The 72,089-nt window shown below is 35.5% G+C and overlaps 2 protein-coding genes and 1 non-coding gene across 8 annotated transcripts; 2 read left to right on the top strand and 1 right to left on the bottom strand.

Annotated features, from left to right (window-relative positions):
* The first annotated feature begins 28,124 nt into the window (after positions 1-28,124).
* On the top strand, positions 28,125-34,229 carry LOC141712420 (uncharacterized). 6 transcript variants are annotated; one of them, XM_074515354.1, is made up of 8 exons: positions 28,125-28,416; positions 28,986-29,552; positions 31,625-32,341; positions 32,474-32,534; positions 32,748-32,833; positions 32,922-32,995; positions 33,446-33,762; positions 33,848-34,229. In XM_074515354.1, the coding sequence occupies exons 1-8, from the start codon at positions 28,306-28,308 to the stop codon at positions 33,868-33,870; spliced, it is 1,956 nt and encodes a 651-aa protein (XP_074371455.1). In that variant the 5' UTR covers positions 28,125-28,305; the 3' UTR covers positions 33,871-34,229. The 6 variants fall into 6 exon arrangements, with proteins under 6 accessions (XP_074371455.1, XP_074371453.1, XP_074371454.1 ...); XM_074515352.1 differs by having other exon boundaries at positions 32,474-32,833; XM_074515353.1 differs by having other exon boundaries at positions 31,625-32,534.
* Positions 34,230-39,599: 5,370 nt separating this feature from the next.
* Positions 39,600-51,120, bottom strand: LOC141714326 (uncharacterized). Its single transcript, XM_074517851.1, has 8 exons — positions 50,979-51,120; positions 48,563-49,500; positions 46,871-47,028; positions 46,027-46,258; positions 44,286-44,387; positions 43,796-43,882; positions 43,532-43,678; positions 39,600-39,740 (listed from the first exon to the last, which is right to left on the bottom strand). The coding sequence occupies exons 1-8, from the start codon at positions 51,118-51,120 to the stop codon at positions 39,600-39,602; spliced, it is 1,947 nt and encodes a 648-aa protein (XP_074373952.1).
* Positions 50,651-50,757, top strand: LOC141716029 (small nucleolar RNA R71). Its single transcript, XR_012572763.1, has one exon. It is a non-coding gene; the product is annotated as a small nucleolar RNA R71 (small nucleolar RNA).
* Positions 51,121-72,089: the final 20,969 nt, after the last annotated feature.

Raw genomic sequence — 72,089 nt, 5'->3', positions numbered from 1 at the left:
AAGGTAGCGCACATGAGGAAGGATTGCCCGATATTGAAGCCCCCAGCCTCAGGGATGAGCAGAGATACATCCAACCGGCCCCCAGCTGTTGGGAACTTCAACATGACTGTGCAGGATGCTGTCCGAAACACTGACGTGATAGCAGGTACCCTTCTGTTAAATTCTGAACATGCAAATGTCCTATTTGGTTCTGGAGAAACCAAGTAATTTATATCTCAGGATTTTGCTAAAAAGTTAAAACTTAACGCCATACCCTTACATGAGATATTACAAGTGAAAAGAGCAAATAAAGAAATAATTCCTGTAAATCAAGTACACCCTAAATGCAAGCTGAAATTAGAAGGAAAAGTCTTCGAGGTTGACTTAATCCCATTTGCGTTAGGAGAATTTGATGTAATCTTAGAAATGGATTGGTTATCCAGTAATGGAGCGCAAATAGATTGTGAGTGGAAGAGGGTGAACATAAGAGTGTAAAATGGAAAGGAGGTAGCGTTTAAAGGTCAACGACAGACCCAGAAATTTCTGATCATACTACAGGCAAAGAGATTGTTAAAGAAAGGTAACGAGGTCTATTTGACTTATGTGATGGATACCAAGAAGGAAGTTCCAAATCTACAGGACATACCTGTAGTGACTGAATTCGAGGATGTGTTTCCAGAGAACTTACCAGGATTGCCACCCGGCAGAGAAATAGAATTCGCTATAGAATTAGCACCAGGGACGACACCAGTGTCCAAGTCCCCGTATAGGCTAGCCCCAGTTGAAATGAAGGAACTAGCTTCTCAACTGCAAGAGTTATTAGATAATGGGATGATAAGACCCAGTGTGTCGCCATGGGGAGAGCCAATACTATTCGTAAAGAAAAAGGACGGCTAGTATGAGATTATGCATAGACTACCGAGAGTTGAATAAGCTGACTATTAAGAATAGGTACCCTCTCCCTAGGATTGATGATCCTATTCGACCTAACTCAAGGGTGTTGTACACTTTTCCAAAATAGATTTGAGAACATGATATCACTTGTTGAAAATCAAACCTGAGGATATACCAAAGACTGCTTTTCGCACTAGGTATGGACACTATGAGTTCTTAGTCATGTCGTTTGGATTAACCAATGCACCCGCAACCTTCATGGATTTGATGAACAAAGTATTCAAAAAGCACCTATATATATGTGTGATAGTTTTTATAGATGATATTCTAATCTACTCAAAGACAGAGCAAGAACATGTAGAACATTTGAGGATAGTCTTAGAAATCTTGATGAAGGAGAAATTATATGCCAAGTTCTCGAAATGCGAGTTTTGGTTAAGGGAAGTTCAATTCTTAGGGCATGTGGTGAGTAGCAAAGGAGATTTAGTTGACCCCGCCTAGATAGAGGCGGTATCCAACTGGGAAAGACCGACCACCCCAACATGGGTTAGGAGTTTTGTGGGTTTAGCAGGATATTACCGGAGATTCGTGTAGGTCTTTGCTAAGATAGCCGGCCCACTGACTAGACTTACCCGGAAAACGGAAAAGTTTGTATGGACAGAGAAATGTGAGGAAAGCTTTCAGGAACTAAAAAGGAGACTGGTGTCAACACTAGTGCTCGCTCTTCCCGATGGAAAGGGAGAGTTTGTGATATACAGCGACGCATCAGCATAAAGGACTAGGATGTGTGCTAAGGCAGCACGGAAAAGTTATCGTATATGCCTCTTGGCAATTGAAGGAGTATGAGATTAGATACCCAACACACGATCTAGAATTAGCAGTCATAGTGTTTGCCCTGAAAATTTGGAGGCACTACATGTACGGTGAGAAATGCGAGATTTACACAGACCATAAGAGCCTCAAATATATTTTTACTCAAAAAGAACTAAACATGAGATAGAGGAGGTAGTTAGAGTTGATTAAGTACTACGACTGTGAAATTTTGTATCACCGGGGTAAAGCCAATGTGGTGGCTGACGCCCTCAGTAGGAAGGAAAGACTCAAAATGATAATGACATCTGAGGAATTAGTTAAAGAATTTGAGAATATGGAAATTGACGTAAGAATGGCCGGTAAAGGAACATAAGGATTATTTGAGATTAAACTAGTACCGGAACTGACTGAAAAGATATGAGTGTGTCAGGAAAAGAAGATGAGTGAAGAACGAGGAACATTGACCGGTGAGGAAGTCAGATGCGAGAAGGATGAGAAAGGGATCATGAGGTATGCATCCCGAATTTGGATTCCAAATGTGCAAAATTTAAAGGATGAGCTGCTGCACGAAGGGCACAGCTCCAGATATTTAATCCATCCAGGAAGCTCGAAAATGTACCGTGACCTTAGAAATATTATTGGTGGCCGAACATGAAAAGAGAAGTAGCGGAGTGGGTCGGCTAGTGCTTGATATGCCAGAGAGTGAAGGCTGAACATCAGCAACTGAGTGGACTATTACGGCCCCTGGAAATTCCGGAATGGAAATGGGAGCATATAGCCATGGATTTTGTGACAGGCCTACCAAGAACGAAAACCAATCACGATGCCATATGGGTTATCATAGATAGATCGACCAAATCCGCACACTTCCTACCAATCAACGAAAGGTACACCGTAGACAAGCTGGTGGATATCTACTTGAAGGAAATCGTAGTGAGACAAGGCGTTCCCGTTGCCATAGTGTCATATAGAGACCCAAGGTTTAATTCTCAATTGTGGAGAAGCTTCCAAGAATGTGTATGCATCAGACTAAATATGAGTACCGCTTACCACCCCCAAACTGATGGGCAAAGCGAAAGGACTATTCAGACCCTAGAAGATATACTGCGAGTGTGCGCCATCAACTTTAAAGGGAATTGGAATGACCACTTACCCATGATCGAATTTACCAACAATAATAGCTATCACGCTAGCATAGGAATGCCTTCGTATGAAGCTCTTCACAGAAGAAGATGCCGCTCTCCCCTATGTTGGGATGAAGTTGGAGAACACAAGATAATAGGACCCGAGTTAGTCCAGCAAACCCGAGAGATGGTGGGGCTCATTAGGAAGAGACTGGTAGCAGCTCAAGACAGACAAAAGAAGTACGCCGACCAGACCAGGAAAGATAGAGAACATGAAGTGGGGGATTCAGTGTTGTTGAAGGTATCTCCATGGAAAGGAGTGATGAGATTTGGAAAGAAAGGGAAGCTGAGTCCCAGATTCATTGGACCCTTTGAGATTTTGAGGAGAATAGGACCTCTAGCTTAAGAGCTCGCCTTACCTCCTAATCTGCAACAGGTGCACAACATGTTCCACGTGTCAATGTTAAGAAAGTACCATGCGGATGCACGACATGTGATAGAATATGAGCAGGTAGATTTATAACCAAAACTGACCTACGTTGAGCAGCCAGTAAGGGTAATGGACCAAAAAGAACAAGTGTTGAGGAACGAGACTGTGAAGTTGGTTAAAATCTTGTGGAGAAATCAGAATGTTGAAGAGTCAACTTGGGAACTAGAAAACGCAATGAGGAATAGATATCCCCACCTATTTTTTAATTGATTCCGGGACGGAATCCTTGTTAGAGGGGAAGACTGTAATAACTCGAATTTTTGAGAATTTGTAAAAACATTTAATGAATATTAACCCTGACAGACATGGAAAACTTTTTAGCCCACACTATGTTGTGCATGAGAAAATGAGTTTCGAAGTTGATATTATCATTATACGTACCAAATGAGTGTATGTAAACACTATTAGTTTTCGAAGAAAATGAACTTTGAAAAATGACCATATTTGCGAATCATCAAGGATTACGGGAATCATAATATAATTACGAATTTAAAACCCTACGGATTGATATCTAAGAACGAAACTTCAAAACATAAAGAATAAATATGAAAGGATTTACGCCGTGAACCGTTTATGAGAAATTATTATGAAAACGTTTAAGCGACCAAACAAACGCGTAAACCATTAAATAAACGTATCACACTAACTAACCATGGTAGAAAAGTAACCATGGTTACTTAATCAAATAGTAAGCTAAGGTTATAGGAATGATCATCTAAGGCTAGAAAATAGTAAGCTAAAGACTAAACTACTAGCTTAGCTTGTAATCTAGAAAGGCTAGCAAGATTTGTCCAAAGATTTGCCAACATAAATCTATTTTAGGTTATATACTAGAGAATATACAAGCATATATCACAAACATTATTCAAGAATCACCCAAGAAGCAACACAAAAACTCTTCTCTCTCCCACAACCTTCTTCATTCGGCCCTAGCAAGAAACAAGGAGAAATCATATTCAAAACTTAAAGATCTAGCCATGGAAAAAATCTCCCATTAATTCTCAAGCTTCATACACCCTAAAATAAGGTAAGATAAATTTTTAAGCTCATTTTATAAATATTTGATGGGTAAAATAAATTCAAGAAGATGATGGTGAATAGTGTGAATAGTAACTCTTCTTTGGTTTCTTGTTTTTAATGGTTGTTTTAGGTTCCAAAAACCCTACCAAGCACTCCCAAGACTTCACCATCATCAAGAACACATCTCAAGATCTCAACAAAGGTATAAATATTTGAACCATCCCTACTTAAGATTTAAGTTCAAGAATCTTTTAGAACATAGTTGTAAACCTAGTTTTGGTGAATGTATTGTTATAATCTTGATGTTTAGTTAAGTAGATTTAAGGTTGATGGTTGTTGCATTAATAATATGATGTTATTGATAGGAGTTAGTGTGGTGATGATTATAGGATGGTTGTTGGTGGTAGTATAAAGATTTAAGGCTTAAACAAAATTCGGATCGTAACTGTAATCTCGCTAAAACGAACAAAATGTAACATTAGGTTTCTGCAGAAAGTCCCGAAGATATAAACTGAAGATTATTAAAAAATAATACTTTATTATGATAGAAAATGTTATAAGGATCGTTTAGGCGCTTGAATCGCTTGATTCCGATTTAAGGATCAAAAGTTATGGCAGTTTTACTAAAAGTGATTTACGCGACAAAAACTGCTACAAATTACGAACTTTGAAAATAAGAATGATGGACTTAAAAATGTTCATAAATCACTAAATTTTTACAGAGAGTATTAAATAGATCTCCTTAACTTCTATAAAAATTTTGAGTGAAAATAATGATTTTTCAAATTTATAAAAATATCGGAGCCAAGACCACGCGATTAGAAAACCGTAGAATCCATAGCGGAGCCTACGATGAAAATGAAAACTGGATATAAGGTACTTCGAAAAAGAAAGCGAACGTAATATAAATAAGTACTTAAATAAATAATAAGGGTAATATAAGTGAGGGGATGCATAATAAGTAACATATGAGTGCGAGTCGCCGTAAAGTAGAACAGGACCTAACAAAACGATTTGTGTTTATGGTGATAGATTTCCGAGCGGAACCTAGAGCATTCTCCACCTCGAGATACCCATGCAAGTTTACGAACCCAACTCCTATTTACTGTTGTGTTGTGAAAGGGTTGTTTTATTATCATTGCATAAATACTTATGCTTGCCATGATACTTACAAGGACAAGGAGGGGTAGACTTCAGTACTTCGTGGACTAGGGAGACTACCAATTTACTACCACATGGGAATGTATCTTATATACTGATGAACATGTGGGGTATGGGTACCTGAGAGGGATGGACGCAAAACCGTGTCTTGAGAGGGATAGACACGAAGTATGTACCTGAGAGGGATGGACACAGAAAAGGCCCGAATGCGGCCAGGGTGATAACCGATAATGTAAAGGGAATCATCCGCCTACTAGTAGAAAAGGTTACTATTTCCGTAGTACGACTGATCATCGTATACAGTGGCTCCAATGAATGTCCTATTCTTCCAATTAGAATTGTGATGCAATACCATAACCCAAGCCTAGGTGCTGGGTTTACAATTAAGGTATTCGCAGGATAATAAATCCATTAAAGAATTGTTTTCAAAAGAAGGTGTGTCTCACCAAGGAAAGCTATTTTTGAATAAAACGTAATTATCATATACGACGTTTTTACTTGAGTTTATCATACAGTCATTTCATAATGTACATTATTATGATGGGCATTATAGCTCACACTTGTTTTCTTAAATTGACACAACACAACAGTGAATCAAGATGCCTATCATGAGACTCACAGCCAGGAAACGGGTAGGAAACAGCCAGCTGTTCCGTAGGCTGTTTGGTGCTGTACCACAGGTAGACCGAATAAGCTGGATTGGTTTTCAGTTATTTTTAGTCCGGCTTATTTACAAGTATGACTTATGTAAGATAATGAATAAGAAACAAATATTTGGCCGACGGACTAGCCTTACTTAAAGGTTATTTCCCCGGTAAGACTTAATTACTTTTGGGTTGTAATAATTATCACTTTGTGGATTGATTTACTCTAGTAATGAATCGTTCGTTTCTAAGACAATAACCTATAAGTGTGTGTGTGTGTGTGTGATAAGTGTGGGATCGTAAAAGTGTGAGTATTTACGTATTGTGATATGAGATAAGTGTTATATAGTATTCAAGATGGCGTGGCCTCCTAGATCCTTAATCCCGGATTTTGGGGACGCCACACTCTCAACCTACTATGCAAAGGAATAATTTAAAGGTGACTTTAAGAATTGCATATATCACTCATTGACCGAAAAAAATTTAGGATAGGCGGAAAGCATTGATCTTGAAATACAAGTTGGAGGATAATACATGGTTGCAAAGCTTGTATAATTTGAAGCATGAGTGAATCGATGCTTATACACGTAACATTTTTTACGTGGGTCAAAAAACAACATCAAGAAGTGAATGAATGTATGCCTTTTTTATGCTTATGTAGGATCTTGCACGGGGTTGAAAGAATTTGTTGAGGGTGCACAAAAAGCTTTATAAAGACAATTTATGCATGAGAAAGAAGAGGATTATACTACACGTCACAGAATTCGTTGCATGCGAATGAATACTGCCTTGGAGCACCATGCCTCTTTCATTTATACCAAAGAGATATTCAAAAAATTTCAAGACCAATTGGTTGAGGCCGCAAAGTACTTTGTGGAAAAGGATAGAGATCGTTCCTTAGAAGATGTGGATGATATGTACTACAAACGTTATCGACCATTAATGGTTGATTCTAAGAGAACCACTTATCTTGTTACCTTCAACAAGTTGTCATTTCTGGGTTCTTGCATATGTAGAATGTTTGAGCATTCGGGCATGTCGTGTCATCATATTATTGTGGTGTTGACAAAGAGGTGTGTGGCCGAATTATCGGAACATACTAGATGAATGACCTAACTGCTACTCTTTCCGGCTACCCTCTCCATCCTTTTCCTCATGCGATGTGTTGGTATGGGTTTAGCCATCCCTCTTTGAAGCTCCTTAGCAATCCTATAACGAAAGATCTCCAAGTCTGAAGCATCCCAACGCACTTTAGCAAGGTCATATCCCTGCAAGGTGTAGTCCATATATTTGCACACGTACACACCGCAATCTGAGTAGTTTTCTTGTTTAGGCATTGCATCCCAAACATGAACTAAAGGCTCTTCCTCTGAGATATTTCTATTCTTTCCAACATAATGAAGCATACCTCCAACAACTCTAACCTAACACACAACAAAAAATAACATCAGTTCACGAAAGTAATAAGGAAAGATTTCAAAACTACAATATAAGGTGTCAGTCGAGGAACTATTACCACACACTCTTCTTCTTCGAGATATTTAGCGTTGTAGTTCATAGGATCAAGTACCATCACGCCCCATTACTTCACAGAAAATACCATGAGAATCCAACGATTCTGATTCATGTTCGCGGGAACAAATATGTAGTCCACCTGGTTAATTGGTGGACCTACCCCACAACTCACCCAAGTAAGAAAGAAATGCATGGTCTTCGCAGATAGGGATGTGAGTAGTCCACTTTCTTTGCCAACTACATAAAAAGTGGATCCATGAAGTAGTATGAAGGCATCCTCGGATACACCCCCGCGACAGCTATGGCTTCCTCACGATCACGCAACAACCACTGCAAGAAACAGGTTATCACACAACAATTGTAAAATATAAAAATTTAAAGTGAAATAAAAGGAACAACATAAATGAAAGAAGGTCAAAAATTATACCATGTAGGCATATATAATCCTATCATCTAGCCATCATCTGGGTTGCAAACTCTGCATAACATCTGTATCCAAGGTCCACATAAGATCGTGTTTAATAGGACCAATCCCAGGAAAACCTTCCCATCCCCAATCCCTCCTAATAGCCTCCATCCTCTCCCACTTTAGTCTCTTAGTTATCTCCCATTTCTCTTCCACAGGGCGGCGGATATCAATCTTCTCAGCCCTCGAAGACGACCCTGATGCAAATACAGATGCCTATATAGGAGCATGTGACACCTGCTGAGACGGCTGTGTCATGTCAATGACATCGAGCTCTCGAATCCCTCCAACTGTAGGCCTCATCGCCTCGGGAGATAGCTGAAAATGCTGGAATACTGGAGCCTTAAATGCCGGAACTCTAACATCCTGCATGAATCGACAGTACGGCTCAACAAATATAGGGGAAATCCTCCCAAACTTCTGCTCATACTCAGGGGGAATTCTGCTATCCATAACTTGCAGACAAGCCAACCCCTTCTGTATCTGCAAAATACATTTGGGGCATATAATCAGATGCTACTATAATGCAAAGGAGGAAACAATTCTAAAAAATATAGGGGAAACAATTATAACAAGCTTACAAGGTCAAATACCCGTGAGTTGTTAAACAACTCCCGAGTGTTGTACTGTGGCTCTGGAAATGGCCGTGGCTTCCCAACACGCATCAGTGCAATGCCTGAGTACCACTGCATGTAGCCTGTGTCATCCACTGAGTCTGGCTAACGAGCCATAATAACCTCTGGGTGTTGACTAAAACGGGTCCACTTACCAATCTCAGCAAACCATATACCCCGCTAGTCATAGGGATAAAACGGAATCATAAGCACCCTATAATCTGTCATGTTAACAGGTGATCGTGGGATACCTTGTCTGAACCCGGACAGTCTCATCACCATATCAGAATGTTGATACTCAATAATATCATAGCATAGTACTGGAACCCTGGCAATACCAAAGAAATGAGCCTCCCAATCCTCAGCTGATATGTCATGATCCCCATATGAATCCTCCTCCACCTCATAAAAGTGTGCATATGGCGTCCACGCCACAATATTAGTTGCAACTCCATCAAACTCGCCTCTATAATGTGGCAAACTATGATGAGGCACCAATCTACTATCACGCCTACCTATAGCCCATTTTCTATTAACAACAATCCCAGTCCCAAGAACATCCTCATCCATAGGATCATCGGGAACAACATCATCCTGCACCTTATATTGGGTTTCGAGCACATAAACACAACAGAAACAGTAATTAAAAACGTGAAAAATCAGAATTTTTGAAACCTACCGCAGGATCCATGCGAAAAATAGATATTTAATTCGTAAATCAAATTGTTTACCTTAAGAACCTTTACAAATTGGTTGACTAATGGAGATCCAAAGCTTGTTCAATCACCACGCATCCCGCTCTCGTGATCTACGCTCTATCGGTATCCACACGAATGCTTGATCGCAAGGATTGAATGTGTACTAGCACAAACTCGTTTCTTCTTGCTCTCTCAATCCTCTACCTTGGTGGCTAGGATTTTAGTAAAAGTCTTCCATTCAAAATCAGCCACACAAGAGATATTATATAGAGAGTATAATAAGAATTATAACTCTTAACTAATTAGGAGTTATTATTAATTCGAAATTCCTATTTGTATAATAATTAAGTCCCACTTAATTATTTAACAAATGAATTTCATAATTAATATTAGTAAATTCGAATATCAATATTTATCTAATTAATTAAGTCATACTTAATTAATATTATAAATAATTTCAATTACGTAAAATAATTTAAATCTAATTTAAATTAAATAATTCTTCAAGCATTATTTGTGTGTGACCCTATAGGTTATTATTACGTTGGCAACGAATTTTAAATCTAATTTAAAATCATAAACAATGAGCGGCATCTAGTAATACATCATTGCTACCCAATTAATAATAATTCAATCAGTGATCGATTTAACCTTTCGTGAATAATGTACAATGTAATATAATTCCTTTAACCAAATATTATAGATTAAACTAGAGGCATGTAATGTGTCATCCTCATCATAGTTTAATCCAAGTTTCCTTGATCAATGAGTAGATATCATATCAAATCAACATTTGAGCGTGGCCAGGTATTTCATAGTCTACCTCACACAAGAGGCCAATAATTTCACTCCTAAAATAGGAGGGTTAAATCCCATCTAGATCATTCATATTTCTCATACGATTCATAATATACCTAATATCCACTTTTATCATTACCCGGTCAAGGATAACTTTTAATGAATCAGTGTATATTAATTCTCGTATAGAAATATAATGACTTCAGGCCTAAGGACCATTACATCATTATCACTGTGAGAATTACTTATGACACAACAGACATGTAGAATCTCACATCGGGTCTATCCAACACTATGTACATATACATATGCCTGTGTCTTATGAATTTAGTATCACTATACCTATGATCAATGAGATGTGATCATCAGTCAACAAACACACCAGTCTTAATGCATTATAATTGTCCCTTAATAATAATACTCGACCAGGGACCTTTAGGAATATTGATGCTATTCTCATAATCTCATTTCTAAGTCACGTACTAAGAGATATAGAATTGCACATAAGGATATTTATTAATCTAACATTTATATCGCATTAAATTAAGAAGTAATAAATTGTAAAGGGAATAATTGATAGAACATAAACATTAATAATCCAAATGTCTTAAACTAAAACATCATAGTGTTGTCTCTTGGGCACAAACACTAAGATCTCCCACTTTCACTAGAGCCAATTACCCATGTATCTAATACTCATAGAACTAGTATGACAATTGTGATTCTGCTGCGACAAAGCCTTAGTCAGTGGGTCTGCTGAAAGGAATATGTCCTAAGTCCAATCATGTATTAGGATTTAGGAATAACTTTTATGTAATCTGTTTTGATTTCATTGATATTAATAAAAGACTTGTTTTGTTTTTATTACGGGCTCTATCTATTTAAGTGTTTAAATAAGATATACCATAGTTTAGAGTAGAGCTTTTTATGGAGTATGATGAGATCATAATAGTGAGACCTAAAAAGATGATAACTCTAAACTTAAATAGTTCCTCGTCATAGGATTACTAACTGGTAATTAATAATCCGCAAAGATCGGTACATACTATGCTTGTTTCATTATGAATGATGTCTGTTCTCATAGACATTTGTGTGGTGACACTATAGCTAGTATGTAGGTGCTTATTATGGAATAAGTTCACTGAACATAACTCGCACAGCTGAACAACTGATAGAGTTCACTCACGTGTCAGCAGTTATTCACATAGTGATAGTTGTACAAGTATCCTTAGACTTGAGGTCATCATAGTCATCTTGTGTACACTGAACTATGCTTTGGTTTAGTTCTTAGTCTCCAGGGACAATTATTAGGGCTCTTCTGGGTATAAGAATTTGTACACGAAGTTAGTGTATGATCAATAAAGGATCTACCCCTTCCAGTGAAGGAAGCGAATGTTCAAGGCTGATCCACTTATGCTAGTTCAGGAATCTCTGGCCAGAGTAAATGAAATTAGAAAGGAGTTTCTAATTTGCATAGAACTACGCATAGTAAATGGTAAGCAAAGTGATTGAATTGGATAGGCTTGACACGAGATCCATGCCTTGTATTTAATCGGGATATTGTAGGGTAGAAGGAGTTTATTGTACGGTAACTATTCACTGAATAGGTTCTTGGTATTCTAAGCAGTGAATTCATATTATCCGGATAGTCGCGATATGCTGAGAAGTATCCCTCACGATGTAGAATAAATGTGATTAATTAATTAATCATATTTAATAAATTAGAGAATTTATATAAATAATGATAAAATAGTTTTATTATTATTTATTTCTACTATCGGCTTAATATTGAACCTACAGGGTCACACCATAAAAAGAGAATGATTTAATGGTGGAGAAATTAATTAATAATGGCTAATAATTATTTATTTATGAAATAAATAATTAATTGGAAAATTTAATAATTGATTAAATGAGATTTAATTGATTATAAATTAATTAAGAAAAGTTCTTAATATTATTAATTAAGGATTTAATTTTTGGAAATTAAATCAAGAGAGAGAATTATTTCTAAAGTGTTTAGAAAAAAGATTAATAATTAAAAGGTGTTTTAATAATTAATGAGAATAATAAATGGGATAATAATAATATTATTTATGGGAAAATTTCAGCTGAAAATTTTGCCTATAAATACACTATTATAGACCCTATTTTATTCTAACCCACATCAAACCCGAAAACCCAAAAAGTTTGGAAAACCCAATTCTCTCCACCTCCTTCCTCCTCCTTAACATCGTTTTCTTGGTGGATACCGGTGGAGTGCTTCACACTTGAGGAGCAACTGCTAAGGATCTCTGATCGTTGTCTCCGAATTATTTTAAAGGTTAGATTCGATCCCTCGAATTTTTATTCACGATTTATATGCTTTTATTTGGATTTTATGTGTGTAAAAGTATTTTTCCATGCCCCCGCTGCGTTTAAAATCCAACAATGGTATCAGAGCATAGGTTGTATGCATATAGATCTGTGGTAAAAATTTCAGAATTTTATGTGCTTGTATGAATTAATTATGATTTTTACAAGTTATATCATGGATTAATTTTGTCTGATGAGAAATCGTTTCTCAGAATAATTTTAAATATTGATCTGGGTTCTACAAGTGTTGTAGATCGTCTGGGTATTTTTTTCATAATTTTATGATGTATAGATTTTTTATTATGAATTTTTGAAGTTCTTACAATTAAAATTCGTTATTAAATAATTAAAATTCGTTATTAAATAAGTAAATATATGTATATATAGTATATATATATATTTGTATATACATCTGTATTTTTGCAAAAGAATCTGTGATGCACCGAAAACAAACAAAGACAGACTAGCACAGGTGACAGCGGCAGAAAGGACAGGCACGGAAATCGAGGAAAGCTGTCGGCGCTGAAAAAAAAAATATAGGGGTGTAACGCATTCCGGGAATGCGTTACAGACCTGTGGCACATTCACGGAATGCGTTACACCCTTTAATGACTTAAAAGGGGTGTAACGCATCACCGGAATGCGTTACAGGGCTTGTAACGCGTTCCTGTAATGCGTTACAGCCCGTTTGTTGATTTTAAAATTGATTTTCTGGGAGTTTCGTAACTCCGTTTTAGGCGTGCAATATACCGTTGGATTCGTTTTTTCGAGACGGATCTAATGGAGTGATCAATTTTAGTTTATATAAAAGTTTTAAACTGTTTATATTTCCATGAAGTGTTTTAAAGTTGTTTTTGACTGTTTTAATTGCTTTTAAATGCTTCATATGATACATAGAGATGTATAATGCTTAGACTAATGTGCTGGATGATTTAACATGCCTACCTTGATGTTTATTCATGTTGATATATGTGATATATGCTTAGTTTATCATGCGATGATAGATTTAGGTGAACTTAAATGAACATAAGGCGTTTGTTAGACAACCTAGTATAGTGAAATTGTTTCATAACCTTAAGAATAATATTATGAATACAATCATGAGATTCTTGTGTTTGTGAAACACGTAATTGAATATGAATTTTCGATATGAGAGAAAGGATGATTCTGTCAACAACAGATTTCTATCTGTAAGAAAGGGTTATTAAGTGACGCCTCTTGACAATGCTCCACCCGATCTGGGAATCATCTGATTATTGATTATTGATTTGAAATATTTAATTTAAAAGGAAGAATCTCTTTATAATATGATTATGATTGTAACGTAATATAATCCCTCTAAAATTAAATAATATCAAGTAGTAATTGGCCAATGATACAACGGGCTTGTGTCGGTCATAGCCTTCCAACATGATAGAAAAGTAGTTCTTATTTTTGAATCATTGTCGGTTCGTGCTACAGCCGAGGGCTTTGATTTCGAAATAAGAAATACTTGTCTATTACATAGAGATGTGTACTTTGAATAAGAATCTAAAGGTCGGTACGTGCTACAGCTGTGGGCCTTTGGGGACTGATTCAACTGTACGGAATGTTGGGTTAGACTTGACTTAGAATATTGAGTTTGTCGTGCTATAGCCGAGACTCAATTATTCAAGAGGCTAAAGTTTGATTAGGGAATAACATGAGATGTAATTGACAAGAGTTGTCTGCCTATTGAACATTACTTGGCGGTTCGTGCTACAGCCGGGGTCGTGTAATGGAATGTAGGATCCCTATTCCCACTAGCATTATGAATGCTTAATTTTTCACGTAAGGGGTTGAATAAATTAGGAAAACTAGTGGGAGCCACTTATGAATAAAGACCCGATTCATATAGTGTTTTGAAATGAAATCGAATATTTGCTAAGTGTTGTTATGTGTTTATCATTTACAGATTTACTTTGTACGTTATGTCTTCTGCACTATCACTCAGGAGCATACTAGATGCTCACAAATTGACTGGTCCTAATTATGCTGACTGGCTTCGAAACTTGAGAATTGTTCTCAGGATTGAGAAGCTGGAATACGTGATTGACTCACCTAATCCTACTGAACCTGCTAGTGATGCACATAATGATGAACATGTTGTGTATCGTAAGTGGATATATGATGCAAATGTTGCTCAATGCATTATGCTAGCTTCTATGAACATTGAGCTACAGAAGCAACATGAGCATATGGATGATCACACTATCCTCATGCATCTACAAGAGTTGTATGATGTGGCAGGGAGGACAGCTTGATATGAGATATCGAAGGAGCTGTTCGGGTGTAGGATGTCTGAGGGATCATCTGTGAATGACCATGTACTTAAGATGATCAATTTGATTGAACATCTTGGACAACTTGGTTTTGCCATGGATGGGGAGCTGAGCCAAGACTTGGTCTTGCAATTGCTTCTGAGTTCGTTCTCGCAGTTTGTTATGAACTTTCACATGAATAAGTTGGATGTCAGCCTGCCTGAACTCCATAACATGTTGAAGACTGCGGAATCGAATTTTCCCCCTGAGAAGAGTTTTCTTCTTCTAATTGGTGAAGGTTTCAATCCTAAGAAAAGGAAGAGGAACCCTTCCAAGAAGAAGAAAGTAGGTGAGAAAATGCCGGTTCCACCAAAAGCTGAAGACCCCAAGAGCAAAGTTATTTGCTTTCACTGTAACAAGGTGGGGCACTGGAAGAGGAACTGCAAGGTTTACCTTGCAGAATTGAAGAAGAAGGGTAGTGAGACTACCGCTTCTGATTAAGGTATGTTCATGATAGAAGTGAATATGTCATTTCTACTTGGGTATTAGATACCGCCTGTGGTTCTCATATCTGCAATTTGTTGCAGGGACCAAGGAGAAGTAGGACTCTTGAGGAAGAGGAGGTGATTCTACTGATGGAAATGGAGCAAGAGTTGCTGCTGAAGATGTAGAATCATTTCATTTACATATGCCTACGGGCAAGACTATTGTTTTAAATAATTGTTATTTTGTTCCCTCGATTGTGAGGAATATTATTCCCATGTCAGACTTGGCTGGATTTTCATTTATTATTGAGAATAATGAATGTTCTATTCTTAGAGATAATATTCTTTATGGACGTGGTGCTTTAAATAATGGTCTGTATATATATGTGACATAATTTGCTTCAGATTGAACAAACTAATAAAAGAAAAGGGATGATGAAAATATCACTTTATAGTGGCACTGCAGTCTCCATTTAGTAGACATGGAGAGAGGGCTGCAAATTTGCTAGGAATGGTACACACAGATGTATGTCGACCAATGTCTAAGCAAGCCATGGGTGGATTTTCATACTTCATTACTTTCATAGATGATAGATCTGGATTCGGATATGTGTTTGATGAAATACAAGTCTGAGGCCTTTGAAAAGTTCAAAGAATATAAGTATGAAGTGGAGAAACAACCAAACATTGTATTATAACTCTTCGATCAGATCGAGGTGGTGAATACTTTAATGGAGTGTTTCTAGATTATCTCAAAGTAAATGGTATAGTCTCCCAGTGGACTCCTCCAAATTGGTATCTGAAAGGAGAAATCGAACTTTGTTAGACATAGTTCGGTCCATGATGAGCTATGCAAATCTTCCAGTATTCCTATGGGGTTATGCATTGGAAACCTCAGCATATTCACTGAATAAGGTGCCTTCCAAAATCTGTTCCTCAAACTCCGTATGAGATATGGAAAGTAAGAAAACCGAGTCTTAAACACGTTAAGATTTGGGGATGTCCAGCTTATGTCAAGTAAGTTGACCCAGATAAGTTGGAATATCGATCCATAAAATGTAGTTTTGTGGGATATCCTAAAGAGACTTTAGGGTATTACTTTTACACCGATCATCGGGTGTTTGTCTCCAGACATGTTACCTTCTTGGAAAAGGAGTTTATCCTTGAAGGAAACAGTGGGAGCAAAATTGAACTTGATGAAGTTCAAGAAGCACAAACTACTACGGATCAAGTGGAAACACCTGTTCTGACTGAACAACCTTTTGTGGAACAGCCCATTCATAGATCAGGGAGAGTGTCTCGCCAACCTGAGAGGTAATATGGCCTTGTCATTGAGAATGACAATGAGTTGTCGATCATTGATGATGACGACCCTGTAACCTATAATGAGGCTATGAGTAGTGTTGACTCAGAGAAATGGCATAGTGCCATGAAATCCAGAATGGAATCTATGTATACGGTATACAAAAGATAGATTATAGCAGATGGCCAGGTGGCCAGGTGGAGACCTATAAGGCCAGGCTTGTGGCAAAAGGATTCAAACAAAGGCAATGGATTGACTTTGATGAAACTTTTTACCTGTAGTCCTGTTAAAATCAGTTCGGATTTTGCTTGCGATTGCTGCTTACTACGACTATGAGATCTGGCAATTAGCCAGATGGTTCTCTTTCCAAGGGAAATGAAAACCTAGTGTGTAAGCTGCTGCGAACCATATGTGGTTTAAAGCAAGCTTCTCGAAAGATGGAACATTCATTTTGATGAGACAATCAAAGAGTTTGATTTTATCAAAAACGAAGATGAACCATGCGTCTACAAAAGGGTTAGTGAGAGCGCAGTAACATTTCTTGTATTGTATTAAAATAGAGTTGACACACAGAACAACATAGCAGACCCACTCACAAAGCTACTTTTTGAAAGTCACTTTGATCGTCATAAAGATGAGATGGGTATTAGATACCAGAGTGATTGGCTTTAGTACAAGTGGGAGATTGAAAGGAATATGTCCTAAGTCCAATCATGTATTAGGATTTAGGAATAACTTTTATGTAATCTGTTTTGATTTCATTGATATTAATAAAAGACTTGTTTTGTTTTTATTACGGGCTCTATCTATTTAAGTGTTTAAATAAGATATACCATAGTTTAGAGTAAAGCTTTTTATGGAGTATGATGAGATCATAATAGTGAGACCTAAAAAGATGATAACTCTAAACTTAAATAGTTCCTGGTCATAGGATTACTAACTGGTAATTAATAATCCGCAAAGATCGGTACATACTATGCTTGCTTCATTATGAAGGATGTCTGTTCTCATAGACATTTGTGTGGTGACACTATAGCTAGTATGTAGGTGCTTATTATGGAATAAGTTCACTGAACATGACTCGCACAGCTGAACAACTGATGGAGTTCACTCACGTGTCAGCAGTTGTTCACATAGTGATAGTTGTACAAGTATCCTTAGACTTGAGGTCATCATAGTCATCTTGTGTACACTGAACTATGCTTTGGTTTAGTTCTTAGTCTCCAGGGATAATTATTAGGGCTCTTCTGGGTATAGGAATTTGTACACGAAGATAGTGTATGATCAATAAAGGATCTACCCCTTCTAGTGAAGGAAGCGAATGTTCAAGGCTGATCCACTTATGCTAGTTCAGGAATCTCTGGCCAGAGTAAATGAAATTAGAAAGGAGTTTCTAATTTGCATAGAACTACGCATAGTAAATGGTAAGCAAAGTGATTGAATTAGATAGGCTTGACACGAGATCCATGCCTTGTATTTAATCGGGACATTATAGGGTAGAAGGAGTTTATTGTACGGTAACTATTCACTGAATAGGTTCTTGGTATTCTAAGCAGTGAATTCATATTATCCGGATAGTCGCGATATGCTGAGAAGTATCCCTCACGATGTAGAATAAATGTGATTAATTAATTAATCATATTTAATAAATTAGAGAATTTATATAAATAATGATAAAATAGTTTTATTATTATTTATTTCTACTACCGGCTTAATATTGAACCTACAGGGTCACACCATAAAAAGAGAATGATTTAATGGTGGAGGAATTAATTAATAATGGCTAATAATTATTTATTTATGAAATAAATAATTAATTGGAAAATTTAATAATTGATTAAATGAGATTTAATTGATTATAAATTAATTAAGAAAAGTTCTTAATATTATTAATTAAGGATTTAATTTTTGGAAATTAAATCAAGAGAGAGAATTATTTCTAAAGTGTTTAGAAAAAGGATTAATAATTAAAAGGTGTTTTAATTATTAATGAGAATAATAAATGGGATAATAATAATATTATTTATGGGAAAATTTCAGCTGAAAATTTTGCCTATAAATACACTATTATAGACCCTATTTTATTCTAACCCACATCAGACCCGAAAACCCAAAAAGTTTGGAAAACCCAATTCTGTCCACCTCCTTCCTCCTCCTTAACATCGTTTTCTTGGTGGATACCGGTGGAGTGCTTCACACTTGAGGAGCAACTGCTAAGGATCTCTGATCGTTGTCTCCGAATTATTTTAAAGGTTAGATTCGATCCCTCGAATTTTTATTCACGATTTATATGCTTTTATTTGGATTTTATGTGTGTAAAAGTATTTTTCCATGCCCCCGCTGCGTTCAAAATCTAACATCTGCAACACTATCATTACTATGCACTTTACATTTATATCTCCTTGATCATTAATCTCATTAATAAGTTGATATTACTTAAGGACATGCCTAAACAGTCTCCTTGGCTGCTTTAAAGTATCATTATATTCGGCTTCCATTATAAAATCATCAATGTTCTTGATGTGAACCAATCCAGCTAACATAACTTATATTTAGAAAAAACACAAACCAGACATAGACACATAATCATCCTTGTCTATCGAGAAATTATGTTAAGAAACTAGTATCAGTATAACCCTTTACAACCAGTTCCCTATCTTCTCCATATCAAAAATAAATCTTTAGTCCTCTTTAAGTACTTAAGAATATTATTAAAAATTATCCAGTGACCCTCACCTGGATTAGACTGGTATCTGCTCATCATACTCAAAACATACGAAACATCAGGATAAATACATATCATTGTACACTTTATAGATCCAATTGTTAAAGTATATGGAGCTTTCTCAAACGGCCCTTATCATCTAATGATTTAGGGGCAATTATCTTTTGAGACCACTATCCCATGAGACATCGAAAGATATCCTTTCTTTTATCTCCTACATCCTAAAATGATGCAATATTTTATCAATGTATGTACTCCGACTAGGTCGATTAATCTTTTCAATCTATCTCTATAGATCTTGATCCCTAATATATAGGTAGCATCGCCTAAGTCTTTCACTGAGAAACTATTTCTCAACCAAGTCTTAAGAGCCTGTAGAGAAGGAATGGCATTCCTTATTTGTTATATGTCATCACATATAATACTAGGAATGTCACATGGCTCCCACTAGCCTTCTTGCAAACACATGGTTCATCTTTATTTTGAATAAAGCCAAACTCTTTGAATGTTTCAATAAAATGAATATTCTTTCTCTTTGAGGCTTGCTTCAATCTATAAATAGATAGAAGCAACTTACAAAATATCTTAGCAAACTTTGGATCGACAAAACCCTCAGGTTGTATCATATATACATCCTCTTCAAGGCTCCCATATAAGAAAGCAGTTTTGACATCCATTTGCCAAATCTCATAGTCAAAGTAAGTAACTATTGCTAACAAAATCTTGATGGACTTGACCATAGTAACCGGTGAAAAAGTCTCATCATAGTCTATATCATGAATTTATTTGAAACTTTTTGCCACTAGTCGCATCTTATAGGTCTGTACTTTACCATCCATGTCAGTTTTCTTATTGAAAACCCACTTGCACCCTATAGGTTTTACCCCTTCGAGTGAATCAACTAAAGTCAATACTTTATTTTGATACATGGATTCCATCTCGGATTTCATGGCCTCTAGCCATCTCTCAAAGTCTTAACTGTTCATAACATCTTGGTAGGTGAGAGGCTTATCATTATCCGTAAGCATCACATCACCATCTTGAGTCAAAAGAAATTCATAATTTCTCCCGGGCTCATGGTGAATCCTACTAGATCTACGAATAACCTGTGTTTCTTGGACATGATTACTTTCAACATTTTGATGTACATCCTGATCTTATTCCAACTCTGGTTCAATGTTATCATGTGGTTCTCGATCTTCATTGAGATGTATTATCCTCCCACTGATTTTCTTCGAAAGTAGTTCTCCCTCAAGAAATACATGCGGCCCGGGCAACAAATACTTTGTTCTCGGAAGGATTATAAAAACTATACCATAGTCTCACTTGGGTATCCCACAAAATAGCATATAACTAATTTTGGTCCAAGCTTGTCAGAGGCTAAACGTTTTACAAACGCTTCACGTCCCCAAATTTTCATAAATGACATGCTATGACATTTATCACTCTATATTTCATACGGAGTATTTTGAACCGCTTTAGTCGGAACTTGGTTAAGTGTATATGCAGCTGTTTCTACAACATAACCCTAGAAACTGAATGGAAGATCCGCTTGACTCATCATCGATCGCACTATATCCAACAAGGTACGATTTCTCCTCTCAAAATCTCTATTCCATTGAGGTGTTCCAGAAGGAGTAAGTTATGATACACTATCACACTCCTTCAAAAAAACTCTTGAAATTAAGGTTTAAGTATTCTCCTCCACGATCTGATCGTAAAACTTTTATATTTTCCTTTATTTGCTTCTCTACTTCAACCTTATATTCTTTGAACATTTCAAAAGAATCAAATTTGTTCTTCACAAGAAATACATTTCCATACCTACTCAAGTCAACAATAAATGTTATGAAGCAGTAAAAGCCACCCCTTGCCATCATACACATTCGATCACATACATCATTATGTATAAATCCTAATCGTGCGGTGGCCCTTTCACCTGATCAGGTAAAAGAAGCTTTAGTCATTTTTCCAATGAGACAAAGTTCGCATCTTCCGTATGATTCAAAATCAAACTTATCCAAGTATCCATCTATATGTAACTATAAAATGCGTTTCTCATTAATATGGCTTAACTACAATGCTAGTGGTAATGTTTGATTTGAGTCATCTTAGAACATATAAATTGTTAACTAATTGTGCAACATTATAAGCTTTATCATTAAAATAGAATAAATAACTATTGTTTATTTAATTAAAATGAAAACCTTTCTTGTCTTGACAAGAAATTGGTTTAATGTATTTGTTAAAGGCAGGCATGTAATAACAATTTATCAAGTTCTCAATCTCGCCTTATGGGAAAAATTAGGTATCGAGTTCCTTCAACTAGAGAAATAACTTTTGCTACAATTCTTACCTGATACCTGAAGCTTGACCATTGCTAGTCTTCTTCTTTAGATCTTCCAAACAAGCTCGACAATTTGACTTCCAATCATCCAGCTATTTCTACAGAATTGACAATCATCTCTTTTAGCAACACCACTATCAGGCTTCAAAAGCCCTTTGGGATTGGACTTTGGTTTGACACCGAATAAGATCAAATCTTCATCTTGCCTGTCCATTTTCCTTTTCCATTTGCATTCCATATGAACACCATCAATATGGACGTAATTCATGCCTTTACTGTGTTATTTTCAGCAATTCTAAACATGCCTAACAACTTAGTGAGTGTTCTGTTTATCTCATTCCTTTTGTTCTTAACAAACCGAGAATAGAAGTTGTTCAAAGATTTTTTGATCAAATCAAGCTGAGTCTCTAGACCATTCTTGAAACCCAAAAATATCAAAGTACATATACCTATTATCTTTAGAACATATGGTCCAAACGGATATAATTCTCTCATTAATACAAAAATATGGTTCCTTATTACTGTAAAATCTTTCTGACGAGCCTATCCTTCAAACATTCTTTGAAGATGCTCAATCATATCATAAACATCATTATACTCTTGTTGCTTCTAAAGCTTAACACTCATAATTTAAAGCATGAGACATGAAACATCAGTTGCATAATCAATTTGCTTCTGGTAAGCATTTTGTTCAGCACATGTTTCATTCTCAGCTAGAAGAAATAAGGGAGAGGTTTGAGTGACATCCTTGAACCTGAGGACAATCCTCAAGTTCCCATGTCAATTGAGGAAATTATTTCATGTCAGCTTGTCCTTCTCAAGGACTATTACATAGAAAAGTTATTTGTGTTATTTGTCATTTGATATCTATAATATTAAAGTGTATAAAAAGACTTAGTCTACAGATGATCATTAAGTTATGTTCAAGTGATTATTCATATATATATATATATTTACAATATATATCTCCCATTATTTTTATCAAATCAATAGCCCTAACTATTAATTCGGAAAGAATATCTTCTATATCCTTTCTAGTGAGCCAAGATCCATATTTCACCATGTGTTAGGTCAGCTTTGGCTTTTCTCCTAAAACATGATTATTTAGTTGGAAAACATTTGTCAATTATATCAACTATATAACTCTTGGATAGCTTGGCTCAACAACATTTGTTCATATTTATTTAATAAATCTCGTCAAACTCTATGCCTCTAAGTTCATAATCCTATTGTGGTAACTTAGTTAAGTCAAACCCAATAGTCAAAAAATATCAATATACTTCAACACATCTCCCACGATAGATAGGAGTACTTCGCTTTGGCGAATCCACTCCTTTTCGATCTAGGGGTTAACACATTAAACTCATTGGAAGGCATCTGATCAACTTAATATTAATTTTAGGATTTTGTTAATTTTCAAAACGATCATGATCCCATCATAAAGAGATTCCTAATTTTTCCTTGAATAAAATACTTCAAATCAATATTCGTCAATGGTTTGATTCCCAGGTAGTGAGGGAGTCACAACAGTCTCGCTTAAAACCCACAACCTCACAAGTTCAATGAACTCGCTTTTGATAAAATTGCCCCATGTCAGAAATAAAGAAAATTTGTATTTTATTCTGTGTTTCATAAACACGAGAATCCCATAATCGTTTGTTCATTTTAAAAACTTGAGTTGTTACAGATTTTATCTTGTTTAACAAGCCTGCCATGGGTGTCATATCTAATACATATATCCTTAATCTAATTAAGCATGCATCTTAATAAACTACTCCAAAAATACATTCATCATATGTGCATATATATGTGTAGTGCAATAAATAAACGTGATTGGTTATGGCTTCATCCTATGTGATCTTTATCAAGCTAATGACAAAGATCTAGGTCAATCTCAGGTGGAAAATAAATACAGGCTAACTATTACATGTCTTCTTTCTTGTATTGCTTCCTTAGATGGCCTTCATGTGAGATTACCCTTGATCTTCAAATCTTCATGTCTTCATGTACATTACAAGAATTAAATATGAAAATTAATCTAATGAACTTACAAGAAGAACTCGAGTTACATTCGAGATTTAATAATTACAAGATTAAACGACATGCAAGCCATATTTGAAAAACCAAAACCATTAACCTAAGATCATAATCCATAACCATCCACCATGCTCAATTAACATAAAAGAACATGTTAAAACATATAATCTGATCTTAACATATCATACCCATCATGATCTAATCATAAAAACTAAATATTGAAAAAATCAGAAAATTCGAAATTAAATCTGATAACATTAAATCGCAGATTACAGGGCCTAAACGACGTCAAACGCCTTACAGATCAGTCGATGATAACTTTAGCTATTAATTACATTCAGACGCTCAATTACATATGAAATAGCATATTCGTTCGCCAAAATCGGACACCAGCACAGATTTCATCAAATCCGCTGTATCCGATTCAGAATCGTATCAAATACGATTCTTATAATAAGAACAAACACAAAACATGTATATATCAGTATATATAGAGATTATATAATCATCATATGATTATACAACTCTCATGAATATCATATATTCAAAACATATATATACATACGCATATATAAACATAACAACATGTAAGACATACAAAATCGCATACATAACAGTCATGGAATATTGTATACATGTTATCATAATAAAACTAGTAAACATAAACGAATTAAACACTTTTCGCAAGTAGCTATGATGCCATTGTTGGGTTTCGAGCACATAAACGTAACGGAAACAGTAATTAAAAATGTGAAAAATCATAATTTTCGAAACCTACTAGAGGATCCATGCGAAAAATAGATATTTAATTCATAAATCAGATTGTTTACCTTAAGAACCTTTACAAATTGGTTGACTCACGGAGATCCAAAACTTGTTCAATCACCACGCATCCCGCTCTCGGGATCTACGCTACGCTCTATCGGTATCCACACGAATGCTTGATCGCAAGGATTGAATGTGTACAAGCATAAACTCATTTCTTCTTGCTCTCTCAATCTTCTTCCTTGGTGGCTAGGGTTTTAGTAAAAGTCTTCCATTCAAAATCACGCACACGAGAGATATTATATAGAGAGTATAATAAGAATTATAACTCTTAACTAATTAGGAGTTATTATTAATTCGAAATTCCTATTTGTATAATAATTAAGTCGCACCTAATTATTTAACAAATGAATTTCATAATTAATATTAGTAAATTCGAATATCAATATTTATCTAATTAATTAAGTCATACTTAATTAATATTATAAATAATTCGAATTACTTAAAATAATTTAAATCCAATTTAAATTAAATAATCCTTCAAGCATTTTTTGTGTGTGACCCTATAAGTTATTATTACGTTGACAACGAATTTTAAATCTAATTTAAAATCGTAAAAAATGAGCGGCATCTAGTAATACATCATTGCTACCCAAGTAATAATAATTCAATCAATGATCGATTTAACCTTTCGTGAATAATGTACAATGTAATATAATCCCTTTAACCAAATATTATAGATTAAACTAGAGGCATGTAATGTGTCATCCTCATCATAGTTTAATCCAAGTTTGCTTGATCAATGAGTAGATATCATATCAAATCAACATTTGAGCGTGGCCACGTATTTCATAGTCTAGCTCACACAAGAGGCCAATAATATCACTCCTAAAATAGGAGGGTTAAATCCCATATAGATCATTCATATTTCTCATACGATTCATAATATACTCAATGTCCACTTTTATCATTACCCGGTCAAGGATAACTTTTAATGGAATCAATGTATATTAATTCTCGTATAGAAATATAATGACTTCAGGTCTAAGGACCATTACATCATTATCACTGTGAGAATTACTTATGACACAACAGACATGTAGAGTCTCACATCGGGTCTGTCCAGCACAATGAACATATACATATGCCTGTGTCTTTGACTTTAGTATCACTATATCTATAATCAATGAGATGTGATCATCAGTCAACAAACACACCAGTCTTAATGCATTATAATTGTCCCTTAATAATAACACTCGACTAGGGACGTTTAGGAATATTGATACTATTCTCATAATCTCATTTCTAAGTAACGTACTTAGAGATATAGAATTGCATATCAAATTCTAAGGACATTTATTAATCTAACATTTATATCGTAGTAAATTAAGAATTAATAAATTATAAAGGGAATAATCGATAGAACATAAATATTAATAATCCAAATATCTTAAACTAAAACATCATAGTGTTGTCTCTAGGGCACAAACACCAACACCTTACCCTTCCCTCCCTTTCTACCTACCCTTAACCCGAACCTCCTTCACCTCCATCACCTTCTTCCCCCTAACCTCCTTCCCCTGCTTTCCTTTTACCTCTTTCCCTTTCACCTTCTTCACCTCCTTCCCCTTCTTCCCTTTAGGCTCCTCCTCCGCCCGCTCATCGGCCTCCTCCTCCTCCTCATCAACCACCTCCTCAACCGGCCTAGCCCAGAACTCAGCAACTGGATATGAATCCCTGATAGGATCAGTAAGAGGTCTCCCAATCAAGAACCGCTCATATGCCCACAACTGCAACTACCACGTACAACAAGCAGTCCTCTTCGCCCTTTTTTGTGCTGCATGCTCGAGCCCCCTATATAGATATGAAAGAACAGCAGAACCCCAGGACCATCTATGCATACCCGTAAGAAAGCGGAGGTGTCCAATGTACTTCGGGTGCACCACATTCCTACTATTGGTAGGAAACAAAACTGAACCAACAATCATGAGCATGTATGCCTGTGTGTGGATAACAATCCTCCTCGGATCAGGACCCGGATTAGCCCTCCCATATCTCTGATACAACCATGTGTACTTTATGCTGGCTCTGGCCCAAACCACCTTCACCTCTCCTTCATCCAACGACTCAAATCAATGTCTCGCAAAATACCCCAAGCCACTATCCAGATCGTCGCCAACTAACGGATGTCCAGCAACCGGTAAACCCAAGATATAGCCAACATCCTCCAAAGTCACTGTCATATCCCCTTGTCTCATGAAGAAGGTGTTGGTCTCGGGACGCCACCTCTCCACAAGTGCCGTGACAAGCCTCGCATCATTCTGCAAAACCACACCCGGATTTGCAAACACACCAAAACCAATAATATGCAACAAGTCCTTCTATGCATTAGAAAAAACCCACCTACGCATGTTCCTGTTCCCACAATAACACTCCAAAGGCCCCCGCTCATGTCCCTTCCAAACATCTGAACTCACATGATACTCGTTATCAAAAATAATGTCATGACTAACTGGACCCGGCAATATGTTATTCATCATAAAAAAATAAACATGAAAACAATACTCGTTATCAAAGCCTGGTAGTTATGCAAGATACATTGCAAGTACAAATAAATTGTCATACTCCGCCAAACTACATCAAAAAAGATGTCTAAACAATCAGTCTAAACAATCAATCTTTTATGGCCTCTTGTTAGCTTGGTGAATAGGATGAGCCATTTTATGGTTTCATCATAATATGCTTTGATTACCTTTATTTCAGAATTGAGTACTCTCGCATATAATTGTTTTTCGAAATAATTTAGATTAAATAGGTTCATATCCCTTTCCTGTCACAATTATTGAAGGAGGACTAAAAATTCTAAAACAACCAGTAGACCAAATATGTTTGAGTAAATCTTGGATTTATTAATCCCCTGTTTTTTTGCATATAAATTGACAGATTTTTCATTTGAATATACATGGCTCGTCATTTTAATAATATCCCAATCAAAATGCAAATTCACAATCAAAATTAAACATTAAAATTCAAAATTTTAATACACGAGATTTACATACACGAGACTCATCATTTTACACAATCAAAATTCAAAATTAAACAATATGCAATCACAACATTAAACGTACATACATGATCATATATACACAATCAAAATTCAAAATTCACAAACCGGGAAATAAAAAATACACGATGATATATACATGATCATATATACACAATCATAGTACACGATCATTATACGTGAACCCTAGAATCGGAAGAAATGCAGAAAATTGTATGCACAACGAACCTTAATCGCTGGAAAGTCGAAGGAATAGAGAAGAAGAACAAGACTCGATATTCAATCACCCCCGAATCACCGAAAAATCGCCTCCAATTCGCCATTCTATCAGAATTTAGGTTATAAATGTTAAACAGGTCGTCTAAACCCTTATATATGTTTTTCAGGATTTCCGCGCATATTATAAGCAGAAGATATTTAAGGGTAAAAGTATAACTACCCAGGATAATTTACGCGACCCGTCTTCTTTCTGCGGAAAAAAGCGCGAACCGGGTTAATTTTCTTTTTTAAATCCTTGCCGTTGATGAATCCAACGCCATGTGTTGGTTAACACATGATTGTTGTCGGGGAACTGTACCCTTGTTTTGTTTCTAAAAAGTAAATGACTACTGCTGTTAAGTGTTGATCTTTCTCTTTCACACGTTTGTTAAATTTGTTGCCCGCTTCTTAAAAGTCCTAATTTCAAAATCGGTGAGAAGTTGGGGGTTGGAATCGATTACAGTATCAAATATGGAGAGCAAAAATAAGAAAAATAAAGCACCTCCCATCTCCAATTCCAATCCCCATCCTCATTCTCACCTCTTCCAAACCCTAGTTTCTGCTGCTGCTGCTGCTCCTAATGTAATCCTCTCTCTCTCTCTCTCTCTCTCTCTCTCTCTCTCTCCCCCTCCCTCCTATCTCTCTCTCTCTCTCCCTCCCTCCCTCCTATCTCTCTCTCTCGCTCTCCCCCCCTAAATTTATGCAATTATATACTTTATCTGTTCATGTTTTCTTGATGAATGACTCATACTAGGATATGATATACGACACATTAGCCCTACTTTGTTTCAGTAAAGACTCGATTTTTAAGACAAATCTTAAAAGGCTGAAATTGAATTATAGTGGTAGATTAATAAAAAGAATTAGTTGATGTAATTTTAATTGCTTAGGTTGTTTTTCAACATGCTTGTTTATCTTTAGTTCTCGAATTGTGGGCATTTAGCAGTGAGTGTCAAGTGAACTATTAGTGAAGTTACGGATAATATTTTTGTAATATTGATTGATTTTGTGATGTGTGTGTATGACTGTATTGAAATTTGAGTTGTCAAAATCTGAGATATTTATATTGTGGTATATTTGATTTTGTCATTTGGATGTATTCCAAGTTTGGATCGTTTTTGTTTATACGATATGATCTTCTTTTATTGCAGGGTCTAAAGTCATCATTGTTGAGAAAACTGTATTATGTTTTGGTTGAGTTGTCTAGAAGCCTATGGTCTTGCAAGGAAGAAGGGACTGGTTTAGTTCACTTTGTCTATGAAATTGTTCCAAGTGGAATGAGAGTAACAAGTGAAGATCTGTGTAGGCTCTCTGACATACTGTTTAAAGAATTTTGCAAGTGCTTTAAGCAGTGTAACTCTGATTTAAGCGTTAGTTCTGACAGTAAGGGTGATAAACAAGCAATCTCCCACCCGGATATGTTGGCTTCCTCCGCAGAGCTAAGTATCCTATTAAGATGTTGTTTGAAAATACAGGATCTGCTTAATCAGCAAGGTATTAATGATGAGAATGGACGACGTCTTTTTGTGATTTTAAGAACATTAAGTCAACTTGTATCAAGTGGGGAAAGTAGCATCAGCTTGGAGGATTTGTGTTCTAGTAAAATTTGTTATGGCGAAGATGGGTCTGGCAGTATATCTGCAAAAGAATTTGTTGCTTTAATATGTTCTTTAGAACTCACAGATTCATGCATCCCGGTCTTGTCATCAATTATTGAGGTAAACACTATTGTTCCCTAGTTTGCCCCCACCAGATGGTATTTCTTCTCTTCAGTATGTTAAAAATCCTTTGCTCTCACTTTTAGGGATTTTAGTCTATCAAATAGGTCAAGAGGAAGAGAGACAACTGATGTATCAGTTTTCTGTATAGCTATTTTAGACAATGAATATATACATGCACGATATATCGGGTTTAACTTTTTCTATAGGTACTCAAATCTGGGTAGAGTAAAATGATTCTTGTACGAAAGAATAAAATCAGAAAGTTGATAAAATTTAACAAAAACATAATATAAAAGAATAATCGTGGGAATATTTGGTTAGTTGATGCAAATAGGAATGTGTTGGAATCTGATTGGGGGTACAGAAGATTGAGTTACCTGGTTAATAGGTATGAGTTTCGAATCAAACCATATAGAGCCCTCAAAAGAAACACTAGCACATGAAAATGAAATTATGATTCTTGTTAAAAGGGTTCAAATACCACGAATAAATTACCCCTACTTTCTTAGATATTAGATTAATGAATAATTTCTAGGGAATATTTTAATTCAAATGGTTAATTAATACGGGGAGAAAAAATAATTCGCTATATTACTTTAAAATTTCTTGAAGCGACCTGTTAAAATCACAATTTATAACTGTAACAACTCGGGTAAAATTTCTTATTTTTTTCGAAAATTGGGTCAAATCCCGAATCCCCCATGAAATTGGCTTGAATGCAACAACTTGGGCAATTCATGAGTCATGTTGACTCATGAATTACCTCAACTACCTACTCCCAAAAGATTAAGATTTGTTGGTGCACTTGGTAATGACATTGAAGCTTAAGTGCCCCATGTATGTTGATGTGAGACTAGGTTGTTACAAAGTTACGCACTTCAATTTCCGACGTCCTTCTTAAGTCTGTACGGATAGCCCATAGGCCCAAATCGTAGCATCTCTAGCCACTGTGGAATGATAGCCCACCAGAGTACCTTTGCCATTGTGGGAAATATGGCGAGCAGCGGTGTACCCATATCCGTCAACTTGACTCGTCAAGTTTTTGAGAATTGAATTTAATATCATATAGGACAACCCGGTCATATTATGAGATTTTTTTAAAAAAAATCGTGTTTAATCCTGATTCCAATGCAACTTGAGTAATTCACCAGCTCATCATAATAAACCCCCAAAAAGAAAACATTCATGATTTGTTGATGTACATGGTTGTGGTTTTGAAATTTATAAACTGAACAAAGTGCACCATATGTTTGATGTTGGGCCGAGGTGTTACAGTATTAGCATTATATTTTGTTCAAATATTATCTGAACGAGTCTTCGAATTCGTACTAAACTACAGTTCACAATGACACGGTATGTAAGGGAGTAACAAGTTAAGTACATAAGCTCTATGAGTGACTGGGGACTTGAAATTTAGGTTAATTTTCTACCGTCAGCTGAGTATTCTTGTGTTCCCCAAAAGTCAACCGATTAACTAGTTAAAAGGAGAGGAACTCTGGATTTGACTCAACATCTAAGAGAGGGTCACTCAATAGTTTCTTGACTGTTGTCACTGTTTCAGATGTAAAGTAATGAAAAAGGATATTTTACTAAGGTTCTAATCGAGTTGATGTTTGGTAGTTTCAGGCCGGGGCTTAAGAAACTGTAAGTAAAGGATGGCCGACTATATAGTCTTGACAAGTTGTTCTGTACTCTTTATGGACATTTTTTATGTTGTAATCTATGTTGCATAAACTCTTTTACTTTATCCTAAAAATATGACAGTTCTATGTGTGTTAGGAACCCTATTTATGCTTGAAACATTAACAAAATTGAGTAGCCTTGACCTAACAAAAAAATTGAGTAGCCTTGTTGAACTCTCACAGAACCTGTGGAGCACTGAGTACTCCATGTAAGTATGTGCAAAACAGTTACGAGTTATAACTAGACAACATTAGTTTTTAGCCCATATCCTTGAGATTACCATACAACTTGCAAAATTGTCATTTTCTATTTTCTACAGTTTCTGCAGCAGTCATGTATGTTCATAGAAGTTTGCTGCACCACTGCCTAATTAATTTTGTCCTCAGGTGTTTGTGGATGAACTTTCTGTCAGCAGAAAACTAGGAGCCTACTTCAGTAGAATTGATTCTGTTTATTCAACTAGGCATAGACTATTAGTGGATTACTTGGGTGACTGTGACCTTAAGATAATATGGGAGTTGATCTGTACTCACTTTCTTCTATTTGTTTCTAATGAGCGAGATATTGAGAATCTTCTTAGTCGCTTAGCATGGCCGCACAAGGAGTTCTTAGCTCCAGAACTGAGTGTAAATGCCGCCTTGTCGTTGCTAGACAAGCCTCATATGCCATGTATACCAAAACTTATGCAAACGCATATGATATCACTGGTCTCTGAAGCAATTGGATTCAACTTGGATTGTGATCATTCTAAACCAGATCTTAAGCTTGTAGATCATTACCTTAAAATTTTTAGAAGGTCAGTCGTTTTGTATGCTGATCACATTGCTAAGCTGCAAATTGATGGCTGTCCTGAAAATAGTAAATTCCATTTTCTTAAATCAAATGTATCTGGGCAATTTTTTCAAGCATTTGAATCATGTGTTCTGCCTGCCACAAGAGAGAAGATTAATTATCTAAATACCAGCTTCTGTGGTTCGTGGGATTCACATTGCAGAGACAGGTTTTCAAGATCAAAAGGTGATCTTTCAACTTCAGCTATAAACTACATGAAAGAGAATGTATGCATTATTGACAGATCTTGCAGAGATGATTTACTATCAGTCGTAAGTTCCATTATAACAAGAGCTTCTAATGATATTGACAGTGTGGTGTTTGATGCCTATGATGATGCAAGTGTACAAGATGTTTGTTTTCTCACCTCTTTGCTAAAGCTAATTAGCATATCATTGTTACAGTCTCTTTGGTGTTTATGGAGTAGGCATAAAGGTTTTCCAGAATCTGAAAACCTCTCTTCATGTAAGGAATATCAATGTATCACCAGTATCTTAGACTCTTTCACTGCACAAAATATCGACCTACCAATTAAAAATTCTCTTTGCAACCAGATAGAATCTAAATTAACAAAGCACGAAAAGTCAAAGCTGATGCTTTTTCACTTTTTGCGCTTGCTCTCCTTCAGTTTTCTAAGTGGTTTTGATTGCTTAGCTAACAGCTGCATATTATGCATAGTGGCAATCATGAATCTTATTGTTTTTGAGGAGGGAAATTTAAAAGCGTTGAAGTCGGTTGATATTGGATCCCGATTTCCTCAAAAGGCAAGATTTTCATTTTATCTTTTTTGCTCTTCTTGCCCTGAAGTGCTATTAACCTATGGCGTGAACTAAATTTTGGTTTATGATGCAGGTTGCGAGAGGCCACAAATCTACTAGTCTGGTTATTGCTGCTAAGTTTCTGAAGATGCAGTCCCGGAATTTAAGGTGAGTGATTTTTCGTTCTGTAGTCAGCTAAAACTATTGGTCCTAACAACTTTTCTGAATGTCTTTAATTTTAATTCACTTTGTAACACAACAAGATTAAACCATCGTGACTAGACTGATTAAAATGGAATGAACACCTTTTTCTAGCCCTTGTCATGGATGTACAATACTGTATGATTATTAACCTGTGTAAATACTGTTGTAGGTTCGGGCATTTGTAGATAGTTGGCCGAAAATGTCTATGATCTATTTCAGTCTCATGAAGAATCGTCTAAGCATCTTTTTATGTTATACTTATTGATAAAAGACGTTGCAAACTAGTCATTTTTGTCAGAAATGAAACCAGACTGCAGTGCAGATGCTTTCTCAACTTCAAAATTAGTTATTAACATGTTGCAAGCAAATTAGCATTTTCTTGTGCAACCTAACTGTTTTTTTTTGTTTCTGCAGTAAGATTCCTCCTGCCAATGTTCTTATGACAATAGAAGATGGACAGCATTCATTTTCAAGCAATTCTGGTAGTTTAAATGCTGTTGCTACAGTGGGCAATAACCGCAATACCGCGAAAACATGTGATGGGGTCAATTATCTTAGATGCATTGGAGTAAAATCACCAGATGATGATTTGGCAGATTTCATCGAGTGCAAAGAGGGAAAAGATTACTCTGCATGGTTAAAAGATAGGGATAAAAACAGAAAGCGGAAATATGCGAGGCAGGCAGTATTGATACAGAAGAAAAAGAAAAATGCCTTGAAGTTGGCTAAAGGTAAGAAGATTTAAATATCCTTCTATAGTTAAAGGGTATGACTAGCGCTGATCTATTCTCTGTAATGGCTGGTTTTATCTTCTAGCACCAAACATTAATGACAACTAACAAGTAAAGGTTCAAGGTTCATTGCTGCTGCGGGGAAATCAAAAGAAACATATTTAGATCTTTAGTCTTTTTTGTTATTGTTGGTTTACTAAGTGAATGCACTGTGAGAAGCTAATGATATGGGATAAGTTAGGCGGTGTAAGATACCTGGCTGTTTAGTTACTGTGTTATTCTCTTGACTGTGACTTTCTTAAAGTACCACATAGGAAAACGCAGAGGCAGTGTTTTTGGTTGTTAATATCGATGTTTATCTTATAATTTGTTAACTGGAATATAATTTTTCCCTTGTGCAATTATGGGATTTCCAGCATCCAACATGTAAGGTTTAGTTCATTAATAAGACCTTGTTTCTTCTTGAAGGTTTAGTTTACCAAAGCTGCTCAAAATCCAAGTACAGATTCTGCTTTCCAAGAACATGGTTACTATATACAAAATGTTATGTTCCCTTCTTGAACAGTAGAAATGGAACTTATTGCTTTTAGTTTCACCAGTTAATTAATTAAATTAATTGCAATTATATATACGATTCCAGATTCAGTCACAAACAACTCTTTTTGTTCCTAAAATGGGACTTTAATGGACATCAGAGTTCATTTTTATTATGTTAAGAAATATATGTTGTTTTTATTTAGATCTTTTAGATGACAAGTAATGTTAAAGTACATTAAACTTGTTTATTTTGAGGTTACAACGCAAATTTACAATCAGGGATACAAAATTAGCAAAATCAAAACAAAGACATAAATTTGTGATACAGACATTACACTTGGAGACGAAACAAGTGGGAAAAAGGGTGAGATAACTGAAATATAAATGTGTTAGAAGATGAACAGAAATGTTCCTCGTAGAACTGAGAGGGACTAGTCATCGATAAAAATAAGAGTGTTTGAGACAAATATAAGTCAATAATTAATTTGTATTAACTCGCTAGCTTTTTCGAACCGGCTTGTGATGGGTTATTGAGTTCTAGCTTATTCGAACTGAGGTTCTTGAATTCGGTACGCATTCATTTGTGGATTTAGATGTTATAAATGGTATCAGAGTTTTGCTCGGCGGAAATGCAGAGGCATTGTCAGATTCTGATTCTGTATGTGTGTTTGTGAGATTGACGGGGACGTCGATCCTATAAGAGGGAGTGTTTGTAATATCTCACGTTGATAAGAATAATACAAGTTAACAGCTAATATATACCAAATTGCTAACTTTTTCAAGCTGACATGTGATAGATTGTTGAGTCTGGTATGCATTCAGTTGTAGGTGTTTGAATATTACAAGCAGTACACTGTTGGGTCAGGTATGCATTTGGATGTTATAACCAGTACATTAACAATGAGTGACATTATTTAGAGATTTGATCTTAATCAAAACCCTACATTTTTTGGTAGTGTTGAGCTCTTTTCACAAATGCGAAAAGCAGCAACACATCACTTAGATCCAGCTTTGTCTTCCTTCCTTTTCAAGTACCTATCATGAAAAAGAAACTAGGCACATAAATGTCATCTATAATAAGCAATATAATGTGTGTGCATGAGTAATCTATTACAGTTCTGAACAGGATCGACGAGCCAAATGCTTAAGCAGTATAGTGCAGAAGATGTGTTTATTGGTAAGTTTAGAGAAGCAAGCGCAGCTTGTTTGTATGTTCTCTATGATGCTCGTAAAAACCCTCATTAGAATTAAAATCCACAAACATCACGGTTCAAAAAATATTGACATATTTGACAAACAGAAGTTTGGTCACCTAATTAATTTGAATCCTTTGTAGTTAGTGCCGCTTTATCGAGCTTCCTTAAACCTAAACTCTTCCTCCGGCTAGCTCTAGGCTTTATTTGAAATTACTTAATTACCCTTATTTAATTATTTAATTCTAATTATTGGGTCGATCAATTCCAATCCTAATTAATATTGAAGTCAACTAGTCAACTTACTCTATTGTTTTACCAATTTTAATTTTATTTTATATAGAACTCTATATCACTCTAATTTATATTAAATTCAACTTTTTCTACTTATTTAAATTTTAATTTATATTGAGTTTTATATTATTCTAATTTATTATTTGGATATAAATTAAATTTAAGCAGGCTAAATATAATTTTTAAGATTTAGTTTATATACAATGTGACTCTGGTTAAGATAAAATAATAATACTATCAATCCCCTTAAAAAATTATACTAATGAACTTGGATAAACAAAATAATATATTTTACTTATACAAGATAAAAAAAAAACATTATACAATTGATTCAGACTAACACAAAATTAAAATAAAAATACAATTCGACCAACAAAAATAAAATTATATATCCTAATTATTCAATCTAAAAAAAATTATCTTATGATCCAGACTTTAAAAAAAAATAAAAATAAACTAAAAATAATTAGTATAATTTGGTCGTGTATGGACATTGGGCTAAAATAAAATAATGTAAACCACTAATCCGAGATAATTCAAATTAATATTACACTAAATATAATTCGTATTCTATTGATATTAACTAAAAAATCAAATTTTAATTGAAACGTAAATATTATTACACATAGAATTATTAATAAAACTATATCGTTCAATCAGTAATATTTTCTTTTCCAAATATCTCTTATAGAGTTATAGTTACTTTTTCAAATATCTTTTATAGAGTTATAGTTAATCGATTAAATAATCACCATGCTAAAATAATATTTTTTAAGGTCCCAACATAATGGAGACATTATATTTTTACCTTCAATAAAATAATAATTTTGTTATAATAATTCCCCCTACCAATGCTATTACTTTAAATAAGTTTAAATATTCTAAAAATTTATGAACATATACGTCTACTAATATAATTATCATGAATTCATATCATTTAAAGTTTTAGAATGAACAAAAATAAGAATTGAATTCAATATATTTTAAAAAAATATATATAATATTAAAAAAACTATGCAATCCGCACGGATTTTAAGCTAGTTTATACTAACATATAATAAGCAAAATAAAGATCTTTTGTAGTTGGTTGTTTTGGTTATTGTTTATTTCCGAATTCCTTCAAAATTATAAATAATAATTTTAAAATAGTATGTCTTAATAACCAGTCTTAAAGGACTTTTAGATTATTCAAAACAGAAAGATCAAGTCAGGTTAATTGCCAAGGTTCAGCTGGGCTGAACAGAAGAGAGCACAAGACCTATGTCATACATGAAATTCAATGGCTCGATAGGTAATATTATATTCTAACTGTTAAGGCAAATGAGACAGTGTCTTATGCAAATGGGACAGTCCCTATACAAATGAGACAATGAATGAGACAGTCTCAATTAACTGCAGAATGTAAATAACAGTAAAGAAAATGCAGAATGCTTAAAACTTAATAAGTAAAAACACCAGAAGTTTTCACTTGGTTCGGCCCCTACACATAATCTATGGCCTACATCGAAGTCCCTATGCCAACTAGCATAGAGAATGTATTATATCAACTTTAATAAAAGAACTTACAGTCTTTTCCTTGATTACAAATATAGCACTTGAAAGAACCCTTTCCCAAGCTAAACTTGTTACCTAGCCAACAGCTATTCCTTAGCCCTCTAGCTACCTTGCTATACTTTGGAATCAAGCTTTGCCACAACCCGGCACAAAGTCGATATAAATACACGAGTACAATTATCAACAAATTGATTACAACTCAAACTATATCTTGTTCACTGGATTTGTATCTCGGGTAAAGAACAAGAAAATGTTTTTCAGATGGAAGAATTGACGTGAAAAGCATTAGCCACACATCTGAAAAAGTGAGTTGTATTTATAGGCAAAGTTCTAACAGATTTATTTTCAAACAAAGGATAATATAGATAAGATTTGAAAACAAGTTTGTTTTAAAATATTTGAATGAATACTTGAGAACCTAATCTGTTAGTAGTTTGAAATAGATAAACCAAGTAAAAAATAGGATTTGAATAATTCAAACTTGGTTTATAAGATAGGGTTTGTTTGAGATAAGTTTAAAAGATATTTATCCAAGTAAACAAGATTTACATAAAAACCCTAATCCTTATCTGTAGACTTGCAAAACATCCGGATAAGTCTTGTTGAATCATTCTTGTTGCATTAATCCATTCTGTTGAGACATCATCAGAAACCATGAAATTACCAATCTCCCCCTTTTATGATGATGACAAATTGCTCCCCCTATCAAAAATACTTAAAGCTCCTGGAGGTAGAAAATTAGCAACAACAGAATATAACAAGTATAATATGAATGCAACAATGTGAATGAGACAGTAAGATATGTTAGAGATGAATGAGACAGTATGCATATAATGAGAACGAGACACACAAATGAGACAATCTCAATTATATATAAAACTTAGAAACCCAATAAACAACCCACCCATTCAACCAGGGTGTCCAGTTGTCTTTAAAAGCATTCAAAATCATTCATCAAACAACCTTAGTCTGAAACACAAAAGCATCATAGCATCATAGTCTTAAAACCATAAATGAAACCACATAGTAAAACCAAAGTCTTAAAACATAAACACAGAAACAAGACTTAAAAACATCCAGACATCCAGAAAATTTCTCCCCCTTCATCATCGTAAAAGGCTTAATCTGAATCGTCCACATCAACTGGAGCCTTGCCTTTATCCTTGGCTGAAGGAAAAACATGAGCAGAGCCATATTCTGAGAAGAGCTTGTCAAAAGCATCTTGAGCTGGTGCTTTTCCGTCCCGTTCACGAAGCTAGTCAAAGATCTTCGCTTTGTATTCTTCCCGCATCATGCCCAAGACCGAAGGTGGAGGGATGGCAGGAAGTGGCAGAGGAGCTGTGATTTCTTCCAAAGTACAATCGCCAATCCAGTCACGTTTCTTATGCCAGTACATTTTGCTCTTGTCCTGCATAGCGGACAGCTGTTGTGACACGAACTTCGTCTCTGAACCCTAGCTTGAAAAACAACTTTACAAACTCTTTTTCCCAGGCCTTAGCCGAGGAAACCAACCCTTCTTGCAGAGTCCCAAACTCAAAATCTATTGTTTTTGACAACTTGACATCAGAAGCATGCAAAACATATAGCTTTGCATTGATTGAATCCAAGGAAGAACAAACAAACTTATGAAACAACTCAAACGAAGCATGCATCATACTAACCTGTGAGGTTAGCGAACCCAAAGTCTCAACAGACGCAAAGTGTTGATTAAGATTAGCTAAAGCGGAAGAATTTTCATTTAATTTAATCAACAAGGAATTAAGCAAAGTGTTTGTAGGCTGATCAAAGGGGTTAGACGCATAGTTTGGGGATTTTGGAAGTCCACCAACTGGCCTATGAGTTTCATCAAAATGCAACTCATTAGACTCAGAAACAAACAAATTATTTGCTGTTAAAACAGACAAATCAAACAACGTACTAATTTTCTCAGATTTAACAGAAGCAATAGAGACACAAAAATACCTAAACACTTTCGACAACAGTGCAGGATAAGGCAAGTGCATCGACTCATGAGTCAAGCAATGATGCATATTTTTGATAATCAGGGAGACACATCACAAGGAACCTTTTTGACAAACATATAAAATTAAAATCGAATCTTGAAAAGTGATTCGATCTCGACCACTTTTACAAGGCAACAAATTTGTGTGAAACAATTTAAAAACCAAAAGAGAGAGTGGAGTTAAATCTGATACCTGATGGTTTGATGGAAACATCAACAAAGTTCTCGCCAATAATTGCTTTAAGCTGTTCCTCATACTAAAGCACGGGAACATCAACAAACGCCTGGTGCGTTGTGAAAGGACACACCCCTTGGTCTGAAAAACATCCGATTCTGGCAAGAGCATCGGCCTTGAAAACGACAGGAGTCCCTCGAACATTGGAAAACACAAGGCCTTCCTGAAGCAATTGAAAATTTGCATAAAACTCACGGACAAGCTCTGGATCGATAACTTCTTCCGGTGACAACAACGATTCACAACCTTGGAACTTGAACAAATCATACACTCCAACTCGAGTTAACAACTCAATATCGCAAATCCGCTCTTTAAGAATAGGTTTGTTAAGATTTTGGAGCCTCTTTCTTTTGTATGTCTGTCGATCGAATCAGGAGATGCTTCGCTTGACGCTTCGGAAACAACGGTAGTAACATGACGACGCTTGATGCCAGATGAACCGGCGGTTGGGGTTCGGTTAGCGGTGGATCTCGAACGAAGAGCCATGGACGAGAGAGGTTGAGGGTTAAAAGAGAAAGAAAAGAAGATCTGTGGAGAAAATGTGAGGGTAATAGTGAAGAAAACTGAAGAGATTAAGAAAGAGAGTTTAAATAGAAGTAGGAACTGAAGAGTTAGAGATGGAAGATGAAACGAATAGAAGAAAGAAAGAAGTGATGTACTGAAAAGAAAGTACATGCACGAAATACGAGGAGGTGATAAGTTAAATCAAAAGATATCCTAAATCTATAAGCAATAAACACGCAACAACACACGGGCTAAAAATAATAAAATATAATAATACTAATAATTAAAAAACGGATAAACACATATTAGTAAATATCGATTAACACAGAACTAAATTAGCTAATTATCATAAGAACAAAACATATATGAATATTATGAAAACATGCACAATTAATCACGTAAAATTACATGGAACACATAGCTAGTTCACGACGCATTATACAAAATCTATCTTCAGCTAAGGGCTTAGTGAAGATATCTGCACGCTGTTTCTCAGTAGATATATACATAAGCTCAATATTACCTTTAGAAACATTATCTCGTAGAAAATGGTGACGAACATCAATATTCTTAGTACGAGAATGCATGACAGGATTTTTAGAGATATTAATTGCAGAGGTATTATCACAATAAATAGGAATATTTGTATACGAAATACCAAAATCCTGTAATGTTTGTTGCATCCACAAAATTTGAGCACAGCAACTTCCAGCTGCAATGTACTCTCCTTCAGCTGTAGAAAGAGCTACTGAAGTTTGTTTTTTGCTATGCCATGTGATGTGCTAAAAATATACATTTTAAATTGCAAGCGCACAATTTTCGTTTTAATATTTTGAGATTCGTTCCGCAAGGACTATAAATTTTCCGCAACCTTAATTTTTAACTTAGGCGAAATAGAACAATTAATTTTGAGAGAAGGGATTTCTTTTACTTAAATTAACTAATGAAATAAAAGAAAGGGGACACAAGATGGAAATGGATTATAAATGGGCTACATGTATTTAAATTAGACTAATATAAAAAGAACAAGTTGGGCCAGGGAAGGAACTGAACATGGGCCTAATTATACAAACCAGTACTTAAAACACTAAAGATGATGTGAAGGAGTTGGGCCAGAAAATATTAATGGATCAGACTTTAACAAGTCAGGAAAATACCTACTAAACATTAACGTATGCATAAAGACAATTTACTCAAGGCGAATTAAATACTAAGGATAGGATAATCAATATTAATGACAAAAGTAATTAACATTAATTAATGCTACTAACATGTTAATGACTTAAACTAATTAAAGAATAGTAATAGGAAAGGCTAGAAAGGAAATGGGCCAGATTTAAAGAGGGGATTGAATCAAAGACATGGACCAGTAAGAAAAAAAAACATTCATTAATTAATTTATAGAACATGAACTAAACGAGATAAAGCAAATTATCAAAAATTAATTATACTAATTAAGACAAGCATTGATGAATAGACTATAAAAATTTTAATGGAAATAATTACTACTAAAACTACGCATAACATACATTATGTGCAAGAAAATGGGCCGCAAAATTGATGGATCTTGGTGTAAGCTAGAAATGAATATGTGCCAGAACTTTAGAAAGCAAACACAATGACATGGCCTAATATTAAATTAGAAATAAGAATAACTTAAAAGATGAAGATTGAACATAATACACGCACTGTTGCTGGAATAATATACACTCGGGCATAAATTGAGGTAATGCCGAGTAAAGCTCTTGCCGAAAGACGTAAGGAAACACCGAAAATCTAAAATATTAAATTAAATAATAGATGTAAATTTAGAGGGCTCCTTTTAAATCTCCAAATTTTTAACTTGTCAGATTTTAAAAGATATCATAACCCCATTAATAATAACAAGATATGAAAGTAGATGAGAAGATGTATTAAAAAGACTTAAATGATATTAATTGAAGAGAGTGTTTACAATTTTTAAGAGCTACTACAATGGAAATGAGAACTAGATCTAGAAATTGAAAAGAGAGGCTACTATTAAATTTAGGGTAAACTAAGATAAAACTAAGGTGATGAATACAAGGGGGAAGGGGGGGTTATTTATAGCTAAAAAGTAGGGTTTAGGGTAGAGTTGGGTGAATCTTGGTCATCCAAGTGAGAGGTGTGTTTTGTTGATCTTGACCCTTGATTTCCACCAACTCTTTCTTTTGGCTTTTTCTTCAAGTTGCTTGGTCACATTATATTTCTTCCATTTTTGCCCTTTTCTCCTCTTTTCTTCACATTTCTCATTTTTCCAAATATCTAAAAAAATGATGAGAATGCAACAAATTAATTTATTTAAAATATGAAAGCAAGCAATAAATATGTATGAAATTATGCAAAAATACGTGATTATCACCATGTAACTAAACAATCTCCTAAAAATTCACAAGCACCACTTGTGCTTTTTCTATCAACTTGTGACCCTGCATAGTCAGCATCTGAAAAACCGATTAAATCAAAAGAAGAAGAGCTTGGATAAAACAATCCCAAGTCACTCGTACCTTTCAAATATTTAAAAATACGTTTAACGGCATTCAAATGATATTCTTTAGGTTGAGATTGAAAACGAGCACACAAGCATACACTATACATAATATCAGGTCGTGAGGCAGTTAAATATAATAATCAACCAATCATACCTCGAAATTTAGTGACATCTACAGGTGTACCTTGTTCATCCTTTGTAAGCTTAACTGAAGTACTCATCGGAGTTGATTTAGGTGTGACATGATCCAATGCAAATCTTTTGAGTAAATCCTTTATATACTTGCCTTGGTGAATAAATATTCCTACAATAGACTGATTAGTTTGCAAACCTAGGAAGTACTGCAATTTACCCATCAAACTCATATCGAATTTCTTATGCATGCAATCAGAAAACCACTTACACAAAGATTCGTTAGAAGATCCAAATACTATATCATCAACATAAACTTGAACTAAAAGAAAGTTATCATGTTTATGAAAAATAAAGAGAATTGGATCGAGTGTACCGCGAATGAAACCATTGTTCACAAGAAACTGACTGAGACGCTCGTACCAACAACGAGGGGACTGTCTCAATCCATAGACAAATTTCTTGAGCTTGTAAACATAGTTAGGGTACTTTTCATGAATAAAACCTGGAGGCTGCTTCACGTAAACTTCTTCCCTGAGATAGCCATTTAGAAAAGCACTTTTGATGTCCATCTAGTAGAGCTTGAACTTCTTGTGAGCTGCAAAAGCCATTAAGATTCGAATAGCTTCTAAATGAGCTACTGGAGCATATGTCTCGTCATAATCGATTCCTTCATGTTGGTTGTATCCCTGAGCAACCAAACGAGCTTTATTTCGAATGATATTTCCATCTTCATCCTTCTTATTCTTGAAAACCCAACGAGTACCAATGATCTTGGCATCCTGAGGAGGTGGGACGAGTTCCCAAACATCACAACGCTCGAACTGATTAAGTTCTTCCTGCATAGCAACTGACCAGTGCTCATCTGCAACTGCTTCTTGAGCGTTCTTTGGTTCGAACTCAGCAACAAAAGCACAGAATGCAGAGATTGTGAAGTCTGCTTCGAGTAGAAATCCCTTTAGAAAGCACAGAATGCACATAGAACTTTAGAAAGCAAACACAATGACATGAACTAATATTAAATTAGAAACAAGAATAACTTAAAAGATGAAGATTGAACATAATACACGCACTGTTGCTGGAATAATATACACTCGGACATAAATTGAGGTAATGCCGAGTAAAGCTCTTGCCGAAAGACGTAAGGAAACACCGAAAATCTAAAATATTAAATTAAATAATAGATGTAAATTTAGAGGCCTCCTTTTAAATCTCCAAATTTGTAACTTGTGAGATTTTAAAAGATATCATAACCCCATTAATAATAACAAGACATGAAAGTAGAGGAGAAGATGTATTAAAAAGACTTGAATGATATTAATTGAAGAGAGTGTCTACAATTTTTGAGAGCTACTACAATGGAAATCAGAACTAGATCTATAAATTGAAAAGAGAGGCTACTACTAAATTTAGGGTAAAGTAAGATAAAACTAAGGTGATGAATACAAGGGGGGAGGGGGGTATTTATAGCTAAAAAGTAGAGTTTAGGGTAGAGTTGGGTGAATCTTGGCCATCCAAGTGAGAGGTGTATTTTATTGATCTTGACCCTTGATTTCCACCAACTCTTTCTTTTGGCTTTTTCTTCAAGTTGCTTGGTGACATTATATTTCTTCCATTTTTGCCCTTTTCTCCTCTTTTCTTCACATTCTTCATTTTTCCAAATATCTAAAAAAAATGATGAGAATGCAACAAATTAATTTATTTAAAATATGAAAGCAAGCAATAAATAGGTATGAAATTATGCAAAAATACTGTGATTATCAAATGCCCCCATACCTATCTTTTGTTCGTCCTCGAGTAAAATCAAAAATAAAAATGCTAACTATGAAAAATCCTATGCTCCTTTTCGTATGCGTGACGGAAAATTTTAGGTTTACCAACCCGTTAAACCCATAGACGATCTCCATAGGAGGAGTATTGTCTCCTAAGGGTTTACAGAAGATATACCCATAAAATCTTTGAGACAATATAACAAGAATCTACCTCAATTTTACTCTAATGTTCATTGGTGTTAACAAGAAGATTTTATAAATAAAATACATACCTTAAAGACTCTTCTAATAATAGCCAAGATGTAGGTGCACTCAAATCTGCTTATGTCGACTTAGAATTTTTACAAAAGATCCCAAGGTGTGTAGTGAATTTAAGGCCTTTGATGGATTTAACTGTCTAAGAACATTTTCTCTTTTTCAACTAATATTGAACTGACCCATTCTCTATCAAAACAAGTATCTAGCCAAACTTCACAAAATTATTCTTTTTCTTTTTCTTTTTATTTCAATTGACTTTATGATGTCTGTTTTCTTAGGCTTTCTATGTTACCCATATAGCGAGCTTTAGGTCAGTGACTCCCAAACCAGATGGTTTTAGGGCACTAGGTTTTGAAATCCCCCGACGAACTTAATAACTCGAGTAACAAAGGCCACAAAATAAGACTAGTCAATTCTACTTGTGCCCATTATCTAAAGATTTTTGTTTATAAGAATAATGGGTATTGAAGTAGTTTATTCATCTTTTCTTTTCTTTTCTTTTTGCTTTTTTTTTTACCTTTTTTCTTTTTTTTTTTCTTTTCGCAAAGGTCTGATTTGACATTGTTTCAACATGTGGGTTCTCTCTCAAGTATCGAATAACATCCCTAAACAATCTCTCCAAAAAAGGTCTTATGCAAAAAAGTGCCGTCTTGGAATCTAAAGTGAAAATCAGTCGACACAAGATTTAAAAAGACACATTACTCAACTACGTTTAAATAATCTAAAAGGCACTATATGTATAAGTTTTTAAAAACATGTTAACACCAACTGCTACTAAAGTTCAAGAGAGAGTAAGACAACTTAGCTAAAAATGTCTATTTTTTTGAATTTTTTGAATTTTTAAATTTTTTTTAAGAATTACACTAAAACCCTCCCCCCATACCTAAATCATGCATTGTCCTCAATGTATGCAAAAGAGAGAAATAAGCAAGGAAAATGATGAAAATATACCTGATAAGGGATGAAGAGAGTTAAAACTACCTACTGAAAGAGACTTACTTGATCATGGGTCAATGAGGTGGATGATCTCTTCCTCGAAATCGACTGGCAACTCTAAAAATGGTTTGAGACGTTGTCCATTAACTTTGAATATTTCACCATTTTTAGGATTTTTAATTTCTATAGCACCATGAGGAAAAACTACTTTAACAATATAAGGTCCCTCCCATCTAGATCTCAATTTTCCGGGAAATAAATGAAACCTAGAATTGTACAAAAGAACCTTTTGACCGGGAGAAAAAGGATTTTCTCAAAATTGATTTATCATGACAAACTTTGGTTCTTTCTTTATAGATTTTAGCATTTTCATAAGCATCATTTCTCATTTCCTCTAACTCAGACAATTGTAACTTCCTATGACCACCAGCAGTGGGTAAATCAAAATTCAACTCCCTAATAGCCCACCAGGCTCGATGTTCAAGTTCAACCGGCAAATGACAAGCTTTACCAAACACAAGCCGATAAGGGGACATATTCAAGATAGTCTTATACGCGGTCCTATAGGCCCATAAAGCATCCATCAATTTAGTTGACCAATCCTTCCTATTCGAGTTGACAGTCTTTTCTAAAATCTGTTTGATTTGCCTATTTGAGACTTCAACTTGACCACTAGTTTGAGGATGATAAGGGGTGGCCAATTTATGAGAGATCAAGTACTTTTTTAAGAGAGATTCAAATTGATGGTTCTTGAAATGTTTGCCTTGATCACTAATGATAGCTCTAGGCGTACCAAATCGAGAAAAGATATTCTCTTTTAAGAATTTAAGAACGACCTTATTGTCATTAGACTTAGTTGAAATGGATTCGACCTACTTAAACACATAATCGACCGCTAAGAGAATGTAGAGGTTTCCAAATGAGCAAGGAAATGGGTCCATAAAATCTATCCCCCAAACATCGAAAATTTCGATAATTAGGATCGGATTCATTGGCATCATATTACGTCTTGTGATCTTTCCTAAATGTTGACACCTATTACAAGCGGCACAGAATTCCGCGGAATCCTTAAACAAACTAGGCCAATAGAAACCACTTTGGAGTATCTTATCCGCCATCTTTTTGGCACTAAAATGACCTCCACAGGCTTGATCATGACAGAAGGAAAGGACACTTCTAAACTCGCGATTTGGGACACACCTTCTAATGATTTGATCTGGGCAATACTTGAAGAGATAAGGGTCATCCCAAAAGAAGTATTTGACTTGTGAAAAGAATTTGGATTTATCTTGCTTGGACCAATGAGTCGGTATGTTGCCAGTGACAAGGTAATTAACAATGTCGGAAAACCAAGGGAGGGTAGAGATGGAAAGAAGGTGTTCATCCGGAAAATATTCATTCAAAGGCAAGTCAACGGTTGACTCTACTACCAATCAAGAAAGATGACCAGCAACGATATTTTCATACCCCTTCTTATCCCTAATTTCTAGGTCAAATTATTGGAGCAACAAGATCCACCTAATCAAACGAGCTTTTGAGTCCTTTTTCGAGAAAAGATATCGAAGGGCGGCATGATCGGTGTAAACAATGATTTTCGAACCAATAAGATAAGACCTAAACTTCTCGAGGGCAAATACTACGACTAGAAGCTCTTTTTCGGTGGTTGAGTAATTAAGTTGGGCATCATCTAAGGTCTTTCTAGCGTAGTATATGATATGAGGTATCTTATTGATTCGTTGCCCTAAAACTGCCCCAACTGCATAGTCGGAGGCATCACACATCAACTCAAAAGGCTCATTCCAGTCGGGAGATTTAATTATCGGGGATGAAGTCAATTCTTTCTTAAGGTGTTCAAAATATTGTAAATAATCACTATTGAACTCGAATTTGACATCTTTGGAAAGAAGATTGGTCAAGGGTCTTGCCTTTTTACTAAAATTCTTAATGAAACGCCTGTAAAAACCTGCATGTCCTAAAAATGAGCGAATTGCTTTGACCGATTTTGGTGGAGGGAGACTAGCAATGAGATCAATTTTAGCTTTATCAACTTCAATTCCCCTTTCCGAGATTTTATGACCAAGGACGATTCCTTCTTTAACCATGAAATGACATTTTTCCCAATTAAGAACGAGGTTCATTTTTTACACTTTTTCAAAACTAGGTCAAGGTGGTTTAGACACTGATGAAAAGAAGAACCAAAGATGGAAAAGTCATCTATGAAAATTTCTAGAAATTCACCTACCATATCGGAAAAAATGCTCATCATGCATCGTTGAAATGTAGCAGGGGTCGTGGTCAAACCAAAAGCTAGACGACGATAAGCGAACGTTCCGAAAGGACATGTGAACATGGTCTTTTCTTGATCTTCGGGAGCAATGGGGATTTGAAAATAGCTGGAAAAACCATCTAGGAAATAATAATAGGAATGACCTGCTAACCTTTCTAATATTTGATCGATGAATGGTAAAGGAAAGTGATCTTTTCTAGTGGCAGAATTGAGTTTCCTATAATCTATACACACTCTCCAACCAGATTGAACACGAGTGGGAACTTGCTCGTCATTCTCGTTGGTCACTAAAGTAATTCCCGATTTCTTAGGTACTACTTGAATCGGACTCACCCACGAGCTATCAGAAATGGGAAAGATGATCCCATTATCTAGGCACTTAAGAATTTCCTTCCTAACAACTTCCATCAAAGTTGGGTTCAACCTCCTTTGTGGCTCCCTAACTGGTTTAGCATCATCAACCAAGTGAATCCTATGTTGGACAATTGCCAGACTAATTCCTTTAATATCAGAAATACTCCAACCTATGGCTTCCTTATTCTCTTTAAGCACACTTAAAAGTTCCTCTTCTTGAGATGGGGTCAAATAGATGCAATTATGATGGGAAAAGATTTATTAGGACCAAGAAACTTGTACTTAAGAGTGTTAGGAAGAGGTTTGAGTTCTAATTCTGGTGGACTTGGCTCAACTGGTTCACTAGCTTGATAAATGGACAAAGGGAGCAGTTCAAGCTCTTGGTTAGTTGTAGGAATGGTGGACTCTAACATCTTATTGACCTCATTAGTATAATCAGAATCAACCCAATTTTGACCAAAATGATTTAAGCAAAAGTCAAGAGAATCATCGACACTCATGGTTTCATGATCAAGCATTTTATCAATTAAATTAATTTCCATGTGTTGGTCAAAATAGTCATTGGGTTGGTTTCCGACATGAAAAATATTGAGATCAATGATCATATTTCCAAATGTTAGTTTCATTAAACCGTTCCTACAATTAATCAAGGCATTGGATGTGGCTAGAAAAGTTCTTCCTAGAATGATCCGAATTTGATTTTTAGGATTTTTGACCGGTTCAGTTTCTAGGACCACAAAATCAACGGGAAAAATAAAATCACCAACCTTAATCAACACGTCTTCAATTATTCCCTTAGGAATTTTGATAGAACGGTCAGCTAATTGAAGTGTGACATTAGTCTTTTGAAGTTCACCTAGACCTAATTCTTGGTAGACATAATACGGAAGAAGATTCACACTAGCACCTAAGTCAAGTAAAGCTTTGTCAACAAAAGTGTTGCCTATGCCACAAGAAATAGTAGGACAACCAGGGTCCTTATATTTCACGGGAATTTCATTCGAGAGAATTGAACTAACTTGAGATGTCAAAAAGGCTTTGTTCGGAACATGAGTGGTTCGTTTATGAGTACACAACTCTTTTAGAAACTTAGCATACAAAGGAATTTGTTGAATAACATCTAAAAGAGGAATGTTGACCTTAACTTGCTTGAAAACTTCTAAGATCTTGTCTACTTGAGCCGATTGTTTGTTCGAAATAAGTCATTGAGGATACAGAGCTTTCAGTATAAAGACTCTTTCGTGCGACGAATCGGGGCTAGGTTTCGAATGTGGTACAATCGAATGAGGTGTTTCGCTAGACTCGAAATTTTAGGGTTGCTTCGAGTGATCTAGACTCGGACTCAAAGGTGAGGGATTAAGTTCCAGACTCGAATTCTCTTCTTCGTTAGCATCAACACAAACTCGATTTCTCACTTGATTTCCCGACCGTAGAGAGATGACGGGGTTCACATCATGAGGTCTTGATTAAGCGGAAATTTAGGATTCACCTCGGGCTGACTTGGAAACTTATTCTTCTCGCGCTCACAAATCGTGTTAGCTAATTGACTCATTTGAACCTCTAACGTAGATATGGCTTGGGCATTGGAATTCAATAATTGCCTATCTTGGGTCATGGTTTGCATAAAGGCTTGTTGAGATTGAGTCAAATTAGTTTGAGATTTTAGCAAAGCCTCAATACTCTTTTCTAAGGTATTAAGTCTCTTATCCGAATCATTAAACCCGGGAGGATTCAAGGGTGCTTAAATTGGGTTTGGATAAGGATTTTGACTAGAAGTGGGGTAAGAGTTTGGATTAGGCTTTTGAAATATGGGTTGAGAAGATTGGTAGTTTTGGCCTTGGGTCCATGAGAAATTCGGGTGGTTCTTCCACCCGGGATTGTATGTGGGTGCAAAAGGGTCATTCCTAGGTCTAGGTTGAAACATAGCTTTCATTTGCTCAAACTCTTGAAAGTTTTGAGGTTCATAACTATGAGAGTTATAGGTCGCACACATAGACGCTTGGGAAGGGGCATTAGTGGTTTCTAAAGCTTCTAATCTTCTAGTGAGAGTAGCTAACTTCGCTTCGGTTGGTATAGAATTACCAACTAAATGCAAGCCTTTGTTAGCTAATGAACCGAGTGTTTTATTGTGCTTACTAGGCTCCCTATTCGGCACCCTAGTAGACTCCCACAATATGGTCTTTTTCGCTAATTCCTCGAAAAATTCCTAACCCTGATCCTCGTCTTTTTCCATGAATTTTCCTTGACACATAGATTCTAACAACGCGGTTGAAGAACTATCTAAGGCCTCGTAAACAATCTTACAAAGTCTCCACTTTTCTATTCCGTGGTGGGGACATTGGGACAAAAGATTTTTAAATCTATCAAAATATTTCCAAAAAGACTCGTTTTCCTTTTGATGAAATTGATTAATCTCATTTATAAGTCTCGTAGTCTTATGATTTGGAAAATATTTTGTTAGAAAAATGACTACGAATCCCTCCCAAATTGAAATAGAATTAACCGGTAGGCTATATAACCATTTTTTAGCATTTTCTATAAGAGTGAAATTGATTAGTCTAAGCCTAATGGAATCCTCGGTCAATTGCTGGAGTTTTTGTAAGGCACAAACCTCCTCGAATTCATGAATAAAAAGATACGGATCCTCACCTTCACTCCCGGTAAATTTAGGTAACATGCTAATATGATGACCTTTAATTTCAAAATTATTACCATTAACCGGTGGAAGAGTAATACAAGAAGGTTGGGCCGAACGAGCGGGGTAACAACGATCCTTAAGAGAAACTGCCATGTTTACTACGGGTTCAAGAATTTCTACGGGTTCGGATTCCGATGAGGAAGTACGCTCAATTGGTCTCACTAACATAGAGGAATTATCTCTAATCCACGTAGTACGTATAAACATGATAGGAATCAAGTAGCAAATAAGTGCAAGAATTTAAAACACGCAAAAGAAAGGGTGAAAAATCGAAAGAAAAATTCTAAATCTATGGTTCCCTAAAAAACTCTAGAATTGCTCCTAACAAAAAGATATTACTAAAATTCACAAAACTAAAAGTATTCTTTCTGATTGGCTAGGTAGGTGCAAGCATTGCCAAGAGGCTAAACACCAGCCTAGTCACCAATCTAAATGGCCAGGTAAGCTTTCGCTAGCCTAGACACCAAAGAATGAATACTTAGAGATTTGATCGTTTCAGGTTTTCTTCCTAGTTGAGCGCGAAGTCCTAGGGGCTAATGTCTACTTAATTTTATTAAAAAGGTTGTGGTATGCAAAATGATGGATTTAATGGTTGCGGGCCAAGGAAAGAGTGATGAAATCCCTCCCCTTATCTTGTGATGTGGTTTGGCCCATAAAGTTTATTTAAATGATGCAACACACAACGAGATATAAAAGCGATAAACAATTATGGATGCTTTAAACTACGTGTCCTAACTAAAGAAAAGAAGAAATTTAACGTATCTTGGGTCCTCCACCAATCACCACAATTTATAAGGTACGAAAAATTAAAAACAAGAAAATAGAATCTAAGATGATGTGCTCCTAGGTGAACAAATACATGATGCAATAATTATGTATTTAACTAACTAATTTTTTTATTTTTTTTTAATTTTCATTTTTTTGTGATTTTTTAACTAGTGAAAAATATGAAAAGAGAGAGATACAGGTTACCCAAGCAAGCTTCCAAAAATTCCTTCGAGCCTCGGCGATTTTAGAGTTCCAACGAGCTTTCCAAATCTTCAATTTTCTAAAAAAAATTAAACAAAGAGAGCAAGTACAACTAATTCGAAAAATTAAAAATTAAGGCGCAAAAAATAATTATAGTCTCTGGCAGCGGCGCAAAAAACTTGATGTGCTAAAAATATACATTTTATATTGCAAGCGCACAATTTTTGTTTTAATATTTTGAGATTCGTTCCGCAAGAACTATAAATTTTTCGCAATCTTAATTTTTTAACTTAGGCGAAATAGAACAATTAATTTTGAGAGAAGGGATTTCTTTTACTTAAATTAACTAATGAAATAAAAGAAAGGGGACACAAGATGGAAATGGATTATAAATGGGCTACATGTATTTAAATTAGACTAATATAAAAAGAACAAGTTGGGCCAGGGAAGGAACTGAACATGGGCCTAATTATACAAACCAGTACTTAAAACACTAAAGATGATGTGAAGGAGTTGGGCCAGAAAATATTAATGGATCAGACTTTAACAAGTCAGGAAAATACCTACTAAATATTAACGTATGCATAAAGACAATTTACTTAAGGCGAATTAAATACTAAGGATAGGATAATCAATATTAATGACAAAAGTAATTAACATTAATTAATGCTACTAACATGTTAATGACTTAAACTAATTAAAGAATAGTAATAGGAGAGGCTAGAAAGGAAATGGGCCAGATTTAAAGAGGGGATTGAATCAAAGACATGGACCAGTAAGAAACAAAATATTCATTAATTAATTTATAGAACATGAACTAAACGAGACAAAGCAAATTATCAAACATTAATTATAATAATTAAGAAAAGCATTGATGAATAGACTATAAAAAGTTTAATGGAAATAATTACTACTAAAACTACGCATAACATACATTATGTGCAAGAAAATTGGCCGTAAAATTGATGGATCTTGGTGTATGCTAGAAATGAATATGTACCAGAACTTTAGAAAGCAAACACAATGACATGGCCTAATATTAAATTAGAAACAAGAATAACGTAAAAGATGAAGATTGAACATAATACACGTACTGTTGCTGGAATAATATACACTCGGGCATAAATTGAGGTAATGCCGAGTAAAGCTCTTGCCGAAAGACGTAAGGAAACACCGAAAATATAAAATATTAAATTAAATAATAGATGTAAATTTAGAGGGCTCCTTTTAAATCTCTAAATTTGTAACTTTTGAGATTTTAAAAGATATCATATCTCCATTAATAATAACAAGACATGAAAGTAGAGGAGAAGATGTATTAAAAAGACTTAAATAATATTAATTGAAGAGAGTGTTTACAATTTTTGAGAGCTACTACAATGGAAATGAGAACTAGATCTAGAAATTGAAAAGAGAGGCTACTACTAAATTTAGGATAAACTAAGATAAAACTAAGGTGATGAATACAAGGGGGAAAGAGGGTATTTATAGCTAAAAAGTAGGGTTTAGAGTAGAGTTGGGCGAATCTTGGCCATCAAAGTGAGAGGTGTGTTTTTTTGATCTTGACCCTTGATTTCCACCAACTCTTTCTTTTGGCTTTTTCTTCAAATTGCTTGGTGACATTATATTTCTTCCATTTTTGCCCTTTTCTACTCTTTTCTTCACATTCCTCATTTTTCCAAATATCTAAAAAAAATGATGAGAATGCAACAAATTAATTTATTTAAAATATGAAAGCAAGCAATAAATAGGTATAAAATTATGCAAAAATACGTGATTATCACCATGCAACTAAACAATCTCCTAAAAATTCACAAGCACCACTTGTGCTTTTTCAATCAACCTGTGACCCTGCATAGTCAGCATCTGAAAAACCGATTAAGTCAAAGGAAGAGGAGCTTGGATAAAATAATCCCAAGTCACTCGTACCTTTCAAATATTTAAAAAATATGTTTAACGACATTCAAATGAGATTCTTTAGGTTGAGATTAAAAATGAGCACACAAGCATACACTATACATAATATCAGGTCGTGAGGCAGTTAAATATAACAATGAGCTAATCATACCTCGAAATTTAGTGACATCTACAGGTGTACCTTGTTCATCCTTTGTAAGCTTAACTAAATTACTCATCGGAGTTGATTTAGGTGTGATATGATCCAATGCAAATCTTTTGAGTAAATCCTTTATATACTTGCCTTGGTGAATAAATATTCCTACATTACACTGATTAATTTGCAAACCTAGGAAGTACTGCAATTCACCCATCAAACTCATATCGAATTCCTTATGCATGCAATCAGAAAACCACTTACACAAAGATTGTTATAAGATCCAAATACTATATCATCAACATAAACTTGAACTAAAAGAAAGTTATCACGTTTATGAAAAATAAAGAGAGTTGGATCGAGTGTACCACGAATGAAACCATTGTTCACAAGAAACTGACGGAGACGCTCGTACCAACAACGAGGGGACTGTCTCAATCCATAGATAGATTTCTTGAGCTTGTAAACGTAGTTAGGGTACTTCTCATGAATAAAACCTGGAGGTTGCTTCACGTAAACTTTTTCCTTGAGATAGCCATTTAGAAAAGCGCTTTTGACGTCCATCTGGTAGAGCTTGAACTTCTTGTGAGCTGCAAAAGCCATTAAGATTCGAATAGCTTCTAAACGAGCTACTGGAGCATATGTCTCGTCGTAATCGATTCCTTCCTGTTGGTTGTATCCATGAGCAACCAAACGAGCTTTATTTCGAATGATATTACCATCTTCATCCTTCGTATTCTTGAAAACCCAACGAGTACCAATGATCTTGGCATCCTAAGGAGGTGGGACGAGTTCCCAAACATCATAACGCTCAAACTGATTAAGTTCTTCCTGCATAGCAACTGACCAGTGCTCATCTGCAACTGCTTCTTGAGTGTTCTTTGGTTCGAACTCAGCAACAAAAACACAGAATGCACACAGATTGTGAAGTCTGCTTCGAGTAGAAATCCCTTGATCTAAATCAGTAAGAAGATTATCTGGTGGATGATTCTTCACAGTCCTAGAAGACTTAGGAAGTTGAATATTACTCATCTCTTCCTCATTAGAATTGTCTGCCTGGAAATGAATAGAAGTTGTCTCATTCAAAAGAGACTGCCTTATTTCCGCTTATGTAGATTTATCCAGAGGAGTAACAAAATTCACATTTTAAACACTATCAGGAGTCTTTGGAGATCCAGAAGATTCATCTCAAGATTGATTAGATCCTGAAGAATTATCAGAAGACTGAGATGGACCTGGAGAGTCTTGATTGTTCGATTTGTCAGAATGAGACTGACTCTTTTCAGAATGAGGCTGTCTCATTTGGGAATGAGACTGAAGATCCGAAGTGTATTCATCAACTGGAGATATATTCCTTGAAGATTCATTGAAAGGAATATTGATGGATTCTTCTACTTTGTTCTTGACAGAATTATAAACACGATAAGTCTTGCTTGTTGTAGAATATCCCAAGAAAATTCCTTCCGTAGATTTTGCATCGAACTTGCCTCGATTATTTTGAGTATCTAAAATAAAACACTTGAAACCAAATACTCGAAAATAACTAATGTTAGGAGTCTTTTTATTAAGCAATTCATATGGAGTTTTAAGAAAAATAGGACGAATAAGTACTCTATTTAAAACATAACTGGAAGTGTGTACCGCTTCAGCCTAAAATTTTCTTGGAAGCTTACTCTCATGTAGTAGAGTTCTGGCAGTTTCCTGTAAGACCCTATTCTTGCGTTATACTACTTCCGTTCTGTTGAGGAGTACGAGGAGCTGAGAATTCATGAGTAATTCCTCTTGATTTGAAGAAGGTTATGAAATCCTTCTCGAATTCACCTCCATGATCGCTACGAATTATTTTGAGCTTAAAGGAATACTTAGTCTCAAGGTTAGTGATAAGATCTTTAAACTCAACAAAAGCTTCATCTTTAGTACGTAAGAATAGTACCCAAGTAAAATGAGAATAATCAACTATGACAAAAGCATAATTCTTATCACCAAGACTTACATACCTTTCTGGACCAAAAAGATCTAGGTGAAGAAGCCGCAAAGGGTCAGTTATTGACACACGATTCTTAGCAGTGAAAGATGTCTTTACCTATTTTCCTAGCTGACATGCTGTGCAAGGTTCAACCTTCTTGAATTTCAGCTAGGGTAGACCTCGTACCAGATCATGAGAAGATATCTTCCGAAGAAGATCCATGTGAACATGACCTAAACGTCGATGCCAAAGATTCTGCTGATCTTGAACAGTAGCAAGACAGATTTCCTCCTGCTGTTTATCAAAATCTAACACAAAAATATTTCCTTTTCTTTTGGCAACTAAAGCAAACTCGTTAATCTTAGTACCAATATATCATATATCTTTATCAAACTTAACCTTATGACCAGCATCAGTAAGTTGACTTACACTAATAAGATTGTATTTCAAACCATCAACTAAACGAACGTTAGAAATAGCAAACCTGTCATTACCAATGGTGTCTTTTCCAATAGTTATGACGGTGTTTGAATCTCCAAGAGTAACTAAGCCACCTTCCTTGGCAACTAGAGATAAAAACTTGGATTTATCACCTGTTATGTGACGTGAACAACCACTGTCGATGATCCATTTATTTCGCGAAACATGGACCTTCAAGCAAACCTGCAAAAATTGTTTTATCTCTTAGGTACCCATTTAACCTTGGGTCCTGGTTGGTTAGTATCATAAATCTTATATAAATGTCTATCTGATTTCTTAATCCACATCTGAACAATATTAACAGATGTATTATCAGATTTATATCTAGCAGACGATTTATAAGATGAGTTAGAGGAGTGGCCCTTGATACCACATAATCTAGATTCAGATGTAGGATGACCAGCTTTACCACAATCTCGACATTTCTCATAAGACATCTTATACTTCATAGGAGCTCGCTTGTAACCGCCTTGAAATGCACGTTTCTTGATTGATTCACATCCTAAACCTTCTTTATCAAGAGAAGATTTTTGTTCATCAAGAAGAGCATTCAAAGTTCCTTCTCCATGAAAACATTTCTCTAAATCCTTTTCAAGTTCTGCCATTTTCTGCTTTAACTCCGGAACCAGGGGATCAGGAGCACCGTCTCATTTTACAGTTTCTGGATCAACAGAGATTGACTCGTTCTTCAAAGCTTCAAGACAGACATCTTTCATCTCAATCTCATTTTTGAGATATTGATTTTCTTCAGTAAGTTTTGAAACCCTTTCAAGCAAAGATTTGTTTTCAGCAACCAAGGCTTCCTCCTTCATGGGATCATCCATTTCACTAAGAACTTCACTTAGTGCTTGTTTTAAATAAACATTCTTTTCTTTTAGCTTCTTAACCTGGACCTGCAATTTCAACATCGATGAAGATATATTTGGATTATACTTTATATTTTGTACCTCATCATTGTCACTGGAACTTTCCTCGAGTCCTGCAAAGCAAAGTTGAGAAACTTCATCGTCTGAATCGATCTCCACGTCAGATTCATCATCACTCCAAGTAATTAATGCCTTCTTTTTGTTCTTCAGCTTGTAGCAGTCCTTTTTGAAATGCCCTTTCTTTCCACACTCAAAACAAGTGTCCTTGCTTTGATTTGTTTTATTCTCCTTGCTCGGATTAGATTTGAAGTCCTTCTTTGGAAACTGTGACTTCATAGGTCGTTTGGAGGCATTCAGTTTGGCAAGAAATTTATGAAACTTCTTTGTTAAAAGAGCAATCTCTTCATCAAAATCATCAGGAGATTCATCTGCATCTGCATTAAGTGCAAGAGTTTTCTTACGAGGAGCTTCATCTTCTTCATCATATCTGTGTAGCTGATTTTCGAATTCTTCCAATTCACTGAACAGTGTTAGAGTGTCCATAGTCGTAAGCATTGTTGAATCCTGCAGAATGGTAACCTTTGGATCAAACTTCTTTGGCATTGCTCTGAGGATTTTCCTATTGATATCAGATTGAGGAATGATCCTTTCCAGAAGTGAGATAGAGTTCATCAATGTCAGGAATCTCCCTTGAGCATCTCGCACGCTTTCATCTCTTTCCAACCTAAAACCTTCATAGTCACTCATGAGCATACTTAATTTTACTTCACGTACCTTAGACGTGCCTTCGTGGCTGACTTTGATCGTATCCCAGATTTGTTTGGCAGTAGTACATGCTGATAATTTTCTTAATTATGTAGCTACCATGCCATTGAGAAGTGAGTTCATAGCTTTAGCATTGGAGTTCATTGCATTCACTTCTTCAGGAGAGAGATCCTTGAGGGATTTTGGCTTCCCATCTTTCATAGGAGTTGTAAAACCATTTTCTACAGCATCCCATTCGAATGCATCATGCTGGAGAAAGATTTTCATCCGAAACTTCCAGTCATTGTAGTTTTCAGCACCATGAAGCAGTGGTGGATAATTGTTTGAGTACCTATATGGTTGAGCCATGGATCGCTAGCAAAATAAACACTTAAAAAGAGAATTAAATGCACCTGCTCTGATACCAATTGAAATTCAATGGCTCGATAGATAATATTATATTCTAACTGTCAAGGCAAATTGGACAGTCTCTTATGCAAATGGGACAGTCCCTTTACAAATGAGACTATTAATTGGACAGTCTCAATTAACTGCAGAATGTAAATAACAGTAAAGAAAATGCAGAATGCTGAAAACTTAATAAGTAAAAACACCAGAAATTTTCACTTGGTTCAGCCCCTACACCTAGTCTATGGCCTACATCCAAGTCCCTATGCCAACTAGCATAGAGAATGTATTATATCAACTTTAATAAAAGAACTTACAGTCTTTTCCTTGATTACAAATATAGCACTTGAAAGAACCCTTTCCCAATCTAAACTTGCTACCTAGCCAACTGCTATTCCTTAGCCCTCTAGCTACCTTGCTATACTTTGGAATCAAGTTTGCCACAACCCGGCACAAAGTCGATATAAATACACGAGTACAATTATCAACAAATTGATTACAACTCAAACTATATCTTGTTCACTGGATTTGTATCTCGGGTAAAGAACAAGAAAATGTTTTTCAGATGGAAGAATTGACGTGAAAAGCATTAGCCACAATCTGAAAAAGTGAGTTGTATTTATAGGCAAAGTTCTAACAGATTTATTTTCAAACAAAGGATAATATAGATAAGATTTGAAAACAAGTTAGTTTCGAAAATATTTGAATGAATACTTGAGAACCTAATATGTTAGTAGTTTGAAATAGAAAAACCAAGTAAAAGATAGGATTTGAATAATTCAAACTTGGTTTATAAGATAGGGTTTGTTTGAGATAAGTTTAAAAGATATTTATCCAGGTAAACAAGATTTACATAAAAACCCTAATCCTTATCTGTAGACTTGCAAAACATCCGGATAAGTCTTGTTGAATCATTCTTGTTGCATTAATCCATTTTGTTGAGACATCATCAGAAACCATGAAATTAACAATACACCTCTGTTCCTGATTCATAAACCATGCCATTAGGGTTCGGGACACCATATACATATTAACAAAGAAATATACAGACACATAGAGCAAAAGTATATTGAAGGAGAATTCAGATTTTGGACTGGTACTGTGTTTCCTAGACAGAAGAAAGCGATATTACATTTGTAAAGAAAAAAAATGAATTTTTAAGAGCAAGTCCAATGCAATATTACAAGTGGTGCCATTTCTATAATTTGAAACCAAATGCTAAAAATTTCAACTCCAAAAGAATTCTATCATTGGATGCAAATATGCATATATGTATCCTTGGTTCTAAATTTGAAACTAAGGATACATTTATGCATCCATGCCACATTATCAAGTAACCATAAATGACAAGCATATTGGTAAACTTTAATTCAGATATAGGAGGGAAATAGAAAAATGAGTTAAATTTGGAATTATTTGGTTTTCAAAACGCAACTAGCATTGGAGTTGAAGTTCTATTATAGCACCAAAAAAACTTTTTGATGCCAAATTATAACAATGACTATAGTCATTTTGTATCTAGCATTGGACTTGTTCTAAGAAAAGACCACAGAAGCAAATTGCAATCATATGGTACACATAAACAGAGAGACAAAGAAATGAAATTCTTATTCGCTTACCCCTAAGTTGTTTTGGGGCCAACTGAACTGTTCTAAAATGCCTTGAAGGAAGTCATCCGAGTCTGCTGTTCTGAAAATCTGGACATTCGAAGTTAGAAATTATAGGCTTCGTCCGTTTTATGGAACATTTGAGTGCCTTTTTCATTATTATGGCACAGCTGAACACAATTTGACAAAAATGGCATAAAACATCACTACTTTTGGGGTTCTGTCACAGAGACCCCAGAAGTAGTGGCCAAAACCCAGAAGTAGTGGCGTTCTGGGTATATTTATTTATTTTTCTTTTTCCTCCCTGTTTGTGCCTTGTGTGTATTGTTTTGTAAGTTTAAAAAATCATGTGGATGACATGTTTTGAACTCTCATATTAAATTAAAAAAAATATTTTGATATAATTTTTTTTGTTGGGTAGTGATGTAAACCTATTTTTAGTGTATATTTTTTATTTTAATCAAAAAGTTGTATATATATGACTTTTATAGTTTCAAAAAAAGGTGTCATGCGAGTCGAGTGTGCATTTTTAACGTGAGGGCATGTTTTTGAACGCTCATATTTAATTCCCAAAAAATTATTCTGGTTTAATTCTGTTTTTTTGTTAAGTAGTGATGTAAACCTATTTGTAGTATGTATTTTTTATTTTAATTTTTTTTATATGGTTTTAGTTCCTTGGAAAATGGTATCATGGGGGAATTTATTTTTTCTTGATGAGGCCTCATAATCAAGAATTATAGAAGTGTAGTGGTACATAATTTATAAAAATGTTCTTTGTTTGATGTAGACGTACGTTTAGTGTGTTGTGAGCATTAAAAATAAAAGTATTTTAAAAAAATATAGAAAATATAGCAATTTGTACCGTCTGAAAATGGTACTGCAAGTGTGTGAAATAGTTCATCCATAAATTGAAAATGGAACTATAAAATGGGAAGGACATTCATGAAACTGTTGAAAGTAGTAATACAACATAAAAACAAGGAAAACATTTAAGTCAATTTTGTTCATCAGACATGTAATCATCGGAAATGTAATCCTCATTTTGTAATAGTCTGTGTTGTTCCGCTTCCGTAAGCTCTCTACCAGAAGCACGAACTGAATCTTGTGCTAGTTCAAACATATAATAACGACTTCTATGCAACAACATTCGATTATTTTCCCTCTGAATACGAGTCACAACTTTAACCACTTTTCTCCTAAATTCAGACCAATGAATATTTTCCTCAGGGCACGAAGCAGAACCCTTACACTCATCGCAATCAGATCATGTATAAGACTTTCAGATTCCTCACGTCGAAATTCCCATTCTCGGCATACACCAACAAAGTACTCCACTGGATCGTTTACCCTAAGACTACGATAATCGTCATCTCTTTCTCGTAGCAACCACTTATTATTTGTGGATGATGACATCCTAGTACTGTTTGGATGAAAAATGTGTGAGGGTATAAAATTTATATAGTGTAAGTAGTTGGGTGATAATGAAAAGTTAATAAGCCTAACAATTGTGGATGAGAAAAGTAATGAAGATGTACAGGCTGTTAATTTTGTTGATATATGTGTCATTATTGCCAACCATGTGAAATGTGACAAGTCATATAATTTTTTGAAAGTAGTATGAAAATAATTTATAGACCCTTATCAGCAAATGAGTTAGGTATCCCGTGAGTACACAGTAGAAATCATATGCAAGCAATTTCAATAATTTTGAGATAAACACTGAAAAGGTTCATGTGGAAGGACACTTGAAAAACAGCAATGACAAGTCAAATCATATAAATGAAATACAGAAGAAAATATAACTATTTGATAAAAGTTTTCACTTTTTACAGATGAAATGAAATAAAGTCATTGCATTTACCTGTATCAATGTCAAGTCATTTCGTGTTTTTATGGTATACAGGTGAAAGCCTAGAATTAGGCCAGAATTCACATGTAAACTTATCCCATTAATATCTTCAATATCCTATTACAACCACATTGTTTGGCTTATAAATATATCCTTCTATGTAACCCAAAATCCCAACAATCTCTCATATTGAAGTAAAATCTTAGAAATGGATAAAGGGAAAAGAATTGCAACCTCTACAACATTGTTCTCAGGTACCCGTACAAAGAAGCAAAATGAAGTTTCTAAGAATAAATTGATTGAAGAAGAAAAGGAAAAGAAGCGAGTCGTGTACGACCAAGAGAATTTCAGATGCGAAAGATGAAGGCTAGAGAAGAGAGAAAGGGTAAAGAATGGGTCCCAAATCATTATGAGTTCTATGAATTTGGATTGGTGAACTTTAAATTGATAAACGCCTTCACAGAAGAATCAGAAAAACTTGAGAAGTCTTGTAAAGACTGTTTCATTACTGAGGAGGATTTTGTTCGTTTGAAGGAACAACTCCATGTAAGTACCATCGAATGCAGGAGGAGATGATTGAAAGAGAGGATGCTGAAATAGCACAGTATGTTGCATCTATGGAAGAGGCTCAAGAATTAAGGGAAATCGAGGATGCCAAGAAACGCGAGGAAGAGGAGATTGCGGAAAGAGAGTATGATGAGTATTATGTTAACCTTGCGGACCCATGAAAAAGTGTAGCGTTGATGTGACGACTGAGAATTTTACGACGTAATTAAGTCAATAAAGTATGTTTTATGTGATGTGATCATAATTATGTTATTAAGTGTTGATTAATTTTCTTTGCTGTTTATTAGAATATAGGAGCGTAAGTAAAAGCGTTCCAATTTAAAGAATCAGCTTAGGAGTTAAGCTGTGATGTCAGGGTCGTCAGGTAGAACGGAACCCTTCCTAATAAGGATTTAAAGAATATAAAATGTGAAATATATGTGATTGAGTGAAATGAATGTTTAAATAAAGTATTTCGTCCTAGTGACGTGTCGATCGATATTGATAATGAGATCCGTAATCGAAACGCTGAGTATCGGGCCGTCAGGCTGAACGTGACCCAGTACGCGTAGAAAAGGATACAGATTAAAGAAGGACAAATTCTCTGATCATACCTGAGTTGTTATGTGTTTGTATATGTGTGGTTGCTTGACTGTGTGCATGACTATGTGCTCTGTGACATTTTTATGAATTTAAAGAAATTATTTGATTTAAATAAAGGTTTATTTAACCTTCACGCATTTTTATAAAATTATCTGAGTAAGATAAAAACATGGGATTTATTCTGTTATTATCATAGTATTCCTAGAGACTTTTTAAAAATGGTGCACAGATTTATTTGTGGGTCGTTGCATTTTAAATTGATTTTTATGTGCTAAAATGCTATTACTAGCACGAACTTGCGAAAATCATAAAAAATCAACTGTTCGCTCAAAAGTTTATTACGAGTAATGGTTGGAAAGCTAATTTCGAGATCTACGTATTAAAATTGTCATTTGTAATAATTTTTGACATTCTGAGAGAGATATATTTTATATTTGATTTTTATTGTATTTGAGTAAAAAGAAAAGGATTAATCAACATAAGAGGGGATTAGTTAATTACTAAAATGCCCCTGTCCTCTAAGATTATATAAACTCATTTTTCTCCTCCTTCCTTTCTTTTCCACCCCGTTCATTCTCTCTCATTCTCTCTTTTTCTCTCATCTCTCTCACTCTCGAAGCTCTCTCTTCTCTCTCTCTCTACCACTCGGTATATCACTCTTCTTCACTTGATTTTTGTGGATTCTTCCATGGAAATTCATTTTTGTTCCATATATGAGCTTTAATCCTATTGCATGCATAGTTTGATAATTGCATGTAGGTTGTGTGCGTGTGTGTAGGTTCGGCTATGCCAAATTGTTGCTTTATAAAAATAAGATGAAGTAAACTTGTGGTGATCATGTCTTGTATGTGTTTGTTTTTGTGATTTTTAGAAATAATCGGAGGTTTTATGGTAGGATACCCTCGAAAGAGAGCACCACCGTGAGGCCACCACCACCGGTGATGAACTCCGGTGAACCGCTGGTGAGTAATGATGTAACCACTGCACTATACTACACCAAAACTTGTTCTTTTGACTATTGCATGTGTTAATCTTGAAAAACCCGAATGGTTTTGGTTTTTGGAAGGTATTGATTTGATTTTTGTTAACTAAAGTGATTATGGGTTGATATTAGGATGATTTATGATTTAAGGATTAAGAAAAACATTTGCATGTGTTACTTTATGAAAACCCGAATGGGATCTTGGTTTTTAGAAGATCAAAAATGATTTTAGTAATGGTCATGAGTTGATGATGTTCACCCTTGGAAATTAGTGGTTAATTAGAGAGTTTGGGAAGATGAATTACTTAATGTTTGCATGCATATATCAATAAGGGTTATGTTATTTTGTGATTTAAGTATGTTAATTGATAACAATGATTTTTATGATATTTGGACTTGTATGTGTGATTGGATGCTTGAGAAATCAAATTTAGGATTGCATGAGGAAGGTTTTGGTTCGACCTTGTGGTAATAAAAAGGAAAAATTGATTTTTGTGACTTGATTTTGGTATTATTTAAGTTTAACTAGGAAGAAATGAGATTGCATGTTGATTTAAAAGAGGAATTGATGATGCATGTCTTGGTTTGATTGTGATTGTGATTAAGGCCGAATGGTTTATAGTACTTAAAAGGGTCAAATTCTAATTTAAGTGCTTGAATTGATCATTAAGATTAATTAAGGATTGTATGTGAGATTTTTGCTTAATTTGCTATATTTGGTTCGAATTAAGGTATAAAAGAAAAGGGATGATTGATTTGTGTTAACTGTGGTTGTCGTGTTGGTTTAAAGATGACTTTAGGGTCGATACTGTAAGTTTTGTCGTATAAGAATTTCAAGAGCTATCTGTACTAATATAAAGTATGATTTGACCTCGAGATGAGATAAGGATGTTTATAAGTCGATGGTCGAGTATATAAAGGTGTAAAGGTTAAGAGTAAAATATATGACATATGATGTGCTATGTGCTTATGTGTATAAGCTATATTCGTATACTAGAGTCAAGGGTATAATCGAGCTATCATAATGAGTGATCGTTCCGGGAACGAGAGTTGAGAACTGATTAAGATTTTGGTTTTTATTGTAGATTCGGAGCGTGAGGGCATTCAGGCTAGGAAAGGAAAGGGTATACTAGGTGGCAGTATTTCAACCTTCAGGAAAGCAAATTCAGGAAAGTAACTCTCATTACTTGTGAAATGGTTATAGAGAGGTTAATATTCTACCATGTAGAGTATTGAACTGTTTAATTAATGAACCCCTGTTAATGACTTGAGATACCCTGTTTTTGATCTTGATAAACTGTTATTGATAAGCTTGCTGATTCAACCCTTTGGTAACATGTCCTTTCCGTTCATGTTATTTGTTAAACCATGAATTGTATTGAACCCTATAATTACCTTTGAAAACCCTTTTTAATGATACCTTACTTCTTGATCACCCTATTGATCCCTGAAACAGATGTTGATCCTTCTAATTTAAGTACCTTGTTATTCTTGATTCAAAATCCTTAAGAGTTGTTCCTTGTTTATCCTTGAATCACTCCCTTAACTTTGATTTCTTGAAATTTGACTTAAGAATGAGTTTCGACTCGAAAGAGTCTGAATTATTTCATATTTTTGGTAATGATAAAATGAATTTTTAGAAAACCTATCTTTTAATCAACTCAAGGTTTTCCAAACGAATTCCTGATGGATTGGATTGGGACGTAAGAGGCTAGTGGGACTAGTCCAGTCATGGTAAGAGGCTCGCGGGGCTAGTCCAACTTAAGGCTGAAATTATGTCGATTGGTACCTTAAAGACCGAATGGAGGTCGGTACGGGCTGATCACCCGTATTATAATGAAATGGAAAGATAAAGTGATCCAATCAAGGGTTCTAATTGATTATTTAAAAGGAAACTGAAACCTTCTGTTCGGTAAAATTGATTCTTGAAAATGAAAATGGTTTATATTGTTTTGAAAAGAGTTGATTGTGTTAATGTGAAGCTTAAAGCTCGAGAACCCTGATTTTAATCTGTTGATCGTATGATTGATTCCATATAGTGAAATACTGTTGTTTTCCTCTTTCTGAAAGATCTATTCTGACCCTTTAATGATTTGTGATGAATGTCGGCTTTCGTCCTGCGTTGAGCCTTGTTCCTTGAAAGCCCCACATTATCCTTCATAACCTTTCCTTAACCCAAAAGCTGGAAATCTGCCACCTAGAACAAATAAAGTAGAATGCCCTGAGTTTGGTAAAGTATATTATGGATTTGATATTGTTGAACTGCTTTATAGTTACTTGCTGAGTTTTAGACTCATATGTTTTGTTTTAATCTAACCATGTCAGTTAAGCAAGAAGATGGCCAGGCTTAGGCGAACTGCTCGTAAGAGCGTACCTGGTGGTCCCTATCGTGTTGAGGGCTTCTGTTATTACTAGAGGACTAACAATGAGATTTACAGAAGGGGGGTTGAATGTAAATCTCAAAACTTTTTCAAGTTTTGAGCAGTTTATGAAGGTTGTGTATTCAAGAAGAACAAGTGTGTGAATTGCTTTAAGCTTATGCAGACAGATATATATTCAAGCACAAATGTAAAGAACACAACAGACCTTAAAAACTTTTCTGGTGGATTTGTTGTTCCACCAGAGATGGTATTAGAAAATCTGTGATTAAACAATGTTGATCACAGCTGCATCCTAGTACAAACTAGATGAATTTTCTCTCAATGTTTTTCTAAACAGCTCTGGAAAATCTCTCTTCTAATTACTAGCTTCTGCTTGGTTTATATATTACCAAGTGTACAAGTGAAGATCAATATAAAATACAATAATAAAATAAGATCTTCACTTGCTTCTTTTCCTGTTCACTCCAGTACTTTGTTGACTATTGCATCTTTGTACCAGAGAAGAACGGCTGCTTTTTCTGTTGATCCTGAAATTCGGCTACCACATCTCAGTTGTCTCCATCAACCCATGTGCCTCTGTCTGTAGGTACAACTACCTCTTATCAACGGCTAATCATCAGAGCATCCGTTGAAGCTTTCATCCGTTGATGCACTCATCCGTTGAAGGATGTTATCCGTTGAAGCTTTCATCCGTTGATGCACTCATCCGTTGATGACTTTACCCGTTGAAGCTTTAGAGACATCCGTTGAAGCTTAGCTTCTCATCCGTTGAAGGTCTTTAAGTCATCTGTTGATACCACTTCACTTATACAAAATTACAAGGCATGAAGTATTTACAATTGGCCTTCCTATCTGCATATCATCTAGTAGTCAACATGACTCATAGTTTCTCTCAACTTCTAAGAATTACATTTTAAATACAGAGACTGAAATATGCTACAACACTAAACTTATTTCTAAGTAAAGCTACACCATCAACGGATAGCCAAAGTGGTCTTATCCGATGAGGCTACAGACACTAAATTTCTACTTAAGTATTTTGTTAAACATATCATCAAGCTAATGCACATACATTCCTAACAATCTCCCCCTATTTATGTCTATAAGAATTGTAGGCATAAATTCAGGGTTAACTTGATGATAACAAAACACTTAACAGATATATGAATTGAAACTAAGTAGAAATTTAAAAATGCTGCAAAAGTGTATGTACTAGGAGGTAATTGAAGATTTACAGTGTTTCCAAGGACACTCCTTTAGTCTGAGCAGATCATCTTTTTCTTCTCTGTTCCCTGGTTTTCTTTCCTAGCCTTTTGTCATTTTCCTCAATTTGGAGTTGGAGTTGTCTGAAGAATTCAGCTTCATCTTCAACATTGACATCCAACTTAGATTGCATTTCTTTGAGAGTTTCATTGCTGGCAATCTTGAGTTGGTCTTCAAGTCTGAAAAATCTTCTGACTCCTTTATCATCTCTAAATTCCATCAACCAATGAGGTGATTTGTGAATTGTAATTCCCCTTTCTTGAATGAGTAAAGTCCTGGGTAAAGCATTGGGCTCCCTCCAAGTTTTCCTTATATTGGCTATCTTGTTGAGAATTTCAGTCTTGGCAGTTCTGGTAAAGCCAGAATCCTTTTGTATAGCTGAATAGACTCTAATCAAGGTAGAGTAGCCTTCTTCCAGAATCCTGTGGAGAGGCCATGTTCTTTCCCCAGCTCCTTTATATCTGAACACTAATCTTTCTGGTAACTGTCTGTAGGCAGCTATTCCCCTTACATCCTCCAGCTCATCCAGATAGAGTTCAATGTCTGAAATTTCTTTTATGTCACAGATGTGAACATAATCATCTTTAGAAATGGGTGACTTAGGCTTAGGTTTTTGTTTTTGAGTGAATTTCTTAGAGGTTGTGGGAGGTGTAGATTTTGGTTTTCTTTTCTGTTTCTTTGGTGGTGGAAGAGTGGTTAGAAAGGTAGGCAATTTGATAGTGTCCCAATCAATAGGTTCCTCTTTTGGAATGATTGGTTCACCATGGATGTTTATTGTGGGATCAGCAACAATGGGTTCAGGTATGGAAGATAGTGGTTTAGATATAGATTTGGTTACTTCAGTGTTATCTCCACTCTTTCTATGTGCCTTGGCCTTTCTTCTGTTTCCCTTCTGCCATTCCTCTCTTTCTTCCACACTCTCACCAAATATACTCCCTAGAACCTCATCTAGGTTTGCAGTCTTGTCTTCACCCCTGACTTCAATCCCTTTTTCTTTTTCCACTAGACTTGACTTTAGCTGTTGTTCAAGCTTTGCTTGTGCTCTTTTGTCAGCCTTTAATTGCTTGGCTTCTTCCTTCTTGGCTATTGAGAATTTGGGATGTCCTTGCATCACACATATGCTCTTTGCCTCTCTAATGATAATAGCTCTATTTCTCCTTACAGCCTCATCCATGGACTTTTTGAGATAGGCAATACTCCTGCCTAAAATCTTGTTCTCATCATCTTTTGGAGGAGGAAAGTCCACTTCTTTTAAAGGATTCTTTGTTGAGTCCTTATTGGATCTTTCATTGGGCTTGAGGATTATAGCTTGTAGCTCTTTGGAAGAAGCTTCTCCATCCTTATGACTCCCTACTGGCATGAGCTCCATGTTGATTGGTTCAATTTTTGTGCTGTGTTTCACAGATATTGATTTGTCTTGTGTAGAACCAAACAACAGTTGCAACCTTTCATCAATTCTCCTCCTTTGCTCTCTCACTTGGATTTCAGCTGCTGCAAGCTGAATCAAATCAATTCCATCAGGCTTGCCCTTGATTTGAATAATTGGAGAAGTAGTGATGGCAGGAACTAGCACTTTAGATATGTTGACGTTTGTAGATGGCTCTCCTTCCCCTTCCCTTATACTCTCCCCCTTTTTGTTATCATCAATGAGAGGGGTCAAGCCTTGTGCTTTTGCCAGCTGCATTAGGAGACTGGTTTGAGATTGTTGAGTGTGAAGAATGGTGGCCACAGAATTTTCAATGACTTGAACTCTGTCTTCTAACTTGGCCAACCTTTTTTCAGTAACAGATTCTTTCTTCAATCTCAAAACCAAGTCCTGCAATGTACCATAGGGCATGACTGAATCCAATTTTTCTGAAGTGTAGGTTTTCAAGTCAGCAATATCCTTCTTGAGATCATCCATACTCAGATTCTGCTTCACTTGCTGCAGCTTTATGAGATGCAGTGAGTCCAGGTGAGCTTGAAGGATAGCCTTGATACTTGCATTTGAAGTATTCTGAATGGCCTGTTGAATAGTGTTGATTTGTTTGACTAAAGAGACATTGAATTCCACTGATCTGTACTCCTTAGTCAAGGCCCATTCAGGTAAATTTGGAATTGAACTAGGGCCTTCATCTCCCCCTAAGTTCATGCTTCCATCAAAAGAAAAAGAGTCATCATCATCAGAATTTGCTCCAAATTCCTCAGATGGCTCACCAGCTGGAGAAGGCAGTTTATTAATGGCAGCTTTATCCCTTTGAAGAGATTCTGTTGTGTGCACTAGATTTAGTGACCTTTCTGCTTTCTCATTGCCCTGAGCAGCCAACAGTTGATAGGCTGTCACAGGATGAGTAAAAGTGTCAGCATCCAAGGAAATGTTATCAATTACAGCTTTGTAATGTTGCTGAAATTGTCTTTCCTTTTCAGCATCATCCACAATCATTGACTCATTAGCAATGGCTGGTTCCACCCTTGTATCTACTGTACCTGCTTTTCTCTCTTTTTCTCTATGTTCTTGCATCAGGGGCTCCCCCTGGCTCACACATCTCACTCCCTCACCTTCACCTACTAAGGTGGTACTCCACTCACTTACTTTTGCCATGCTGGAAGAAATAGCATGCATTTTTGAGCTCTCAATCTCTCCTTTTGCCTGGGAGCAACCCAGCCTCTCACTCAAATTTTCACTCCCTTCCCTCAATCCTAAGAGTGATTGCACAGTATTCATGTCTTCTACACTGGGGATTATTTGTGTAGAGACTGTCAACGGATGTGGAATATCCGTTGATGGTGAAACTGATGTTATCAACGGATAACTGCTGTTAAGCTTATCCGTTGAAGAGCAACCACTTGTCAACGGATGAGTGATATCCGTTGAAGAAGGAAAAGAAGTTGAAATTGAAAGTGATATAACTGTTGAATCTGTGTAGATTGATTTGAGATGTGGTGACACAGATCCTTCAATTACATCTGAAAGAATTTGCGGGTGATCCAACAAATCATCCAAGAGATGATGATCACCTGTATTTGAGTGGGGCTTCTCCCTGAGTTGTAAAGAGGGAGAATCAGGAATTGATGGGAATAACATATCCACATCCAGAGATGGTGATGAAGTGTTTGATGATTGATGTGTGATTATTGTGAGAGAATGGGGCTGTGACTCCACATTTATTGGAGTCACATCAAACTGAGTTTGAGAAGGCATAGATACAGAGGGATGTATCTGTGCAGTGTGTGCACCCTGTGTAGAAGATTGGGTTCTGGCCCTCTTTCTTCTAATAAAGGCTTTTGTTGGTGAGTGTTTGGCTTTAGTGTCCCTCCCTCGTTTGTTCTGTGTTCCTGGTTGGGAACTATTTTCAATAGTAACATCCTTTTGGGAGGATGCTACTAGGGATGTGCTAGATACCTTTTCAACCACCACAGCTTTTTGAGAAACTGTGGCTTGGCTAGCTTGGGAAGCACTCAACTTTCCTTCCTTATCCTGGGGGTTTCTTTGATGTTCACCCCTCCCCTCACCACTCACACCCTGTTCACTCACCTCAGGGTTAATAGTTGGTGTTACAACTGTTGTCTTTTGAGAAACAACAGAGGTGGATTTCTTTGTCTTGGATTTTGAAAGTTTAGTTTTGGTGACCTTGGTAGAAATCTGTTGGGGCATCACAGATTTCATGGCCACACTAGAAGATAAAGAAATAGGGGGGTTGGAAGAAGTAGGAGTTGTAGAAGCAATTACCTCACCCACCTGAGGTGCATTCATGATTGGTAAATATACCAATGGCACACTGCTGTTAAGATCCATTCTCTTCAAGTCTGCAAGAACTCTTTTCTCTTGTGCCCAGCACTTGAGTTTATTATTCTCATTGATTATGACTAAGCCTTCAGCAACATGGTTAGCCAATAACATAAAGAATCTAGCATAATAGATGTTATTAGGTCTATTAGCTTTGTTACCTAATCTAGTACCTAATTCTAGCATCACATAGTTGCTAAAGTTAAAATACCTATCAGAAACAAGCATATAGAACATATTAACCAGAGATGAAGTTATGGCATCAAAATTACTAATTTTCCCAGAGAAAACCTTTATAAAGGCATCCCCAAGGAAACTCCATTCTTTCCTAAGGCCTTTTCTTCTAATACTCCCTAAATTAGCAGAGTTAAGAGAATAACCTATGGAATCTAACATGCTGGATACATCACTATCAGTGTGTGGTGTCATGGCATTGTTCTCAGGCAATTTAAAACATGCTTGTAGATCATCACAGTTAATACAGTGAGTTTTACCTTTGAGAGTGAAGGAGATAGTCATATCCATGGAATTGAACTCAGAAGTTGTCCAAATCTCCTCAACTACTTCACAGAAGATTGT

This window comes from Apium graveolens, chromosome 3 (assembly GCF_009905375.1).
Source record: "Apium graveolens cultivar Ventura chromosome 3, ASM990537v1, whole genome shotgun sequence".
NCBI classification, from domain to species: Eukaryota; Viridiplantae; Streptophyta; class Magnoliopsida; order Apiales; family Apiaceae; genus Apium; species Apium graveolens.
Note: the sequence above shows the minus strand (reverse complement) of the source record. Positions and strands in the feature narration are given on the sequence as shown.

What these genes read in the sequence shown, in the direction of transcription:
- LOC141712420 (XM_074515351.1), top strand. Translation starts at nt 28,306, where the DNA reads ATGGAGAGCAAAAATAAGAAAAATAAAGCACCTCCCATCTCCAATTCC. An exon ending in TCTTGTCATCAATTATTGAG is followed by an intron (nt 29,553 to 31,624) that starts GTAAACACTATT and finishes TTTTGTCCTCAG; the next exon opens with GTGTTTGTGGATGAACTTTC. An exon ending in TGCCTTGAAGTTGGCTAAAG is followed by an intron (nt 33,763 to 33,847) that starts GTAAGAAGATTT and finishes TTTATCTTCTAG; the next exon opens with CACCAAACATTAATGACAAC.
- LOC141714326 (XM_074517851.1), bottom strand. Translation starts at nt 51,120, where the DNA reads ATGGCAGTTTCTCTTAAGGATCGTTGTTACCCCGCTCGTTCGGCCCAA. An exon ending in TTCCCATCATAATTGCATCT is followed by an intron (nt 47,029 to 48,562) that starts ATTTGACCCCAT and finishes TGGTTTTCCGAC; the next exon opens with ATTGTTAATTACCTTGTCAC. An exon ending in TGTATATTATTCCAGCAACA is followed by an intron (nt 43,679 to 43,795) that starts GTGCGTGTATTA and finishes TGCTTTCTAAAG; the next exon opens with GGATTTCTACTCGAAGCAGA.